General features: G+C 38.4%; 3 protein-coding genes across 3 annotated transcripts; all 3 read left to right on the top strand.

The window, feature by feature from the left end:
* The first annotated feature begins 17,820 nt into the window (after positions 1-17,820).
* On the top strand, positions 17,821-43,503 carry LOC134843472 (uncharacterized). Its single transcript, XM_063859613.1, has 4 exons — positions 17,821-18,101; positions 34,703-35,664; positions 35,833-36,345; positions 42,439-43,503. Exons 1-4 carry the CDS (start codon positions 17,841-17,843, stop codon positions 43,364-43,366), a joined length of 2,664 nt encoding a protein of 887 aa, XP_063715683.1. The 5' UTR covers positions 17,821-17,840; the 3' UTR covers positions 43,367-43,503.
* A 2,021-nt stretch (positions 43,504-45,524) lies between these two features.
* Positions 45,525-49,961, top strand: LOC134843414 (peptidyl-prolyl cis-trans isomerase FKBP4-like). The gene is made up of 2 exons (XM_063859609.1): positions 45,525-46,568; positions 49,456-49,961. The coding sequence occupies exons 1-2, from the start codon at positions 45,602-45,604 to the stop codon at positions 49,809-49,811; spliced, it is 1,323 nt and encodes a 440-aa protein (XP_063715679.1). The 5' UTR covers positions 45,525-45,601; the 3' UTR covers positions 49,812-49,961.
* Positions 49,962-53,758: 3,797 nt separating this feature from the next.
* On the top strand, positions 53,759-54,907 carry LOC134856695 (transcription initiation factor IIB-like). The gene has a single exon (XM_063872966.1). It carries the CDS (start codon positions 53,903-53,905, stop codon positions 54,860-54,862), a length of 960 nt encoding a protein of 319 aa, XP_063729036.1. The 5' UTR covers positions 53,759-53,902; the 3' UTR covers positions 54,863-54,907.
* Positions 54,908-72,089: the final 17,182 nt, after the last annotated feature.

The following is a 72,089-nucleotide window of genomic DNA, read 5'->3' as shown; positions in this document are numbered from 1 at the left end:
AGGATGACCACTTTAAGCAACTGCGGGTTACCTTCCAACTTTTGAGAGCTGCGAACCTAAAACTGAAACCAAAGAAATGCCGATTGGTTCAAAAGGAAGTCATCTACTTGAGCCACATCATTGGAAGCGAAGGAATTCAAGTAGACCCCAAAAAAGTGGAAGTAATTTCCAACTGGCCAGTACCCACCACCGTGAAGGGTGTGAGGTCCTTCCTAGGATTCTGCAATTACTATCGTCGATTTGTGAAGGATTTTGCGGGGATAGCTAGCCCATTGTCATCCCTGACCAAAAAGAAGATGCCTTTCGTGTGGACCGACGAATGCCAGGAGGCCTTCGAACGATTACGACGGGAGCTCATCACCGCTCCGGTCTTGGAATTTCCAGACTACACTGGGAGTTTCATCGTGGACACGGACGCGAGTAATACGAGTCTGGGGGCAGTACCGTCCAATGTCATCGACGGCGACGAACGGCCATTAGTGTTTGCGAGTCGGGTTCTCTCGAAAACGGAAACGAATTATTCCACGACGAAACGTGAAGCGCTGGCGGTGGTTCAGGCAGTGAAATGGTTCAAGTCCTACATCTGGGGGGTGAAGTTTGTTCTTCGGACAGACCACTCGAGCCTCCAATGGCTGTTCAAACAGAAATAACCCGATGGGATGACGTTCAGAATGCAGCAACAACTTCAGGAATTCGAGTTTCAAGTGGTTCATCGCGCTGGAAATAAACATGGGAACGCCGATGGGTTGTCCCGAATGCTGGAGCAGGGACCGGATTGGCTACCAGGCGAACGAGAGGAGGCCTTCGGTCCACGCCCCGAACCCGTGTCCCTCGAAGAAGCGCTACTGAGAGTCAAACCCCCAGGGATTGAGACAGTGGCAGTCCTAAACGAGGAAGGGGCCGAAATCGAAGAAAAGGCCATCACATGGGAGCGAACCCCATCCGAGATTTCGAGCTTGCAAAGAGAAGATGACGCAATTTCCCAGGTGTTCTACTGGGCGGAGTTAGAGGGCGACAAGTGCGATATGCCTTCGTTAGGAACGAACCTCATTCCGAAAGAACAGGCGATACAGTACGGACCCGAAGCTTTAGCCTATTGGTCGAGATGGAATGAATTGAGTATCAGGGATGGGATACTCTATAAGAAGTGGTTCGCAAAGGACGATTTGCACCCGATACTACAGACAGTCGTCCCCGCATCGGGAAGAAAGGAAATTCTGGTCCAACTGCACTCCTCTCAGATAAGTGGTGGACACTTTGCGGTCGAAGACGCTTTCCCGAATCCGCCAGCGGTTTTGGTGGCCTACCATGAGAACCGATGTAGAGAAGAAGATTCAATGGTGTCTTACTTGCGCAGCCAGAAGTACAGGAGGGAAGAAGAGAGTTGCGGGACTCGTTCCTTTCAAAGTGGGGATTAGATTTAGTACGGTGGCAGCCGATATTCTAGGGCCCGTGACGATAGCGGCCAAATCGCGAGCGAAACACATATTAGTGATGACGGATCTATTCACGAAATTTGCGATTGCGGTACCCCTAGTATCTACGGACTCGGCGGAGGTGGCCAGGGAGATAGTGGAGAGCTTGGAGCCCCGAATGTTTTGCATACCGATCAAGGAAAAAACTTTGGGAGCAACCTAATCCACGAGATGTGCCGGCTGTTAGGAATCGATAAATCCCGAACTTCCCCTTACCATCCCCAAGGGAACGGACAAGTGGAGCGACACAATCGAGTAATCGCGGACATCGTCTCGAAGTATTGTGCAGATAATCCGAGGACATGGGACACAGTGTTATCCTACTTGAATTTCGTGTATAATACAACGATACACAGGACAACGGGAGCGACCCCTTTTAATCTGGTGCATGGGCAGGAACGTCAATATCCGATTGACTTATTCTATCCGAAACCGCATGACGTGATTCCCACACAGGACGGTTTTATCGAATGGCTCGATGAACAATTCCGGGAAGCCCACAGCAGTGCTCGGGAATTACTGGGGACGAATCAGCGACGTCAGAAGGACCAGTATCGAAAGAGAGTTCATGGAGAACCCTATGTGACGGGCGACAAAGTTTGGGTTTGGACCAAGGAGAAGATAAAATCGAAGAAGTTCTTTCTGCCTTGGGAAGGACCTTACGTGATTTTAGCCAAGGTCTCTGAGGTGAATTATAAAGTGGCTAGAACCTCCAACCCTGCGAAGGTTCGATATTTGCACTTTATTATGCTGAAGCCCTACGTAGAGGAGGACTTGCCAGTGGACGAGGCCCTTCCAAGCAAACGACCTACGCCCTCAAGATCCGCAGGATTCTTCGACGACCCTGGAATCACGGATGACGAAGTGGAGATGGCCATTGAAGAGACTCGCGACTCAAGACCAGTAAGGCTACCTGTTCCCCAATTGCCGATCCCCAGTCGAGTGGATAACGAGACCCGAGTGGACCCAGCTCCAGAGGAGGAACAACCCCTTACCGAGGTGGACGTGGTGGAGACTTACGACGCAGTAGAACTGGAAGCCAGGAGAGAAGAGGAACCTTTGCCTGTGCCGGAACCAGTGACCGACAATCTTCCCAAAACCGATGAACCGAGGGAGCGAAGTGCTGAGCCCTGTGTGGAGGACTTGGGACGACAAACGCGGAGACGAAGACCCCCTGTCCGCTTTGGGATAGACGAATTCGAGCGGAGATAGCTTCAACCTGAACCTAACTAGTCCCATTTATATAATTTTTCCCCTCCCCAATAGTATCTAATTGAAAAAGGAGGAGATTTGTAGTGTAGACTTTAGACTTAGAAATGATAAATGGGGATATTATATTAAAATTACGATTGATTGAATGGCTATGTAATTAAGGAAATATCGATAGACTAGTATAGTTTTCTTCGGTAAATCTGGGAGGGATACCCGAGAACCCTAAAGCCCCACACCCCGTAGTCTCGTCCTTACAGTAGTGTTGTTTAGATCGTAAATTGTACTATAGATCGTACATTTAAACTCATGGCTGGTTGGACTGGCGATCCTCCTAATCCTCGGTGCTTGGCCCTCTTCTGCCGTGACGATCAACCAAACGGCCGGAGCAGTGTTCATGGCGGAAACTCCCCTTATCATTGCGAATGCGATGGAAACGTCTTGGGTCTCAGTGCCGTTCCCTGTGGTCCCTGCAGTCAATTGGACTCTCTTGGACATCGCTGTCCAGGAACACCAGTATATGTAGGCAGAGCGTTGGAAAGAGTGGAACGGCAAGATTTGCGGGGATAGTCTCACTAAGGAAGCATTCGTGAATCTAACCTACCTGGCATTCAAGGGAATCGAATACGAGATCAGTGAGATAGACGCCGTTCTCCACGAGATGAGGAATCGGGCCACGACCTTCGTCGACAAACATGAAGAGAGTTCTCCGAGAGGAAGAAGGTGGATCAAGCCAGCACTCGGAGGGGTTGCAGCCGCGATAGTCCTAGCCCCGATATTGAAAGAGGGATTCTGCCACTTCTGCTCCTTCTTTGGTCTCTGCGAAGGCGACACAAGTATGGATCACCTAGGCAACGAAGCTTCGTTCTTGGATGGGGCTGTCCGTACCATCGTACTTGAGTCCGGAGAGAGGTTGCACCTTCTTGGACATTCCCTCAACAAGACCCAGCTGAAGCTGCTTTCTCACGACTCGAATGCGAACTTCGAATTATTCAGAGGAATGTTGAGGCATCTCTTGGGCGGAACAGACGATCAACGAAAAAGCAAGAGTGCGTGCAAGATGTACAAATGGAACTCCCTCTACAGTCAAGCGGTCAAATACTCAACTGTGATTGCGAATCACTCACAGACCCTAGAGACCATCAGAGCCGAATTGATAGCATTCAAAATGGCTGTTCATAATTACGGGTATATCCTGGACGATGCGTTAAGTTCACTGACCCGGGGTTATATTCCAGCAACACTCGTTCCCCTGGGAGTATTGACGAAGATCTTGGACGGCATCCATTTGGACAAGATGCAGGAAGCCATCCCACGGACCGAGCTGATGACGTACTATGGTTTTGAGCTAGTGCAGTCGACAGTAATTATGAAGAGGGGAATCAATGTCTTGATCAACATCCCCGTGCATCATACGATGGGCTTGCACGATGTCTACAGGGTGATTCCTCTCCCACAACCAGCCAATGGAGGATCCACAGCGACCCAGTATAAGTTCGTACATACCCACTTGCTGTTGTGAGAAAGACGAGACAACTTTGCGGAAGCAGTCGCTTGAAGCTTTGCTTCCGACCTTTTGCGATGTCCCGGAGCAGCGAGTCCTCTTGCCTGGCGAGCCTTTTCTTCGATCTACCAACGAATGCATTGAAGTTGTGTCCTCAAGAGGTAATTGTCCTACCCGAGACTCCTACAGCCTTGTACTTAGAGGATTCGACTTATCTGGTGGCCTCACGGGATGACGACTATACTCTTTTCAACTATAGTAGAGGAGCTAAGGAGAGGGGTGAACCTATAGCCGGCTGCAGAAGTTGCCTCCTACGACCCAGTTGCGATGGAAGGATCGAAACGCCAGATGGTGCTTTGGTGTTAGTACCGGACCCCAGAACTTGCCAGTATGAGACCGGACTGACAGTGACGATTAGACAGCACCCCTTGATCCAAAGTTTGTTCGCGACTTTGGAAGAAGCCGAAAAGAACCTCCCGGGAGTGGTGATACCGGAGATCTTACGAGAACAGGCAAGGAGTGAGATGGTCGAAGCACTTCGACTGAATTTGATTAAGTTGCCAGAGGGATCAGTGGACGAAGAAGCTCTGGCTGAGATTGCGAAACCGTTTGCCGATGAAATTTTGCGGAAGCATACTCCATTTCACTGGCAGATGCTGCGGAACGGACCCGTACAATTGGGAGTGGTGCTTTGGCTATTAGTGACTGTGTTCTTGATCCTAGCGTGTGTGTATTGGCGAGGTTTTTCAAGGAGGCCCAACTGTTACGAGTGAATATGCGATGCCGACGAGGCGAAGAATTCGAGGATTCCTATTGTTGTGTACCCCCATCCCGAACACGAGGGGTTCCCCCACCCAGATTTGACCCGCAGTTCGAGAGGGGACCCCCGAGACCCAACATTTACCTCCAAGGACCATCGAGTGGGGATGTGTTGGGCGGACAGATACTCCTACCCCTAAGGGTTCCCGAGAACCCTTCGTTCGAGGATGTGAGTCTTTCAAGGGTGACGGACACGAGCGACGCGATCAGTACTCCGCTGGTGGGAAGAGGGATAAGTTACATGAGGGGCAAGTGGAAAGGCGCCTCCAAACGTGGACCGAGAGTGGGGACCAGTGCGATAATGGATACTACCCTGTGAGGGCAGAGGGGCGGGTGAGTGTGAGTGAGAGGGAGAGGAGCCAGTCGACCGGCCGTGAGTTAAAACGTTTTAATCAAACTGTTATATCCAAGTTCTGTGTATTCGGTGCTACTTAAATGGTCGTGTAATCCCACCTCCTGACAGGTATATCCTGACTTATGATTGAGAAAGAGGTTGGGTTATACTTTGAAGAGTAAATTGTAGTAGTCATTTCCCCGAGTCAAGCGAGGCTTGACCCTACATTCATTAGTGCTATACTCTAGGAACCTGTATCTTTTATATTTCGGGGAAACTGACTGAAGGGTCTGCGATTACACAAAGATCTAAGATAGGAATACTAGGCGACGCGACTCCCTTATTCGGGAGAATAAGATAATAGGAGAGAAGACTGTAGAATGTGTGATTCTACGTAAACTCATATAGCCGGAAAACGCAGCTTCATAAGTAAATTGAATCTGAATATATATATACAATTACGATTTAGCATCAAGACTCGGAGGCCAGGTCAACGAGTGACCCGACCTCACCAATGTCGCCCGCCAGTTCTTTCTGACTTGAGCCCAACTTTTTGGCCCACTTTCGTAACTGGCCCATTAACTCCTGGGCGACGGGGCTCCCCGGATTCAGCGCAGCGACGTCCTCTTGGCCGTCCCGAAAGAAGGTGATCCACAAAGGGAACACGTCAAACTCGTTTTTTTGTCTCCCAAGCGTGCTGCCGCGCGGATGTTAAGGACTCTGACTGGGAATTCCTTTTTTTGAGGTTGAATGAACCAAAAGAAGGGGTCCGCCTCGGGCCAAACCCCCTCAAGGTTGAGCAGCCAGATGTTTTGATACGGCATGTTGTTTTTGTTGTAGAAATAGATTCTAAATAGGATAAAAAGGAGTTGTTTCTAAGTTAAGTGAAAAGAAAGGCTAAAATACAAGTTGCAAAATATTCAAACCAAATTATTGAAAGTTTATACCGAAGTATACTCACGTTTTAAATTGGCTTGAAACAGCAGTGATTCGAGTTAGAATGATTGGCACAGCCCAAAATCGAACGTCCTATAAGCTGGTAAATATTTTTTTAGTAAATATTTGTCAGAATTGAACGAATCGAAGCATGTGCATAATATATACCCAAAATGGTCGAAATTAAATAACAAGATGAAAATGAGGGGGATATATGTAATAATACGTAAAGGTGAAAGTAAAATGGATTTTGAAGAAAATTATGTCGATTTTGGGCGCATCCCCGCAATAATGGCGACATGCCCCTCCCCCTTATGAACCCCCTCATGTTGCATCCAGTATTGGAGGTAAATGGCTTCCGATCCGTTTTGACCGTGTTTTTTCCCCGCGATGTAATTCCATCTAGGGGGACTTAGGTCGGTCCGGTACTCGTAGATATGTACCCCGAGCATTTCGGCGAGAAGGTGCATGTCGGAATCAATGACTCCTCGGGACAATAACGTTTTGTTGGGATCGTGATAAGGGTAGTAGAAAGAATTTAATCGTCCTCGTTCACGCGATTGCCGATCCCCTAAGGTTCGTTGCAGACGGTACGACTGTACCTTTCTCCCGGTAATAAGGTAATTTATGCAATCCAGTAAACAAGAAGAAAGAGTACAAGCACCTTCAATCGTAATTGGTTCGTGCGTATTAACGTTAGCACTATCGCAGTCTTGAGTGGCGATAGGCTTTTTCCCGGCAACGAAGACAGGGACGCGAGGCTTATGCGTACGATTTCCCTTCGCTTTATATACCGGTGTCATAATCGTCCGGCATATTCGTTCGCGGGTCTTGGCCGTTAGGTGCCGCATAGGGACCTCGTCGGATAAGATCATCCTGGCTTCGGTACATTTGATACACGCGAAGCAGACATCCCTGCACTCGGATTGGAGGTTTCCCTCTATAAAATGTGTTTTTCGCGCTTCTCGATATAACTCGAGGTAATTTCCGCTGTGCTCTAGGGCGGTTTTATGTAAGTTACGTAACATGGGGGTGACGTTAGCTTCGTGAAGAACGATTTAGAGTTTATTGTTAATAAGTCGTATCTCATTGAGTTAGTGAGGACAATTTGGGGCTACAAGCTAAGGTAGTCGCTTTATTCTCAAAGTAAAGTGGGAACGAGTTGGAAGACTTGTTAACGTGATTAAGTTAGTTAGTGGATACAAGTTAGGCTATCTAGAGGATAGTGGGATCGTTGTTGAACGATCGATATTGAAAGAAGTTCTCGAGGAGAACGTTAGTTAGTTAGTTAATAGTAAGGTGTTAATTGAACTGCAGAAAGCAGGGGTTTAAATAATAGTAATCGCGGACCCATTCCATTGACTGAATGAATAATTTATATTCCAGCCATTTATAGGCTACTCTGTATTTGGTTATACTTATTTCTTAATTCATTCTTATTATTGGAATTGTTGTTGCGATCGACTATTGATTGACGAGTGAGATACAGTCGGAAGAGCACAGATCACGGGGCAAGCAGCATAGTACGATACAGAGAAGCCAAATACCAAATCAACCCTTTCGGGATTGTAAACAGTACCGGGAATCGGTTGCACCACTGACCCCAGTACTAAAGGGAACATATCACGGCGGTGCGAAGGACGATAACGAGTGAGAAAAACCGGCCTAGAGATATTGTGAATTCCCCCACGTTTACACCCAGTAACAGGTCTTCTATAGTACTTTAAAACCGTTGCACGAACACTTCGGTGAATATTCTCGTCGGAGAACTACCCAGCCGTGTGCAGCGAGGATATTGAATTCAAAAAATCAAAATGTGTAAATAAACTCAAAGATTCAGGAGTCTGAGCCACCGAGTGAGCATTACCATAATGCATCCATTTTCCCTGTACCATTTATTTTTGGTGATATAGGATCGCTAGCTGTTAATGTGTAGTTTGGATAAACAACTTGCGTGATCGGGTTCAGAAAGGAGATCGTCGAAGTATTTCCCATCAAACTTCCTCAGTGCAAAAATGGAAATCAGTTATTTGAACGGCTGCCTTAGCACATTTGTGTATGTAAGAGCGCAATTTTCACACGTGATAATCGAACCGACCTCGTGCGTCGACGGAAATTAGGCGTAGGCGCGAAACTATTGGCGGGGGAGTTGAAAGATAGTTCAAAAGTGATACTTACCAATTCAGATAGCTACTTTTATCCCCATGCTATTTTGAATGTAACCAATTTTGATAAGATAAGACCAAAAGTCACCAATTTCGACAGATGTGCGCGAAATCAACAAAATTGAGGCCTGTCAACTTTCGACTCATTTCAAACTTGAACATTTTAGAACCGAATATTTTCAAAACGTCCGCTCTAAAAAAAGAAGTCATTTCTTTTGCTGAACATTTGAATTATGGTACAATATTTTCTTGGTCAACGAAATTAAATACATGAAGACGATTAACTTAAACTTTTCTGTTTGTTTTGGGTGGGTTAACTCCTCTCGAATACTTCCCGTTCCCTCCTCTCCTCCGGCAACCACTGTCGGTTGTCGGTGTGGGGGGATCAAATGTCACCCCAACACTGATATTAACTCCTCTATCTGAAGGAGCAGAGGGATTCCCCCATCCCTGAGGCGCAGTTCTTCCCGGTAGTTCTTCAGAGCATCTAACAGACTCTTTTGCACTGCTCCTTCAGGATTAACAACCTGTAATGAAGATCTCCCGGACGAGGTGGAGCACATTACCAGGGTTGTTACCCGGCATTGCCGGGACATGTTCCCCCACTTAGCTCCCGCGATGATCGTCACGATGTCTAGGATGACCATTCGCTCTTCCTTACATTTGGTGCAGGTTACGGTGACATCTTGGCAGTAACCTCGGAAGTTTTCTGCGCGGTATTGCGCGAGACACTTTTGCTGTAAGACCTTGCAATCGCCAGTATGGTCTAAATCTGCCTCATGAATATGACGAAGGGTATCTTCTATATTATTTTCGTGTAGCACCTCTTGGCCGGCGCGAGTAAGCTTAGAACCGTTGAGTGAATAAGACCTAACTTTCCTGCGAAAGTCTCTCTTTTGCCTTGAGGTAAACGTAGGGGGGGAAAGCTTCCCCACCCTCAGCCTTAGCCCTTAGGTAATCGACGATATCGGTGTAAGATTGGTAATTCATGATGAAAATTGCGAAATTTGATTTTAACGTAAACCGACTGTATGACCTTGTAGCAATGAAATTAAGTGATAGATAAGCTTAGTTTGAGAGCAAACAATCGTAATCGGACTCTGCACCTTGAATTTGACCTCTAGGGCGAAGAATAAAAAAAGCGCGCAAAATCTGGAACCCCCCCCCCCCGGATTGGGAAACTGGTCCGATCCTTATGAAAGTTGGTGGGTGACTAATAGAGATAATTTCAGCCGGGCTTTATTAACCGAGATAAAGCCCGGCTAAATTTGAACGCATCTTTGTTAATAGAGATAATTTTAACCGAGATAATTCACCACCGGGATTTTGAACGCATCCAGTTATTACTTCCGGTTTTACGCCCTATGTAAACAAAACCCACTTTTTGTTATCTCTCGACCCCTGATAATGCTAGGAGGCTGAAACTTGGAGGGATGGTAGGTTGGGGGAAGACCTATAAAGTATAAATGTTTGGACCCAATCCGGCAACTACGTCGGAAGCTATTAGCACTTGAAAATTGAATTAGGCTACTAACACCTGATAGTGATAATTGACTTGTGATTTTAATGCACCAATGTGAAGGGGGCCCAACCCAGTAGGGGGACCCCTAGTGACCCAATCCTCTCCGGAACTTCCTATGGGTTGAAAATGGCAATTTTAGGGAAAAGTGTCAATTGACCCAAATTTTTTGAAAATATGGGAACGGATGGTCCGATATGAATGAAACTTTGTGGGAATGATCTCCCATCGAAAATAAGACGTTTGGACGTGTTTGATCTCATTTGACCTCGGATGACCTCTAAGAGGTCATTTGGCATTTTTGACCCCAAGACCCCCGAAACCCCCTGAAAAGCAATAGATTAGCCTTGTAAGGACCCGTAAGGGGTACCTACCCACCTGGGGAGGTAAGGGGAGGCCCCTAAATTGAGAATTTTTAGTTTTGACCTTTGTACCCGAGCGAAAGTGATTTTCTGTAATTAGCAAACATTAGGGTCAGCTTAACCCACTCCACTTGGACTTTCGATAAGAACGACAAGCAAGTAAAAAATACAGCCCCGGGACAAAAATTGGGAACAATTATGGGGGGAAATGGGAATTTCGGGATGAAGATTTTATGAACAGCCCTAGCATATTAAATAAATTCTTGTGGTGTTTTTTTTTTCGGATCAAAGCGGACACGGGGAAGGGAATTACCCAGCCCTTGGACTTAGGGGAATAAAATTTAAAATGACCAAAAATGGAAATTTTTCAAGTATCATGGAAGTTAAATTCCCGGTTATGTGAGAACTACCCAATTCATGGGAAAGGGAAAAAGTTAGGAAGAACTAAAATAAAATCATGCAAGGGGTCATTTGTCAAATACGATTGGGAGCTGATTTTGTAGTTGAACCCAATGTTTGCTCAGTATGTCCTGATTCACTAAGTGCCACCCCGATGTTTAATTAAAGCTGACCTAATGGTTGATTCAGCTGATAAGTCCTGAGTGGCAGCTAAATAAGTGAATGCTAGTAGGGATAGGGAACGGTACGCCTCTGACCGAACCGAAAGTAAATAAAGATAACGATACGCGAGTAAGGGACAACCACCGAACTGGAGAGAACAAGGGGTGAGACTTATAGAATTCAGACGGGTCCTGAGAGTGACTCGTGAAAATTTTAAAGTGAGTTCCCGACGCGAGATTTTTAGTTAAGCTTCGTGAAGCAAAGTTGAAGAGTTGTTAAGAATTGTTTGTAAAGTGAACTGCAAGAGGCAGCTTTCCGGAACTTATCGCAGATTAAATTCATTGATACTTAATAAATTGTATTCAGGCCACTTAGCGGTCCTTATACTCGGCAATTTATATATTTATTTCTGATTTCAATTACTATCAAGTTTCATGCGATTCTTTCCCAGGAAGAGAACAGTCGAGAGCAATCGAGCAAAGGGGGCGCAACCTAGTGTAGTACATCGATCGACCACCAAATTCAACCTTTCAACCGAAGGGATTGTCACCAAATACCGGATCACAGCTCACTCCTTGCTGGTTCTGGTATTTAGGGAAGGGACTTAGCGGACAATATAGAAGAGATATATTGGGTCTAAACAGTCAAATTCCCCAAGATGACAGTGTATATACAATACAGCATCAGCTTTTTCCGCGTGATACCCAATCATAGATCCACTACGAAGGAAAAACTTACGGTTTTTGAATTTTGACGTCAACGATATCAACCCATGGAGTATCATATGACGGATCTTACAACTTTCTTGATTGATAAAGTCGATGATCCTTTTTCGCGAAATGTGAGCGTTTTTGTGATTAAACTCAATTTTAGTTCCGTATACCAAATTTGGTTTAGTATCGGTATTAAAGTCAACAGAAGATAGATCCTCTCTTATTCGTTGATAACTAAGTATACGCCTGTATAACTTGTAGGTCGCACCCTATAAGAATAGTGATTTCAGTGTTCAATAATTCAATGTGAAACACTCGCGCGTTTGATCCTCTGTCTGTTTCCCCACTGATGTATCCTGACTCATCTGACTGAATGACAACCCCTTGTTGCTCATTGTTAAACTGAAAAATCGATTTCATTTCGGCTTGTCCATAATATTGTCGCAGAAATACCATCGAGTCAACTCAAAATCAGATGCAGGAAAGATGCAAAGAAGTTTTCTTCCCCAAAGGATCAGTCATTACCAAAGACCACGGACTGGACGTGTTATGCAATCAAGTTATCAACATTGCAAAGTAAAGATTCGCAATAATTGACACAATTCCATGAATTTTAGTTCCTCCGTGAGATATCTAATCGACGGGCCAAGTAAAATAATTACCAGGTTTTTTTCACCATGGTAGAGATTTTCTGAAAACTGCATTTAGCGTCGTACACCCGAACGTAATTCTCAATTATTTACAATAAAGTCGGCGTCTCGAAGCCGATACTGAGTGATTACAAAACTAGGCAACCTGAATTTTTGCTCATTCCAAATGGCACGACCTTTAAAAATGGCCTTGTAGCTGGTCAAATCTGCATGGTTTGTTGATGTTTTGTTGAGGGTTTTGACATTTTTGATAATTTCGCAGCTAGAAATCCAACCCTCAGAGTCTGATTTGGCTCCCGGCCAATAAAATTTTTGCCTTAATCGTTCTAAGCTGTTCGTTAGTGGACGAGACATTATCATGAAGTAATTTAAGTACTTCAGAAGTTTTATGTGTGGGTAGACACAATTGCTTGTGAATTGTGGAACCATCGACGGGCTCTTTACGACGATATACCCAGTCTACGTCGACATACAAAGAGTTATATTGATGCCAAAATCTGCTCAAGGTAGTGAGTGGCGAAACAACTGTTTTCGACAGGCCTTTGACCAATTTTAATCCATTTATCACCTGGCAAAGAACTGCATCTATTTCTTGAGCTACTTATGTTAAACAACCACGAATGTTAAACAACCAATGTTTGATGTGGAATACTTGACAACGCATAAGGATCGGCTATTTTAGAACCTGTTCTTCATCTGTATCTCCGCCGCCCTCCTCGACTGATGACACCACCACCGGACTGTTTGGAAGCACGGTCGTTTCCATACGAATAACACTCCCGTCCTCTGAACTGGAATACGATACAATTGTACCAATAGTCAGTGTTTTACCCGACGGTTTCGTCTGCAACTCTCTTACTCCGACATCTCACTTAACACCGTCGGCCAACCTCTCGGATGCCAATGGTTGATCCGTTGGACGATTCATTGTTGTCACTACCGGAGTTGGTTGATTCCCCACCAAGCTTTTGATGGACATCGATCTCTCCAATGAGCTGTCGATGTTTATCGGGTTCTCCGCAGTGCCTTTATCCGCTGGAGCTACTTCTCGAGCTACTCGTGCTGTCAAATACTCTGATGCTGTAAGTGCTGCCGTTTTTCGGGCATCCCAGTCTTGTTTGCCCCTCTTCTTGGTTAATGGGCTTTTGAAGCGCTCTGCCCCAGGTATTTGATTTCCTTCCGGCTGAGTACCTAAAAATGTCGAGAGATCCCGTTCTCAGCGTCATGCTCGATGTAGATTTCAACGGCTCACCAGGCTCTTCGTGAGAAGTATTTCGAGCACCCCCAACAGCGTTCACCTGGCCTGCACTGGTGGCAATTGCCCTTGTGAAGAACCTTTCTCTCTAAACTCTGGCGGTCTCCTCTCTCGTAAGGGTCGGGTATTATGGCTTTTATTCTCGTTTGATTACTTCGTACGTCTTACTTGTCAAACTAGCGTATGAAATCTTCTATGGAGTAATTAAAATTATCCACGCTGTAAAAATATTAACTGAACTTCCTACTGAAACGAAATTTTTTTTTTGCTATAGTTTTCACTAGTTCAGGGCGATTTTATTTGTCAAGAGCTATCCATTGATTTGATCCTTTCTTGAAAGATTCGAAGAACTGTTTTTAAGTAATGTCTCTTCAATCTTCACACGTGTCGATGAAATTGTTCTTACAGCACGAGGCATTAGAAATTTTTTTTCTGAACAGCACGCAGGGAATTGTCTGATTTATTGTCGATTCTTCGGGTGTGTTTTTTCCGATCTTGTCTGACAGTCGGTTTCACAAAAAACCGTGTGAAAACAATCACCTCTGCTTCCTGGACATTTCTCTTGTTTTTCCTGGAACATACCAATGAGACTGAGCAGCGAATCGTCAAGATTTGGAATGTTGATCCACTGCGATTTCACTTTTGTAAGTTCTATGGGTTTTTTGTCGATTAATTAATTCCGAGTCTTATATGTCATTCGAGCGTATTTGTCCCAATCGAGATCGTCGAAACCAATTGTATCTTTTTTTTTAATCGAATTTTCGGTCGAATACGGCCACAATCTGCTTCCAGAACACTTCTCTTATGTGTTTCCAGGAACATTTTAATCGTGCTGAGCAGCTATCCGTCAAAGTTGGGACTGTTGGCTCACTGCGATCTGGCTACTTTGAATTTTTCATGGTGAGTTTCGCGTTTGATTACATCCTACGTGTTACATGACACACCAGCGTTTAAGTCGGATCGCCGAAACCGATTGTAACTATTAAACTTAGCACGGTCCATTACGATCTCAGTCTGCATGCAGAAGACACTCCCTTTGTTTCCTAGAGTATGCCAAACATCTTGAGGAGCAATCCGTGAAATCTTGCTCCTGTGAAATTTTCAGTTTTCACTTATTTATTTAGTTAGTTACCAAGTCTTAGATGACAAGCCAGCGTTTTTCCCGATCGCGATTGTCGAAACAGATGATAACAATTATATGTAACAGTCGGTTGATATCACCAATAACCGTGATCGGATGCGTTCGTAGGGCTTTCGTCTACCTGGCTAGTTTTGAAGCGACATCTTTGCTTTGAATTTGATTGAGAGTCCTTTTGTTGGAGATTTCTATGGAATGTTCAACTTTAGTGGCGATATGAAGATTATTAACATAACTTCAGAAATTTTTTTATTGCCAGGAACTCAAATTAATTTGAAGTGTCAAGGAATGAATGAAAAAATAACCAATCAGAGAGGAAAATTGACAATTTTGTCAGATGACAAAGGCGGAAGAGCTGGTTATCTAGTGACGGAAACCTAATCGGCCGAAAGTTAATGTTTCTACCTCTCACATTCGGGTCTGTCCGGTTGCCTGGGTCTGTGGCGGGGGGGGGGGGGGGGGGAGGGGGTAGATCTCATCGTAGATCGGTTGACTAACAAATGCTCAGGTAAAGTATGAAAACACCGAGTTGAATAAATTAATTTCTTTCCAATTTATAGGAAAAAGGAAGAAACTGTCTGATTTGTGTCGGAACAAAACCAAAAAAAAACAATAGAGCATATAAGTTTTAGAGGATATAAGCAACATAAATCGTACGTAATTTTAGCAGCAATAGTTGACAGCAAACACGAAAGTTATTAGCCAAAAATCTGTCTTTTTGAGGCCAGACAAGGTCGAATTCGATTGGTTTTACGTTTATACGGGCTCGGTATATGAGCTTCTGTAGTTTTTACACAATTACATAAGTTTTACGTAATTATTGCATAACTGTTACATAACTATTACACAATAGTAGTAAAATAAGGTAGCCGAACATTTTCCTTATTAACAACTGAATGGCCATATGGCCTTGGGGTGGCTCGAACCTACGCCAGGGGGATCGGACTAGATATTCACTTTAGCTGAGACTGCTCGGCCACGTGTTCTTATTTGGCTTTGATTTCACTGCGTTTATAGTTCCAGTTTACATTTGCCTTTCACGTGTAGTTCTAGTTCACAATTCAAGTGGAAACCGTTGACTAGCCCTGTCATTGCTTGATTATATTCGAGAATCCAAACAATGAAGCCAAGTTATGGGTTGTTTTTTTTTTGTTTTGATATATCCGTTTCGCTTTAGTCACAGTGTCTGTGTTCACGTTGTCTGTAATGTCTCTTCAATCTCCGCATGATTCGTTAAAAAATGCTTCTAATCACGAGACATGGGAAACTACTAAACGCTGGTCAGGAAATTCACCGTAGCTGCCGTTTTTGCAGTAAAAAGTCAAAAAACGACCCCAAGTTACAGAAATACGTATTTCGCAGCTAGAAACTTCCGTTTTCATCTATAGCAGCTTAAACAAATTTGATACTTTGCCTGTTATCCTAACTCCGAGAAAACAAAATTACCAAAGCTATAACAAACAATTTTAGTTACGACAACTTCTTTTGCGATAACAATTTTTGGTTGATTGTTGAGTAGTCTGATGACTGCATATACTGACACACCTCGTGAGAGCAGTCTATTAGAATACACTATTTTTAATCACTATTTAGATTACACTATTTAGAATACACTATTTGATCATACACCAAAGTATGGCAATTTTTGTTGAACTAGTAAGCGTTATCTTGTCGGCCAGGTCCCAGCTACTGGAAGCAACATTTTGCAATGACTTTGTATAGGTTCAATCAGTAATGAACTGTAATTCTTTTTCAAAGTCAATGTTGTGTCTGGTGAGACGTGGTCTCTATATATGTTCATGAAAAATTACTTCAAAGCACGAGACATCGTAAATTTAATCGTCTGCTTGTTTTTAGTCAATTTTCCTCGAGTTTGTTTCTCGATCTTGTCTGACAGTTGATTTCACAGACAATCATGTGAACTTAACCAAAATCTTTTTTATGCATCGTTTTTGTAAAGGGAAAATTGGTACTGGCCACAGCACATAATATGCCGAAGCTTTAGTCGTTTTTACTGAAACTAAAAATCTCATTGTTTTCCGGTTTTGTGCAAGTAATTGAGTGTTTTGTGTTAGAATGTGTTCTACTTGTACGCAAAGTACCGGATGATTGGTAGTATTGACAATAAGATAGCCTTTTTTGTTGTTGTTTCCGAAGTTTGAATCATCCCTCTATGGACCATTACTACAAATGATGGCCCATAAAGGAATGACAAGAATTGAAATTTCTGAACACAAGTCGAACAAAAAATGCTACGTTTTTGACAGAGTGGTTTTTCAATACTATCAATCATCCTGTACGTTTTTGAACAAATACTTAATAACACAACATGCTCATTGCAATAATTACTTGCCTAAAACTGGAATGCATTGAAAAGATTTCTAGTTCTGAAGATTTTTTGAAAAGATTTTTAGTTTGGCATGTTCTCTGCTGTGGCCACTACAGGTTTTCCGTTTACAAGACAAACGATGTATACTAAAAGGTTGTGGTTATGTTCACATGGCTGTCTGTGAAATCAGCTGTCAAACAAGATCGAGAAATAAACAAGCAAACGATTTTTTTCTCCAGGCAAATTTCGACTAGCCGTTTTAATCGGTTTTTAAATCATCTGATAAGTATTGTTGACCTGAGATCAAATTTAAAAAGAACTTCCACCAGCGATTTTTGTCGTTAAGTTATGGGTGTTCAAATAATGTCAGTTTGGGACTATAAACGGGTAAGCGGAGATTTGTTCCCTCCAAATAGCTAACCTTTTTCAATTTGGATTGATTTTTTATTTTAAAGACTTTGGCATATGCGAAATTGTTTTTTTTTCGTGTTTAACATATCGTTTGGAGGCTGATTTAAAAGAAAAGCTCCAACTTTTTCAATTTCTTTTTTTTTGAAATTTTCATCTATTTTTTCAAAGAGCACTTACTTCGTAGACCTTTTAAGCCAGTGGGAACATTTTTGGCTCCGCCCTTGTATACGAACAGTCTCGTCTTAATTTCAGCAGCGCTTAATGGCTCGTTGCCGACCTACTCGCCATTGAAGATATCTGCATTATCATTATTTGTTTACCAAATTTATAAATTAACTGATTCACTTAAATAATCTTTTCAAGTCCTGCTAATACTCTTAAATATTTAATTGATTGTCTGAGGTTTGTGATAGAGAAGAGAAGAAACGTTCTGAAGATGTTTTTAGATGAGTTTGAGCGTATGAGTTCCAATCAACCTGTGGTGAGTGGCGTGAGGCCAAATTTTGGACCCTACGAGACTCCGATAGACATCAGGGGCAACAATTTGGGCTTCACGAGGGACGATGTGAAATCAGTGAAGATATGTGGAGTGGAGTGTATAGCACAGGCTAAGTGGATTAGTCAGACGCACATCAAGTGCATGAATTTGGTGGTCACTGCTGAAGAGGTCACCGGAGATATCATTGTGACCACTCAATCTGGAGGGGAGGGCACATCTGACGTAAGCACATTGAGTTTCGGCAGAGAGGGTGCTGTATGCACATATAGCTCTTAATTGAAAATTCAAATGAAGAGCAGTACACGACTATTTTTTAAAAAAAATTGTTTGATTAGACTTTTATGAAATTTCTGTTGTAGTCTGGTACCGACTTTTTAATAATAATAATCATCATAATAGTTACGCGGAATATAGACTCCTGTAAGCACCTGGATTATCAAAGTCTTTTAATACATTGGTAGCTTGATTACATTTGCGAAGCTAGTGTATTATTTATATATTTATTTAAATATTCATCATGAGTAATCAAATTATCATAACACAATATGCAACATTTCAAAAATAACACATGATAGGACAACCAGAAAGCCAACGAGAGGCTTGTTGAAGGTTGCCCTGTAAAGGAATCACATCATATGACATCAGATCAAAAGGTTCAATAATTAATTTCGGTCAAAGAGGCAAATTAAATGCGAAAGAAAAAAAAACAAAACTTAAATAGTGCAATCACTTTTTTTTTTTAATTTAAGATCTTTATTCTTTAATATGAGAACCAGAGATATGATGCAAGCTTATACCTACAAGGGTATACAACTGACAGCGGGCGGATGCGAAATAAGGTCAGTTAATTTAATCAGCTAGCAAGTGGGCCCAGTTCTTAAGAGCTGGTAATCCAGTTGTCGCTTTTTTCTAACCCCCCTTCCTAGTGTCCACTGCCTGGTACCTTAGACGAGAGGTTATCAGGTCTAACCGAGGACTCAGGGAAGTTAGAATGGATTAGTTCAAGTCTAGCGATATAATTCATCAATCAAATTGCAATTTCCTATTATAGATGAATCTAAGATTGAATGACAGAAAGCATTTTTTGAATGATGGGTTTCAAAGGTGGGTTTACACACCAATTGGCTAATATATTGATTAATTTGGCAACACGATGGGAAACAGAGTTATATTTAAGCCTACTTTTCATTGATGGTAAAATACGAGCACCCTTTACTGATGACCTCGTTGAATAAAAAATAGTTTCACATTTCTGAGACAATTCTTCAATGACTATTTTCTTTAGAATTTCATATACATGTAACTCGTATAATGTAGCAATTTTGCTTTCGGCCCTTATATCCGTTATCTAGTCACGATAACTTTTGCAAAAAGTTATACGAAAAAATCGTTTTTGTAGTTTATGGATAACATCTAATGCACTTTTGCAAACTGCTCCATAAACAAGAACTCCATATTGAACACAAGGTTGTACATAAGTTTTGTAGTACATGACCATTTGTGAACTGGTCATCACATTACGAAGGCGGTATGCAACTCTACAGAACCGGGTTAATTTTTTTCGTATATTCTCAATATGATCTTTGAAGGATGGTTTATTATCCAATTCAATGCCTAGGTATTTGCAGCTAGCAATGGGCTGTAAACAAGTGTCTGCAAAATATATAGCCTCCGCTTTGGATTTTGAAAAAATTAGTAGCTTAGACTTCGATCCTTCTACGGTAAGTTTATTAAACTTCATCCAGTTATCTGTTCGATTTAGATCTTCTTGAAAGTCATCAAGGGAAGCGTTTTTATTTTTATTAACAGATGTATCGTCAGCAAACAAAGTAAGTCGGCAATTTCTTACAATTCTGGGAAGGTCATTGATATAGATCAAAAAGAGCAACGGTCCTAAGACTGAACCCTGTGGCACCCCGCACAAAACATCTTTCAATTCGCTTTTAAATTGATTTAGGACAACATACTGTTTCCTATTAGACAAGTAACTTCTTAGAATTTCCAGCGACTTTCCTCTTACTCCATACCGCTTTAATTTATCAATTAAGATCGCATGATTGACAGTGTCAAAAGCTTTTTTTCAGATCTAATATAACTAACATAACGTCTTTATTCTTCTGATCTCTCAGGTTACGAACCTCTTCTGTTAGATCTAGAACCGCTTTAACTGTGCTTAATTTACTACGGAAGCCATATTGATTTGTACTGAGCAACTTGCAATTTTCCAAATAACTACTTAATCGGAAATGAATTCTCTTCTCAAAGATTTTTGACAGCGTTGATAACAAAGATATGGGTCGATAATTTCCATATTCGTCTTGCAATCCACCTTTATGAATCGGAAAAACTGGCAATTTTTAAGTATTTCGGATAGCACCCATTTGTGTAGCAGGTATTGAAAAAGTTCGTGAGCCATGGCGTGATTATTGGTTTACATAATTTGACTATTGCTGTATTGATGCAATCACAACCCGAGCTGAGTTTATTTGGTAATTCTGTTATTATTTGTTCTATTTCTGTTTCCTTTATACTCGGAAAGAACATTGAATAATCAACCTTTTCTAATGAAATAGGATCTGCAACTCCAATTTTATCACTTAGATTTGGACCAATATTTACAAAAAAATTGTTCATAACTTGAGCTTTTTTTCATTTTTATCATCTGGCAACGTTACATTTTTATGTTTTCTAAGATATGCTGCAACCGCTTTATGATACTTATGAGAGTCTGTTGTGTTTAGCTTTGATCTCCAGAAACTTCTGAATGATTTCCGATTCAGGGCTTTCGGATTTGTTTCGTAATGAGTTATATTTGATCTTGTTATCTTCTGTAGGGTTTTTTTATATATGTCCTGTATGCGAATGCTTTTTTATTTGCTACTTTTTTCACTTCTTTTGTCACCCACGACTTGTTATTTTTCGGCACATAACGAGTTTGAGAGGGAGCAAACCTATCAATGCAACTGAGAATTATTTCAGAGAACTTTCCAGCAGATTTATCTAAATCGGACAAGGTACCATCAACTTCCTTCCATTTGGACTGTAAGAGGAAAGCAAAGCTAAATGTTTCTTTATATCGTCTAACCAATTTTGGCATAGAGATAGAAACTTTAATCATGAAATGATCGGCTGGACCCCAGCGGTGTATACAACTAATGTTTATTCCAATATTTCCCCAAATATGATCGATACAAGAGTTTGTTTTTGAAGTTACTCGTGTCGGTAACAGAGGTGACAACAAATGATAACCGAAAAAACTGAACATTTCAGTAAGATCATCTCTTGCTTTGTGTTTTTTCATCATGTCAATATTAAAAATCTCCCATAATCATATGTCTCTTTTTCGACTTGGCTTCGCTTGAGACCTTTTCTAGTTTGTGGACAATATCCTCGACCCTCATTGACGGTTGACGATATAAAACAGTTACAGTCGTTGCCGTTTTATCACCTGCTACAACCTTTATTTTTAAAATTTCTCCTGCAGACAGCTCCACTAACTGGCTTGTAATAAGCTCCGTTCGTATATATAAACTCACTCCACCTCCTCTGCTCAGCCGAGGACTCGAGAAAAACTTGTATTCTTGCAAATTGAACAACTCGGCTGAATCATTAGGGTTCAGCCAAGTTTCAGTGACAGCGATAACTGCTGGGGCTATTGCAAGTTGCTCAAGACTTACTTTAAAGGCTTAAAAATTAGATTTAAGTGATCGCACGTTAACATTTAGTAATGAAACGGCCTCAAGAATTTGGGTAAATGACGATGGGGACATAAAATGAAATAAAATAAAAATGAGATTGAATAAAAGTCCCTACTGAGGCTGTCTTGTCTTGAAGTAAACACAGTAAACACACTTGAAGTATTGCTAACATTAGAATGAAGCTCAGTTTGAGGAGATTGTTTTGCTAAGTTATCAACATACTGCACAATTTTTTCAGGTTCATTTCTGTGCTTCTTAACATAATCAAGGATTTGCTGATCCGACCCGGGACTTGGCGGAGACACTCGTTTTGGCGATGTCGTGTTGACATTTAGCCTCATCTTGCATCTTGATTTCCTAATTGAGCAACGTTTCCGCATCAACCGAGTCTGCAACATTACGAGTGAACACCTTCCCGTTCTTACGCTTCATAAAGACTTGCGGTGCGCAATTGTTCGTTGTTGTATTCAAATTAAGGCCTTTCATGTAGTCGAGTAAATCTGAATCTTTCTTTGTCAGTCTCTCAAAAAGGTATGCAGGTTTTTTATTGATCTGATTGAGATAATGTCGTAAAAATGCTTCCTTGCCCAGATACGGTCTTTCATATCAAAATAGACAAATTTCACAATAATGGCTGGGGGGTTTTTGATGTCGCGAATTGGGCCTAGAGGGTGACACGCTACCATGGAATCACGAGGCACATAGATGTCAATTGCTTCACAAAAGAATGCGATTACATCTTCTACATAATCAGAGCCATGTCGCAGAGGTATATTGTTTATAATGATACAATCTTTTGAGGAATAGCGCTCCAGATCATTTACTTTTTCTAAATTAATTCATTTTTCATGTTTGCAATGGTGCCGCTTTGAGTTTCAACATGGCATAAAAGATCTTGCAGAATTGATTTCAAAGATGGATCAATATCATTCGACAGTTGGTTAAATTTTTCTTTGATAATGTTCAACATCATGATAGCTCCCAGTAAGGTGTAAGAGTTATCTCAGTGTTCAGTCCAAATCTGAAACTATTTAATAAGTTTATCACAACAATTAGGCTAAGTATTAGTACTTAGTACCAACCTTCTTTTTTTCCAACCTAAGTCCAGGCCTGCCAACTAGTTCATATTATATGAACTAGTTTATATGGTTCATATTTGTTTCATATTTGAGCGAGAGTTCATATTTCATGTTTTTAATTGTTTTTCAATGAGTTACACGTAGTGCGTCTATTTTATATAGGTTTTTTTTAAACCTTCATTTTTTTCGAAAGTTGATTTGTTCCAGAGAATGGGAAAATGTACTGTGTCATCAGCTCTACTCGAGGGGTTTTCTTGGGCCAATGCAGAGAACCAGGACCAAGTCCGATGCAAATTGGATAATCGCGTTTTTCGGATTTCACATGGGCGATTCGATCTAAAGCAACATGAAGAGACTCAGCTACACAAGAAAGCGGTAACTGCGCGCGCTGCAACTCCCGACATTAGGACTGATTGCCAGCGATTGAGTGCACTTATTATTCATGTTCTTGATTTTGTGGTGAACGGCCAGTCTTTCGCTTCCAGTGATTCGGCATCTGGTGCTCGCGGGAAGTACAAACAAGTGTTTCCCGATTCGGGCCACGCTATTATTAAATGTGGAAAGATGAAAGCAACCTATGTGGCAGTTCACGGAATAGCCCAATACGCTCGTACTTTTTTGAAAAATGAAATCAAAGACAAGTTGGTCGGTATTCATCTCGACGAAACATCTTATGGTAAAACAAGGATTGAACTCTGGGTTGTTTACTATGCGGACGGTGTTCGAAAAAATCGATATTTGAGGACCATGGAACTAAATGTCAAAGTTAATACTGACTTTTTTTGTGTCTGAGTTTACGAAAGTGATTAAGTTTGCAGAAGGGTTTTCAGCTTTTGTTTCTTCTTCTCTGAAAGCCAGATCACTTCTGCAACCGATGTGTTTGGCACTCGATGTCACAGGGGAGCGAAGTACAGTAGTGCACAATTTTTGTCAATTTTCAAGCTGCTACAAGGAGTTCTGGATAAGTTCAAAATTGTTGAAAAGGTGGTATTTATGTCTGACGAGCAGCATCTGAAAGATATTCTGAAGTTCAAAAACTTTGTGGTCCATTTGGATCAGACAGTTCTTCATGTTAAACCTATTCATAATCTGACAAAAGCTCTGCAGGGCCCCAGTTTGACTGTGCATGATCAACTGTCCTTGATTTTGACAGTGGCCAGTCAACTTCTACAACGTCTTTACAAGAAAAATAGTGGCGGAGTTGTTGTGCCCATGGTATTCTCGCCTGTGAACAATAAACTTTTCTGTTCAAATGTTCCTATAGTTCAGTCGGCTCTGTATTCGCTTGAAAAGCATGTAGAACAGTCCATAATTGTATCAAGGAACAAACAATTTGCTTTGCAAATACAAGTTTTGCTCAAAAGGTTTCAACCTTTCCTTGTCAGCCCTCTGACTAAGAATTGTCATATTCTCGCGCATGAAGTTCGCTGAGAGTCAACACCAGAATGCATGTTTTCAAGCGAATAACTCCCATAGCTCTCAAGAACCAGCTGAACGAAGTTGATTCTAGCATTGACGAGGCTAAAAAAGCTCTTGAAAAGAAGGAACTGCTCCATAACCAACGAACTGTTTCTGTGGTCAAAATGGATCAACAGTCTGCAGTTGTCATTGACTCAATATTTGTCAAGAAATAAATGGTTTAATTGACCATGTTTTTCTGAAAGTTGGAAAACGTTATTTTTAGGTTCATATAAAGTTCGTTTTTCAAGGTCGTCCCAGGGTCATGTTTCTTTTTATAAAAGTTGGCAGGCCTGCCTAAGTCGCTAACATTGGTGCAGCACTTTTATGGTGCGGCAACCAAATAGTGGGTAACCTTTACAGCGTTTTCATAGTCTGTGCTTTGACATTCAAATAGTAATAAATTAACACAGTTGATGCATTTTTAATTCATCAAATCAACCAAAAAAAAGCTATTTGTTTCAAACAAAATCACTATATTAAAAACTCGATTTCAGAAATTTTCCAACCCAAAATATCTTGCAATGTTCGAAATGAATAATTTATACATAATGTGGCTTTATGCTTTGCAATTTGTTGCATGCAAAGTTAGTGTGGATGCCTTCAGTTTGTTATATTCGAAATTATTAATTGCAAAATTGTCTACTGGTGTTTGGCGACACTTTTGCTTAATTGCGTTGGCAGTTTATTAGCATATGTACCCGCTTTATTCGTGACTAGAGTTTTGTGGTGATGAAGCGTGCGTGGCTGAGTGGTTAGTGCGTGAGACTCAAAATCTCTTCATTTCTGGTCGCAGATCGAATCGTAGACCTAGCCGAATTTTTGCTCATTTGAGGCTTATTTATGTTTTTTCTTGTTGCATTGTCTAGTGCTGCTTTTTGTCGTGTTTTTGAGTCTATTTGTATTTGGTGCTGAATCGCATTGGCAATTGGTTAGCATATTTAGCTGCTTTATTCGTGACTAGTGTTTGTCGATTATTAAGCTTGAGTTGCTGAGGAGATGTGCGTGAGACTCAAAATCTCTTGATTGCAGTAGGTTGTAGATTCGAATCTTCCACGTATCCGAGTTTTTGCTAATTCGAGGATCATTTCTACTTTTATTTAACTTGACAGAGCTGCTTTTTGGTCGTGTTCTCGCAAGTGTTTGCGAAGCGCAGCTTCGCCTCTGTGTTATTAATAAAACTTTTCGCGCCCACTTGGTTTAGAGTTAATGACAACGCCTGAGAGGGCTGGTTTAGAGTTAATGACAACGCCTGGGAGGGCTAAGGTTCGAATTCAGCCAAAACTTTTTTCAGCTGTTCTTTTTTTCAGCTGTTCTTTTCAGTGACAGCGATAACTGCTGGGGCTATTGCAAGTTGCTCAAGACTTACTTTAAAGGCTTAAAAATTAGATTTAAGTGATCGCACGTTAACATTTAGTAATGAAACGGCCTCAAGAATTTGGGTAAATGACGATGGGGACATAAAATGAAATAAAATAAAAATGAGATTGAATAAAAGTCCCTACTGAGGCTGTCTTGTCTTGAAGTAAACACAGTAAACACACTTGAAGTATTGCTAACATTAGAATGAAGCTCAGTTTGAGGAGATTGTTTTGCTAAGTTATCAACATACTGCACAATTTTTTCAGGTTCATTTCTGTGCTTCTTAACATAATCAAGGATTTGCTGATCCGACCCGGGACTTGGCGGAGACACTCGTTTTGGCGATGTCGTGTTGACATTTAGCCTCATCTTGCATCTTGATTTCCTAATTGAGCAACGTTTCCGCATCAACCGAGTCTGCAACATTACGAGTGAACACCTTCCCGTTCTTACGCTTCATAAAGACTTGCGGTGCGCAATTGTTCGTTGTTGTATTCAAATTAAGGCCTTTCATGTAGTCGAGTAAATCTGAATCTTTCTTTGTCAGTCTCTCAAAAAGGTATGCAGGTTTTTTATTGATCTGATTGAGATAATGTCGTAAAAAATGCTTCCTTGCCCAGATACGGTCTTTCATATCAAAATAGACAAATTTCACAATAATGGCTGGGGGGTTTTTGATGTCGCGAATTGGGCCTAGAGGGTGACACGCTACCATGGAATCACGAGGCACATAGATGTCAATTGCTTCACAAAAGAATGCGATTACATCTTCTACATAATCAGAGCCATGTCGCAGAGGTATATTGTTTATAATGATACAATCTTTTGAGGAATAGCGCTCCAGATCATTTACTTTTTCTAAATTAATTCATTTTTCATGTTTGCAATGGTGCCGCTTTGAGTTTCAACATGGCATAAAAGATCTTGCAGAATTGATTTCAAAGATGGATCAATATCATTCGACAGTTGGTTAAATTTTTCTTTGATAATGTTCAACATCATGATAGCTCCCAGTAAGGTGTAAGAGTTATCTCAGTGTTCAGTCCAAATCTGAAACTATTTAATAAGTTTATCACAACAATTAGGCTAAGTATTAGTACTTAGTACCAACCTTCTTTTTTTCCAACCTAAGTCCAGGCCTGCCAACTAGTTCATATTATATGAACTAGTTTATATGGTTCATATTTGTTTCATATTTGAGCGAGAGTTCATATTTCATGTTTTTAATTGTTTTTCAATGAGTTACACGTAGTGCGTCTATTTTATATAGGTTTTTTTTAAACCTTCATTTTTTTCGAAAGTTGATTTGTTCCAGAGAATGGGAAAATGTACTGTGTCATCAGCTCTACTCGAGGGGTTTTCTTGGGCCAATGCAGAGAACCAGGACCAAGTCCGATGCAAATTGGATAATCGCGTTTTTCGGATTTCACATGGGCGATTCGATCTAAAGCAACATGAAGAGACTCAGCTACACAAGAAAGCGGTAACTGCGCGCGCTGCAACTCCCGACATTAGGACTGATTGCCAGCGATTGAGTGCACTTATTATTCATGTTCTTGATTTTGTGGTGAACGGCCAGTCTTTCGCTTCCAGTGATTCGGCATCTGGTGCTCGCGGGAAGTACAAACAAGTGTTTCCCGATTCGGGCCACGCTATTATTAAATGTGGAAAGATGAAAGCAACCTATGTGGCAGTTCACGGAATAGCCCAATACGCTCGTACTTTTTTGAAAAATGAAATCAAAGACAAGTTGGTCGGTATTCATCTCGACGAAACATCTTATGGTAAAACAAGGATTGAACTCTGGGTTGTTTACTATGCGGACGGTGTTCGAAAAAATCGATATTTGAGGACCATGGAACTAAATGTCAAAGTTAATACTGACTTTTTTTGTGTCTGAGCTTACGAAAGTGATTAAGTTTGCAGAAGGGTTTTCAGCTTTTGTTTCTTCTTCTCTGAAAGCCAGATCACTTCTGCAACCGATGTGTTTGGCACTCGATGTCACAGGGGAGCGAAGTACAGTAGTGCACAATTTTTGTCAATTTTCAAGCTGCTACAAGGAGTTCTGGATAAGTTCAAAATTGTTGAAAAGGTGGTATTTATGTCTGACGAGCAGCATCTGAAAGATATTCTGAAGTTCAAAAACTTTGTGGTCCATTTGGATCAGACAGTTCTTCATGTTAAACCTATTCATAATCTGACAAAAGCTCTGCAGGGCCCCAGTTTGACTGTGCATGATCAACTGTCCTTGATTTTGACAGTGGCCAGTCAACTTCTACAACGTCTTTACAAGAAAAATAGTGGCGGAGTTGTTGTGCCCATGGTATTCTCGCCTGTGAACAATAAACTTTTCTGTTCAAATGTTCCTATAGTTCAGTCGGCTCTGTATTCGCTTGAAAAGCATGTAGAACAGTCCATAATTGTATCAAGGAACAAACAATTTGCTTTGCAAATACAAGTTTTGCTCAAAAGGTTTCAACCTTTCCTTGTCAGCCCTCTGACTAAGAATTGTCATATTCTCGCGCATGAAGTTCGCTGAGAGTCAACACCAGAATGCATGTTTTCAAGCGAATAACTCCCATAGCTCTCAAGAACCAGCTGAACGAAGTTGATTCTAGCATTGACGAGGCTAAAAAAGCTCTTGAAAAGAAGGAACTGCTCCATAACCAACGAACTGTTTCTGTGGTCAAAATGGATCAACAGTCTGCAGTTGTCATTGACTCAATATTTGTCAAGAAATAAATGGTTTAATTGACCATGTTTTTCTGAAAGTTGGAAAACGTTATTTTTAGGTTCATATAAAGTTCGTTTTTCAAGGTCGTCCCAGGGTCATGTTTCTTTTTATAAAAGTTGGCAGGCCTGCCTAAGTCGCTAACATTGGTGCAGCACTTTTATGGTGCGGCAACCAAATAGTGGGTAACCTTTACAGCGTTTTCATAGTCTGTGCTTTGACATTCAAATAGTAATAAATTAACACAGTTGATGCATTTTTAATTCATCAAATCAACCAAAAAAAAGCTATTTGTTTCAAACAAAATCACTATATTAAAAACTCGATTTCAGAAATTTTCCAACCCAAAATATCTTGCAATGTTCGAAATGAATAATTTATACATAATGTGGCTTTATGCTTTGCAATTTGTTGCATGCAAAGTTAGTGTGGATGCCTTCAGTTTGTTATATTCGAAATTATTAATTGCAAAATTGTCTACTGGTGTTTGGCGACACTTTTGCTTAATTGCGTTGGCAGTTTATTAGCATATGTACCCGCTTTATTCGTGACTAGAGTTTTGTGGTGATGAAGCGTGCGTGGCTGAGTGGTTAGTGCGTGAGACTCAAAATCTCTTCATTTCTGGTCGCAGATCGAATCGTAGACCTAGCCGAATTTTTGCTCATTTGAGGCTTATTTATGTTTTTTCTTGTTGCATTGTCTAGTGCTGCTTTTTGTCGTGTTTTTGAGTCTATTTGTATTTGGTGCTGAATCGCATTGGCAATTGGTTAGCATATTTAGCTGCTTTATTCGTGACTAGTGTTTGTCGATTATTAAGCTTGAGTTGCTGAGGAGATGTGCGTGAGACTCAAAATCTCTTGATTGCAGTAGGTTGTAGATTCGAATCTTCCACGTATCCGAGTTTTTGCTAATTCGAGGATCATTTCTACTTTTATTTAACTTGACAGAGCTGCTTTTTGGTCGTGTTCTCGCAAGTGTTTGCGAAGCGCAGCTTCGCCTCTGTGTTATTAATAAAACTTTTCGCGCCCACTTGGTTTAGAGTTAATGACAACGCCTGAGAGGGCTGGTTTAGAGTTAATGACAACGCCTGGGAGGGCTAAGGTTCGAATTCAGCCAAAACTTTTTTCAGCTGTTCTTTTTTTCAGCTGTTCTTTTCCGTGTAATTGAAAGCGTTTTTAAATAGTTCAAATGAAAAAGAACGAAATGATTATCACTTTTATAGGTCTTCATGATGTGTGTTCAGTATGCTTGTTAAAATTTGCAATATTTGAAAAACAAGTGCAATATTTGAAAAATCAGTGCAATATTTGAAATACTATTGCAATAGTTTTTTCCTAGAACAATCAACTGAAACAAATGCGCGGTGCAGTTCCGCCTTTTCACCGCGCATCAAAGAATTTCTATCTTTACAATTCGACTGCAATGCCCGACCCAAGCAGCGCGCGGGGTATACCGACGAAGGATTATTATCCGACCATCAGTGAATTAGTCTGGGCGAACGACGACGATATTAACAGATTGTTATCTAGTTTGCCAAAAGATAGTTTGAAATGCCTGGTCAGGGAGAGTGTTTCCCAACTGAAAGTTTCTTGGAACAAGGAAGCTGCGATGGCAGAAAATCTCAAATCTCTCTCCTCGGGCATCTCAGACCTGACATCCAGCCTTCCTAAAATGGAGAAAACTATGAACGAAAATTGTCATTCCATTTACTCTGATGTGGTGAAACTCTCTAAGTCGGTTGAAAGCATACCTGTTAATCTGGCAACTCCGCCAACAGCGAGTATTCCCAAGCGCCATATGGACGAGTCAGCAGTTCCTCTCCAACTACGCATTGATGGCATTGAAGAATTTCCCAATAAATCTCCCGCTGAATTAATTGACTGTGAACTTGCTGTTGTCTCTGCAGTTTTCGATCACCTGTCAGAAACACCACAAATCAGCGATGTTATACGCCTAGGCAAGCTTAATAAAGATAAAGGTAGACCACGCACCCTTTTCGTGACTCTGAAAAGTGTTTACGATGTTCGAAAAATCATCGCCAAATCTACACACCTCAGAAGCTTCGAAAAACGTGTCTTTATTTCACGCGGGCTCAGCAAGGCCGACCGTGAACAAGAGAATGCGTGCCTGTACAAGCGTCGGCAGCTGCTGTTATGTGGAATCAGTTCTACACGTCTAAAATTGCGGTCTTTAAAGCTGTACCTTGACGACAACCCAGTCGATCTGAGTGATGTTAAACTTGATGATAATACTATTGGCAGCAGAACAGATTGACTACAGTCCCTGCAAGTTCTGGTTTTTAACGTTCGCAGTCTTATCTCAATTGACAGAAGAACTTCTTTCGCGAAGTCTATTATTTTATCCATGCCACACTTTCTCTGCCTGTCTGAAACCTGGTTAACGACCGATTTTAATGACGCCGAATGTCAATTACCTCAGTTTTGCTTATATCGCAGTGAACGACCGGCACATAACGGAGTTTCCAAGCATGGTGGTGTTCTCATTGGTATAGCCAGCTTTCTTCTGCATTCTCCATTAAAGCTAAATGTAACTGATAATATGGACGTAATAGCTTGTCGAGTTACCCTCGCAAGCTTCTCTTTGCCCTTGGTTTGCATCTACAATCCTCCTGCTAATAGTTCGTATCGATGGAGCTTAGATAAATGGGAATCTATCTTTTCAGAACTCATGAGAGTTAAATTGCCTCTAGACTTAGTCTTCATTACTGGCGATGCCAACTTGCCTGGAATTGATTGGGTCACACTCAGTTCTGACGATGCTTATGAAACGCATATCGTCAGACTTCTTGAGAGATTCAACATGTTGCAAGTAGTCGATTTCAACACAACGTCTTCAAAGTTGTTCGATGTTGTTGCTGTCTCCTCTCCAGACCCCATCATCTCAGTGAACATTGATGATACTGTCCTTGGTTCCTATCCATTTTCTGATCATTATCCCATCTCTATAGCAATTTCCGTGTCAGAGAAAGAACCCGTTTCAACACCTATGCAGCGCTTCAGCTTTGCACATGCCGACTATGCTAGTCTCTCCGCCTTGATATCCGAGTTTCCTTTCGTTGGAAAGTGCTGGTCGAATCCGAATGTGTTGCTGGAGGAATGGCATGTATGGTTGCGTGCACTGATGTTGCGCTGTATTCCTTTCAAGACTTCGCACCGAATTACGTTGCCTCCCTGGGTTTCACCAGAATCGTCCCGTCTGATGAAGAAACTGAAAATTTTGAAGAAGAAAGGCGCGGTCAAACCATCCGCTACCATATTTCAGAAAATACAGTACTCGGAAGCAGTTCTGTCAAATGCTCTTGAAACTGACAAAGCCGATTACGAATCCAAACTTGCTGAAGGCAGGAGCACCAAGCACCTTTTTGATTACTTCAAGTCCCTGAACAGTAGCTCGCTAATTCCAGCTAAGATTCACTGGGGCAACCAGACTGCTGAAAGCGCAACACACCAATGCGAAATGTTCAACAAGTATTTCAACTCCGTGTTTTCACCGGCGTCAACGCGCCCTGAAGCTCCTAGTAATCCTGTTCTGACCGACTACGACATTTCCCCGCTCAAAATCAGCCAAACTCTTGTGGTACTGGATGTTACGAAGTCACGTGGCCCCGACCAACTTCCGCCTGTTCTTTTCAAAGAAGTACCCGAACTTTCACTGTCTCTATCAAAACTCTTCTATAAAATACAACAAACTTGCGTATTTCCAGACCAGTGGAAAGTTGGGAAGATAAGCCCTCTTTTCAAAAAAGGATCAAAAGCAGACGTTACCAACTATCGACCTATTACGTTGTTGAACATCTGTTCTAAAGTGTTCGAGAAATGCATATTTGATGCGTTATTTGAGTTTGTGTACGATCGCTTTCCTTCATGTCAATTTGTCTTCCAGAAGCGGAAATCGCCTGTATTACAACTCTTGATCTTCCTTGACAACATTTATAAAGGCGTGTTGAACCCTGGCAATTTTGTCGAAACAGTGTACTTAGACTTCTCAAAAGCCTTTGACAAAATCAATCACAGCATTCTTCTCCAGAAGCTTCAGCATCTAGGCGGAGGAAATCTGCTGAAAATAATTAAGAGTTATCTATCTGGTCGGAAGCAATATGTTCAGATTGGCGAAGCAACATCCGGTTTCCTGTTAGTCACTAGTGGCGTTCCCCAAGGATCCATCCTTGGTCCCCTTTTGTTCCTGATCTACGTGATGGACATAACCGATGGCTTGTTGTCTTTACCCTTCTTATTCGCTGATGATACCAAATTATTGTCAATTCGAGATAAAGGCTGTTCTTCGTTTCTCCAACAAGATTTACGACTATTGGAAACGTGGTGCGACTTGAACGATATGATTTTCAACGTCGATAAGTGTCATCTCCTCTCCTTTACGAAAAACTGGCCCAGCTCTCTGATTTTGTATAACGAAGAACTGAAAACTGTCTCGTCCGAAAAAGACCTCGGAATTATCATCTCGACCAGCTTGAAGTGGAGCGAGCATATCACCTATATCTGCGGCAAATCCAATCGAGTGCTCTCAATGTTGAAGAGAAGTTCTGCTAGACGTCTCCATTGGCACCAAAGATTGAACATGTACAAGTCAATGGTACTTCCCATTCTTTCCTATGGCTGTTGCGTCTGGAGTCTATCAAAAGCCGACATGAAAAGCCTCGAACAGGTGCAACGAAGAGCGTCTGACTGGATCTTAGGATACCCTGAGTTGAACTACAAGCAACGTCTCTCTGCTCTCAATATTCTTCCTTTATCGATGTATTTCCAGATCAGTGACCTCTTGATGCTCTCCAAGCTTCTCAGCAAAAAATACAATGTGTCACTTAACAACCACCTGACTCCCTATATTCAAAAATATTCAACAAGAAATTCAGAAAAGCAGATATTCGAACTACCAGATCTAAAGCTCGAGACAGGCCGTGGTAATTTTTGGTACAGGACTCCGCGATTATTTAACAAACTCCAATCCTACGTCAACCTTCTTGACGACGTGGGCCTCAAGAAAAGACTCGTTGCCTTTTTCTGGAGCTGGTTTGAAGCAAACTTCGATACAGACAAACCATGTACTTGGATTTTCGCTTGGGACTGTGCAAACTGCCGGGAAACTCATCCTTAGTTTTCATAGTTTTTGGGTTAACGCCCTGCGACTTTGTCGCGAAGTCTTAATAATAATAATAATAATAATAATAAATCAGAGAAAAATTTGTTTGCAAGCTTGCAAAATTCTTCAAACGTGTGTTGTGTTCTCTTTTTTCACTTGTGTCTCATACCAGATAAGCAACAGCTCATATTGCATCTAGAAATCTATTCATGTCTCGACACAGCAGGTCTTGATTTACTCACAATATTTTTTGATGCAATGTATAGCTGAGCTTATCTACTACAAAAAGTCTTGAAATGCTCTAATAGCCATAGAAGTGCATCATATATATTAATGTTTTATGAAAGAAATTAGTTATTTGCGCTCTTTATGAGTTCAGTTTAAGTCCATTTGCTAAAAGTTAGACAAATAGCGCTCTTGAGTTACGAAAGAGGAAATGATCCGAAAAAAACACTATCGATTCTCAGTTTGGTAAGTGGATTTTTACACTTGCGAGAGCAGGTGTCTAGTATTATGGAATTAAACCACTTTTATCGTTAACAACTTTTATTAAAATTCTGCAAGAAATTTATCTTGCTTTTTGTATTGAACATTAACAACTTTCAGATTCCTTACCAATTCAGGTTCATTCCGAATTGTCCGGGAGGTAACGCGGTAAGGGAACACCGTTTGATCCCGTTTTCTCACTTCGTTAATTCATATAGCTCTAACCTGATATGTATGTATATTATATTCCTTTTGACCATTTTTCAACTCTCGAATTAGTTAAATATTTATATAGTTTTTTTCGGATTAATGGTTTCCGTTTTACTTTCTGCCATTTTTTTAATTTATGGTTCCCATTTTACTTTTTGCCTGCTATGCTGCAAAGTTATATTGGTTTGGTATCCAAAGTGGTGCGCAGCTCAGCCTTGCCTCTGTATTAAATTGTTAAAAATATAGATTCCATTCACTGTAAAGTAAGTGGAACTTTGCAGCCCGTTCTAAGAGGCCCTGTAAAATGTCTTTTTGTCACCTTTTTTTTGCACACAGCAAAAAGAACGGAGGGCTTAAGATTTCTGTGACGCATCCATGTAGCATAAAAATAAGTATTGAAGTACATTGTTGCTAGAAATGACCAGCTGATGGCGCCCTCCTAAGTCAGATGAATTGGGGGCATGCACATGCACCATGAGATCCTTCAAAATTTTCAGTCGAGTTGCATGTAGTCGAAGTATAAATTGAACATATTTCGCCGAATTTTTTTGAAATCTTTAATCGAGAATGAACGTAAGTTTAATAAAATTTTGGAAATTACTAAAGTGTATTTAACTATTTTTCTGTGAGATACATGATTGAATATATTGAACGTCGTCAATGTTCAGTACAACTGTTTAGGGTCCTCAATTTACTGCCCACCCGCCCAAGGATGGTAGTGGGTTGCAGTCGAAGTACTGGGAGGGCGATGATAAGTTCGTCATCAGGTTCGGCCGGACTAAAGAGACTGTGGTTGATACTCCTGTAGTGCAAAAAGAACGTGATCTCCTATGTCTATACGATGACCTCAATATGACCGAACGGTCATCTATCAGCCAGCTACAGAAAATGTTGCCACATGCTACTGAGAGTTCAGGTGATGTTAAAAGCGAAGATTTTGATCCAGTGTTCTATATTCTGCAGAACCATGCAAGTACGAAACTAGAGCAGTTGAAGCAAGGACAAACTCTTTTGAATGGGTTGATTGACAAGCAGCAGAAAGGACCAGTTGAACATTTGAAGAAAAATATGAGCCAAATTGTAGAATGTAATGACATCATTCAAAGTTTGTCGCGGCCTATTAAAGACGACCAGTATTTGACTTCGGACAAAATGGCCAAGTTATGTGAAAATGTTAAAAAAGTAAATCTGGAAACTCAAAACTTGTTCTCGGATGTACTGCAAAGAAAAGACGAAAGTGACTCAATGCGAAATGCGCTCAATGTGTTGAGCCGATACAACTTTTTGTTCAGTTTGCCTAAAACTATCCTGGCTAATGTGGATCTGGATCGGTACGATTTGATTATTAAAGATTTTGAGCATGCTACTGTTTTGTTGGAGCGAAACGACGATCACCCTGTTTTCGAAACTTTGAAGCATCAAATTAATGAGCAGATCTCGAAAGTAAAGGATCGTATCAATGAACAGCTCATGGATATGCCAAATTCCCTGGATTTCCAGGTGCGAATGGTTGATTTCTTGGTTAAACTGGGCTTAAGTTCTAAAGAGGATCCTGCCTGGCAAGCGATTTTGAAAATGGGCGAGCTTGTAGGAACGTTGTTGAACAAATGCAGAGAAGCTTACTCTGATTTCGAGAACAATCGGTATGTAGACTTTTTCATTATGAACAGACAGGCTTAATAAAAACAAGTTGAGCAAAGGCAGTTATTTCTGATTCAGTTTTATTTGATAATGATTTTTTTTTTCGAAAAACAGGGCAGATGACACGGGATTATTTTTCCAACTTTTCATTTCATGGTGTTTTGTTTCAGACTAACAGTCGAAATTACTGTGAACGATCCAATCAAAATAGTGTTCGTCAAAGAAATCAGCGAACTCTTCAAAGTTAATATGAAACTTTTGCTAGAAATGGGAGAGGCATATAGGTTAAGTGGGCGCACTAAAACATCAAAATCAAATGCCAAATACCCTCGGTACTACGCCGTGGGATCAGAACCTGAAGCTTTGATGAGAAATTTGCCCGAAAATCTTCAAACCTTTGTGTCCATGTGTACAAATATGACGAGGTTGTTTATCAATCACGTGAACAAAGCGCTAGATTCGACGTTTGAACTGGGAGATCCCTGGGTCGATGAGGGAGGCGAAGGTTCTAATGAACACATGATGACGTTTGTGGGGGAGATGCGAGGTGTGGTTGGCTTTTTCGGACAGTCGGGCACTCCTGGCGAAGTGTTGGAAGTGCTAGCGGCCCAGCTGATCAGAATGAGGAAGTACTGCTTTGTAAAGGTGCTACAGAATGCGACTGCTCAAATGGAAGAGTTCGAGTGAGTATTTTAGCGCATTTTGAATGTTTAAGATCAGGGTTATCAGATTATACCCTCAATATATCACGCCACTCTTTTAAATATTAAAATGCGGGCTTCACTATTTCGCCATGCTTAAGTTTTTTCAACGTATTTTTTTTGCATGTTTAACGAAAGAATTTTTCACGTTTAAGCTACAACTTTCTTTCGATTTTCCTGTTTGATTTCAAGGAGTATTTCGTCAATTTTGAAAATTTTAACACAATAATGTTAGGACACTGCAAGGGTTTAACCAGAAGTTGCGATTTTGGACTCCAATTTTGAACACCCAAATCCTTTTACTCAACGAGATACGACGATTTTTTAGTCAACGAGATACGACAAAAATGTTCAGAAAAAACTGAAGTTAAAAAATAATCACAAACCTTGGAATTCTCAACCCTGTAGTTGAGTACTTTCAGGAATTGCAACTCGTGCCTTAAAATATGACTGCTGAAGTCTTTGTTGTTTTCGAGATATGACGTGTTTCATGATTTCTTTTTCATTTTAAAGAAAACTTGGATTTTAAGAATTCAAAAGATTTGAAATTCCCCAACCTTGTAGTTGGGTACTGCTAGGGTGCACTCACGTGTTCCAAGTTGAAAATCTCGCGTCCAGATGCGACTGCTTGAATGCTCTTAGCTTTCGAGATATTTTTCTGTCTTTTTTTATTGTTCTAAGAACTTACATATAAAAAATCACAAAATATACAATTCACATTTCTATTTTGAGGCTCTGTCAGATTACTCCCAGGAATTGAGAGTCTTGCCTTCGAATATGACTGCTCAATTTTTTGTAGTTTTCGAGATATGACGTTTCTATAGTTTTTCAAATTTTTAGAAAACTTCATTTTAAAACGTTTCTCAAAATTTGAAATTCCCTACCCTGTAGTTGGATGCTATGAGAATACTCTCAGGAGTTGCCAATCTTGCGTCCAAATGCGACTGATCAAATGCTTTTACTTTTGAGATGTGACTTTTTTGTCAACTTTTCAAAGAACTTATATAAAAAAATTTTTTTTTGGTTTCTCAAAATTTGAATTTAGAAAAACTTGAAAAGAAAAAACTGAACAAAATTTGAAATTACCAACCCTATTTTTGCAAAACTTGCAAATCTTTTTTCTAAAATTTGCGGTTATTTGTATGAGTTCGAAAATGCAAAGCATCGGAGGTGTGTTGCTAGCTTGTTATTTTTAATTAATTGCGGTCAGAACATTATCGTGGTCGGAACAAAAATTACCCTCAGAAATTTCATGTTATGGTAAGGGTTTCCCTGCGCGAAAAGAAACACTGCAAGCTAAACTAACTTTGTATAAAAACGAAATTTTTGTGAGGTTATTACACTCGATTGCATTTCGTTTTTTTACAAATTTATTGTGAATTAGATAAAATTGAGTAAACGCAACTGAGTGCACGAAATCGAGCCAGTCAATCGAAAGCGTGATTGTTCATTTTGAAAAAGAAGAATCTATTTCTTGTTAATGGTAAATATTCAGAACGAAAATTATATCATGAAAAACTAGAAACAGTGAGGGGACAGCTACCAACTTCTTGTCTATTGCGGTTTATTTCTTCCCGCAGACTTTCTCTTTCAACGTGGACTGCTCTTTCTAGTTCACTCATTCTTATGGACATCTGTTCATTCTGTTCTCCTATACTGCCCACTATGTTGTTCAAGGCTTCTTCTAATGATGCCCCGTTTTCTACTTGGGTTACAAAGCACTGCCCGTTATATCGAATGAATTACGAAATTGGAGATTTTCCAAGAATTTGACATTTTTTTTAGAAATGTATTCTTACATGCTTTTTTCAATTTCTTTGAAGAAAAATCATTCTACATATCGATGCGCAGCTTGAACCTGAATGTAATCCCGATATTAACTGCAAGCCAAATTCCTGTTTGATTAAAATAGGTATTAAGAAAATGTATGGGATTTGGTTTTTTTTAATTTTGTTTTGTTTTTTTAGACACTCCCATGTGTGCCTGCATAATCCCCTAGTCTTTTTTAAAATCTTACCCCACTTTCTACAGCTTTCGAAAAAGTGTGTGGAGGGAATTTTGACCCAAATTTTTGGGTTCTTTATTTTCTCAAAAACTACTCTTCCAAATCTGAGATATTGGGTTCAACGGTTATGACCACTTGTGTGAAGCTCCCCTGCATAGCGGCTACGCCCAATTGTTTTTTTTTACACAAAAATTTTTTACCCTCGGAAAAGTCGAATTTTTGACCGTTTTTTTGAAACTTTTGACTTATCTCAAAAACGTCCCTCGCAAATCTGAGATTTTAGTTTCCATCGAAAGTACGGGCTGTGAGAAGCTCCCAAGTGGTTACGCCCAAAAAAATTTTAACACAAAAATTAATGACCCTCGGAAAAGTCGAATTTTTCGATTTTTTTATCTTTTTTTAAACTCGAAAACTACCCTCCCCTACCTTTTCGACTTTTCTCGAAAACTACCCTCCCAAATCTGAGGTTTTGGTTTAAGTGGGTAGAACGGGTTGTGTGAGTTTCGCCTGCTTGTGCCTGGTTACGCCCAATTTTTGAATACAAAAATTTGTGACCCCCGGAAAAGTCAAATTCTCGGTTTTTACCGTTTTTTTTAATTTGTTTTATTTCTCTCGAAAACTACCCATTCAAATCTAATAGCTACGTTTTAAACATCTTTCATCCTAACAAGCTCTTTTAATTACTTCACTTTTTAAGAAATTGGCTAAATTAACAGATTTTGAAGTCATTATATTGGGATTTACTTTACTTTGGTAATGGTCTATTTTTGAAATTGCCCTTGTCCTTCCGCATCAATACAAAAATTTCAAAAATTATCAAACAGGTTTTTCCAGCTCCAGCAGGCCTCTAGTCTGAAAATTTCTTAAACATGTAACTCGTAGACTGTTAAAAAGTTTTCATTATTAGACAAGCAAAGCTTGTGTTGTAGTATGAACTCTTCTTCTTTTCCAACCAAAGTCGCAAGTATTATTGCAAAGCAAATTTGTTGCGACAAAATGTGTTCGTTTTGAAAGTGCTCATTTTGATCAATAACCAATTATTAAGTACAGTGAATGCTAAGGATTTGAACACAGACTTTTATATTACAAATAGCGCTTTAGCTTCAAGGTATCATGAATCTGTAGCGTAGAGGTAGGGAAGGAGACCCGCAACAAAATAAGAGGATTCGAACTGAACAGGGTCGGATGTTTGTAGTGCACTTTTTCGTACACTAGTTAAAATGCGTCTGCTTGGTTCGAATCCTCTTCCTAGTTCAAACTTCCTAGTTGTAATTTTTTTCAAATTGACTGGTACTGCTAATGCGTCATAATTGGCTTGCGTCTTTTAGCAATTATATAGAGTTATTAATTGGCGTGTTATATAGAGTTATTATTTGGCTTGCGTCACTCAAGAAATTCTGTAAACTCAAAGTTGTACTCATTCAGTTTTCCCAGTAGCGTTTTTTTTCATATTTTTGCTCGTGTATGCGAAGTGCAACTTCGCTTCTGTTAAAAACTTGACGAATGCTTTCATATTTTCTTTTGAAGAAAATCAATCAAATAATTTTCTTTTTGGTTTTTAAAAAGAGGTTTTTAATTAATGGTTTGTGTAAGAAGTGCAACCATACACCAATATTTCATATCGCAAAACGGGCTGGATGTTAAAGTCATCATATTCAATCATTACGCTTTTGGTAACATAATGGTGCATTTTCGAAACAATGCCACCTTGTTTACTTAGCTTAGATCGTATGCAATTAAAGTGATGTTTAAATGACAAGCATCACTTTAATTGCTAGGCGTAAACGCCTAGATATTTGCATGATCCTGCAATTTTGAAAGGTATGCTATTAATATGCAATTGCCGACTGGAAGCACTATTAAAAGATAGACAATTTATTCAAAATTAATCACCTATTTATCGTTTTCAAGTTTTGATTGAAGTTCTTAACCGAGTAGTTTAAACCAGTTTTTCTGCAAATTTAACGATGTTTTTCTTTTGCGGACGACACATTGAAACAAATATGTTTAATAAAACCACAAAATGAACACAAGCACATAGCTACACCAGCAAACTTAGAGTTCAATTTTTTCAACCCAACTCGCATAAATAAGTGCTCAAATTGATTGCACTTTTGCTGCATAAGTTGCAACCCAACCCAAATTTTTTCAACCCAACTCGCATAAATAAGTGCTCAAATTGATGGTACTTTTGCTGCATAACATTTGAGCATTAGCTTTTGAGTAGAATGCGTTGTTATTGTGTCCGCTTTTTTATTGGCTAGTGTTTGAAGACATCAAGGCGGAAGCTGAAGGGCATTAGACTCTGCAACGGCGCGAGTTCGAATCACGTAGAGGGCTCAGTTTCAAAGATATTTAGTTTAGTTTTTTCTTGTACTTTAACGCTCCCGTCCGATATGTCTAGCTGGTATTTGCGAAGCGCGAAAAGATGAACTTAAATTTGGGGCCTCAAATAGATGCTTTTTTGAATAAATTTTCAGATGCAATTAATGAAATTCTTTTTTCGTATTTTTTGTTGAATTTAAACCAGTTTATAGGAGACGCGAATGCTTCCATATGTATAGAGCCTAAGTTTGGCCTAAGTGTGTTCAGCGAATTTGAAGCGGGCAATTTTGTTGCCTTGGTTTTTCGTTTCCTGTTCTTGAGCCTTGTTCCTTCAAAAAGTTTGCCAACTTTAAACCAGGAGTCAGTGAAATTAGAAAGCATTACAATGTAACCTAAATATATTTTCCAAATCAAGCTGATATATCCTTTAATATATAAATCGAGTTTGTATATATATAAAAAGAGTTTGTTGACTGATTAGTCTCGGAAAGTTTTAGGGATAGTTGCACATCAGTTGACTAAAAATCAAGTTTGCGAAGTGAAACAGAAATATATTTAAATATGCGCCTGTTCACTGGTAAAATGCCAGTAGCTATGTAGATGACCTACTCTTCGGTGAGTAAATTTGTTTGCGCTGGTACATTAGTTGGAAATTCATATTACGAGGGTAGGTAACCAAGCAGCTGAGCATCTCAGTAAGATGGTGTCCTGTTTATTGTTTTGTCATCTAATCGATTTCAAAAATGCTTTTTGGTTCAGTTAGTTTTAGTTAAGAGCCGTTCTAATTTTTGAAAAATGTCTTTAACATTGGGTATTGCGGATAAACTGACTTTTTTGTCATATCTACGCCCAAAAGATCTACCTTCAGAATGTATGCATAAAAATACCTCAGCTATATTAGTGTCGGTAATTTACTCCACCTGTTTGACTTAGGTTTCGAGATTAACTGGTTAGCCTATTAAGTTGAAACAGTTCAAATGAGTCATCAGGTGCCCAGACGTGCCTTGATGTCAATTTCTTCTCGAATAAAAATGTACTTACTTCTTCAATAAAACCAGAGCTATCTTGTAAAGGCAAATTTACTTATTTGATGAAGATTTCTCGCTCGAGGTCACTCATGTTTCTCATATATTCATGTTTTAAAGAGTCGATAAACGTAGTCAATTTAGTCTACCTATAACGAGGCAAAATAGGTGGCGTCCCTCAAGATGGAGGGTCCAAATGTTGAAAAAAAAAATTCAGTTATATTCAGCCAATCAGAAAGAAAACGAATAAACCCAGGCCATTAACATGATTTCTGACAGATTAGAAAATAAGCAGGTACAAGTAATTTCAAATATTGCCAAATCACATTCGGGTATTGGAAAAAACCTGAAACTAGTTTTAAGAAAATTGGAAATAAAATAAAAAATTTATATTGTATATCGACACTAATTGTACAGCAAAACTTTGCTGTGCTACTATAAACCATTTTTCGTTAAAATTGACTTCGGTTTTGTGCAAAAATCATTTAGCCAATAGAAACGTCGAATGTTTCTGATTGGTTAAATGTTTTCCATCAATCGGTCAAAATTCCTTAAAGAGTGATCTGAACAATAAGTTCTCAACTAAATCACTGCAAATAGGCTTTATCACAAAAATGATCGAACCTTTTGTGCTTCATGCTCAGCAAACGGTTATTCTTGTTACTGTTTTAGACGAGTCTTTCACCTTGATTTTTCAGTAAATCTGGAACTTTGTTTTAGGGAAGCTTGGCAGTTCAAAATAACTGACTCTGGCTTCGAGTCTGTAAGTCTTGCGAAGATTGTCGAATCAATGCAGCAATATCTCGCATTCATCGATCAGATCAACACAGCGGTGGATGAAAATCTAGAGAGCAGTTTGTGGCAGTCAATATCGAGCGAAGAACGAGCTCAGTTTACTCAGCTACTCTGCCAGTTTTTCGCTCTGATTGCAGAGAAATATTATGCAATAGTCATGACTGAAGATTTCATGAGCGAAGCTTTCATAACTCGAGTAAACGCTAAGTCCAACATCACGACCGTTTCGTGTTTCTCGGCACTAAAAATTGAAATGATTCTGATAGTGATTATGAGAAATGTAGCAGTTTTGTCGGCATTCGCACAAGGCGAGTTTGCGAAAGAAAATTATCCGAATCTACCGGTCAAAGAAATTTCGGATATCTGCGTGACGCGGTACAGTGAGATTTTCATGTCAACTCGAGTGATGTTTGCACAGAGCGCTTATCAGTTGTTTCAGACCATTGCTGTGGAAAATAATCTATTGGATGTTGCGAAGTCGAATGATTTTGAAGATATCGTTGACCATGTTAAAATAACAAAGCTATGTCGCCTTTTCTTGCATCACTTGGTTCGTGTTTTCGGCTACCTGAAGACAATCCACCCTTCTTCTGTCAAGTCGCTTTTTGGCCTAGTTATCGGACAGCTAGTTAAAATTATTCAAACGAACGGGCCTGAATTAGCTATCACGTATGCGGACATCGAATTGGTCCGAAGATTGCTTGCTAGCTACATGGAGTTGAGTGATGATAAAATTTTGGAGCATAGTCTGATGGAACTTAGCTTGTCAGAAGCTGAGAAACAGAAATGTGACGTGGAAATAAATAGTTTTCTTGATAGAAATAGATTTCATTTTATATCCTTTTCTGGGTAAGCATTGCCTATTTATATATTGTTGAATTAGTTTTCTATCATCTAATTGTATCATTTATGGTTAGTAATTTAAAAAGGTGCTATCAAAATATATTCCTGTTTGAAAAGAACGGGTATTGTGAAAAGTTATTGGAATCAGCTTTTTATTTTTTTAAGACGCTTTGCAAGATTTTTTCACTTCTCTCGAAAAATATTTTTTCCAAAAAATATTTCTCTGGTCTTTTTTTCACCTTACCCTATTTCTACAGCCTTCGAAAAAGTATGTGGGGAGAATATTTAACTTAAAGTATTTAGACTTAAAGGTTTTGAGTTCAATGGATAGAGCCGGTTGAGGAACGCTCCCCTGCATAAGCTGCTTCATCCAAATTTTTTTATGCAAGAAGTTATGGACCCCGGAAGTTTTGATTTTTCGGCCGTTTTTTGATACTTTTTGGCTTCTCAAAAAACCCTCCCAAATCTGAGGAGATTGTGAGCTCACACCTCTCAGGGATTCGGCTCCCTGCCGACCCACAGGGTCCCCTTTGTACTATTTTGCGGTATCCATTTTTGGCTGACTGACTCTAAAATTTTTCTAAAGACGCCTTCAGCGCCAAAATATACTTATTTTGGGAAGGTGGGAGCGAGCGCCAAAAAACGCAATTTTATCGTTAAAATTTTTCAAAAGCTTTTTGAAAATCCGCGCCTTCGAGAAAATCCTGGATTCGCCCCCTGGCTACGCCCAAATTTTGTTGGGAGTAAAGTTATGACCCTCGGAAAAGGCATATTTGTGACTTTTTGACAATTTTTTCTACTCTTCTCGAAGAGTTCTGAGATTTTGGTTTCAATGGGTAGAACGGATTGTAAAAAGCTGCCCTAAATAAATTAATACGGCTGAAAATTTATGGCCCTGGGAAAAGTTAAATTTTCGTTTTTTGACAGTTTTTTTATTTTGTCTTCTAAAAACTACAATCCCTAATGGGAGATTTTGAAATCAATCGAAAGGATAGTTTCTTAGAAGCTCCGCTGCATAAACAGCTACGCCAAAATTTCCTACGAAAAAAGTTATGATCCTCGGAAAAAAACATAGATGTGACTTTTTGATCGTTTTTATAACTTCTTTTCGAAAACTGCACTCCTTAATCTGAGAGTTTGAATTGAATCGAAATGATAGGTTGTTAGAAGTTCCGTTCCACTGCATAAACGGCTGCGCCCAAAAATTACCCCATAGTTATGACCCGTGGAAAAGTCATATTTGTGAATTTTTGACTGTTCAATTTTTTTAATCACTTCGAAAACTACTTTTATAAATCTGAGATAATGGATACCACCCAAGTTTTTTAAACGAAAATTTATGGCCCTAGGAAAAGTTACATTTTCCGTTTTTTTTGAACATTTTTCAAACTTTTTGGCTTCTCTCGAAAACTACCCTCCCAAATATGAGATTGAGGTTTCAATGGAGACAACGGGATGTAAGAAGCTCCACGGCTTTAGCAGCTTTGTCCAAATTTGTATACACGAAAATTCATGAAAAGTTAAAATTTGATTTTTGACCTTTTTTACCTCAAATTTGATATTTTTATTTCAAACGAAAGAACGGGTTGTAAGAGGCTTCCCTGTATAAGCGGCTACGACCAAATTTTGTACAAAAAATTACGCCCTCAGAAAAATCTCTTTTGGAACTGTTTGACAGTTTTTTTAAACGTACTGAATTTTCTCGAAAACCACCCTCTGAAAATTGAGGTTTTGGCTTCAATGGAAAAATCAGGGAGGTATTTGAAGCTTACCTGCACAAGCGGCCCGTTTTCTTTCTCATTAAAAGTAATGGGCTCGGAAAAGTTTGATTACCTGACCGTTTTTTGAAACTTTTTTTTTTCTAAAACTACCCAGCCGGATGTGGCATCAAGGGTTTAATCGAGGAAACAGGTCGTGGGAAGCCTCCTTGCAATAAGCGGCTACGCCTCAAAACTTGTAAGAAATTTGACAGAAGTGAAGTCCTATTTTAGAATATTTGAAATTACCCGTTTCATCTCGAATCAGTACAACAAATTCAAAAAATATCAAACAGGTAGCTTTAGCTGGTTCCCTAGTTTTCTAAATGAATATCGAGTACCTCTGAGGTCTACGAGCTGAAAAACAGTTGCACGTGAAATTTTTTTTCTTTATCAGATTGAGTGCTTTTTCAGATTGACGTGATTTGTGCAACGAGTCTTGTGACTTTCTACTATTCAACGTAAGCAGTATCAAGTATCGAACCAACATGACTGATCTGACTCCTGAGCAAAATGGAGGTGTCTTGAAGACCATTCTGGTCGAAGGCTCCGGGGATTCTCCAATGACTGGAGACACTGTTTCTGTTCACTATGTGGGAACCCTTTTGGACGGAGGCGAACAGTTTGATTCCAGTCGAGACCGCGACCAGAAGTTCGAGTTCACACTTGGTACTGGTCAAGTAATCAAAGGGTGGGATTTGGGTGTAGCGTCAATGAAAAAAGGAGAGAAATGTGATCTGATCTGCAAAGCGGATTACGCTTATGGAAAGGACGGGTCATCACCCAAAATTCCAGGAGACGCTACTCTTAAATTTGAAGTAGAACTTTTTGATTTCTTTGGCGAAGATATCAGTGACGAGAAAGATAAATCTATTCAGAAGAGGATTCTCAATAAAGGCGGTGGTTGGACAACACCTAATGACGGAGCCAGATTGAAAGTGGAAATTGAAGGTTTTACTGTTCCCGGAAATGAAAGCTTCGGGATCTTCGATGGAGATCTCTTACACGGAGAGGAGTGCGCTAATGGGTTCCCGAAGTTCATTGAGACAGTGCTTGATGATATGAAAACGGGCGAAAAATGTGAGCTAACTGTAACGTCGAAGCACGGATTTCGCGAAGCGAGTGCTGCATTCGCGAATGCGCCTCTGAACTCAGACATGAAGTTTGTGATCAACCTGAAGACTTTTGAGAAGGAGAAGGAAAGCTGGGAAATGAACAGTGAGGAGAAAATTCAGCAGGCTGAACTGAAAAGAGATTCGGCAAAGAATTATTTGGAGAAGGGAAACTTGGAGATGGCCATCAAGTTTTTCGATAAGGTTGTTAAGATTCTGGAGGATGAGATCAAAGGTCCAAGAGCTGTGCATGACGATTTGAGTGACAGCGATGACGAAGAGGGCGAGAAGGCGGAGGCCACGCCAGCTGGTGATTCAGAGGCTCAGAATGGAAAAGTTGAAAGTAAGTAGTAATTTTGCAATAAGTAAGAAAGGTCGTGAAATTTGTGTTCGCATGCAGTTAATGCAACGTTGTGACTCAAATTAGTGTATATCAGTGCCTTAAGAACAGTTTTAGAAAAGCGCCGATAATGGATGTCGTAAAATAGTACCAAAAGGGTCCCTTAGGGTTGGGTGGTGAATGGGTCGAATCCCTGAAGATGGCGTTCGCCCCCCCCCCCCCCCACAACTAAATCGGCTACTGCTAGTGGTATTTGTTTGCGTTATTACACTAGCTGCGTCAGCTTAGTGTCTTATTACGAACCTTCTTTTTTCTAATCTAACTCGCAAATAATAGTGTTCATTAAAAGTCACTTATTTAGAAATTTCAAGGTAGCAATGGAAATTGTTACCCTTGCGATAAGCAAGGGTATTGCAACCGTGTACTAGACGTTTTTTCCCGCAAACAACTTTGACCACAGGACTCATCTGGACTGATCTCTAACTTGTTTCATAATGTATTCAAATTTCATAGCGTTCCTGGCCAACTTAGCTGGGAGGTAACGAGTATGCCTGGAACTGTATAGGTCCTGGGCTCGAGTCTGATCAGGAACTGTTTTTTTTTCAAGGGAAATATTCTGTTTCAAAAAAATTGTCGGCCAATTATTTGTCTGCTCATCTGTCGTCGGCTGAGTTGTCACATCTTGAAGTTGTTTTTTTTTCTACGCGCATTTTTATTATGTTGCTTTAGTGTTGATTTATGCCTACATTTTGTAATTTTACCTACCTTGACTTCAGATTTCCTCTTTTTTATGTTTCGCTAAAAAAATTCCTCGGCCAAAGATATTTCGGCATAATTTTCATCGGCTTAATGACCTTATTTCGGGAAGTTTCAAGATCAACGCAAATTTAGCTCTCCCCTCCGCACTTTTCAAGTTGGTTGTATGTTTATCAATCTGTTTGTTGAAATTTTTTTGGAATATTTTTTCGCTTTTCGCAAAAATTTTGGTTTTTCTCAGAAATTTTGTCTAATTTTCAAAAAAATAGTATCAATTGAAAGATCGCTTATTCTTTTGTGTGCCTGCAAACTCCCCAAGAGTCTTTTTTTTCTACAGCCCTCTGTCTACAGCCTTTGAAAAAGTGTGTGGGAATATATGACTCTTATTTTAATTATTTTGTGGTCTCGAAAATACACCTCTCAAATATGAGTTTTTGGTTTGAATGGATGGAACTGTTTTGTAAAATTTCCCGGCAAAAGTGGCCACGACCAAATTTTTTTAGCTAATAAAGTTATGGTCCTCGGAATAGTCAAACTTTTGACCGTTTTAAGGATCTTTTCAACTTTTCTCGAAAATTAACCTCTCAAATCCAATATTGTGAGTTCAATGAGATAACAGGTAGTGGGAAGCTCCTCTGCATTAGCGGACAATATCAAAAAGTTTTACCTAAGAAATTATCGCCCTCTGACAAGTCAAGTTTTTGATTTTTTGACAGTTTTCTTAAACTTTTTGAATATTTAATCACACTGCCATAACTGAGATTTTGGGTTCAATTTTTAGAACGTTTTTCGGGAAGTTAATTTGCTGATGCGACTACGCAAAAGTTTTTTGACTCCCGAAATTTTGCCCTTCGAAAAAGTAAAAGTTTTGCTTTTGACAGTTTTTTTTGAAAGTTTTTGACTTTTCTCCAAAACTACCCTCCCAAATATGATATTTTGGCTTCAATCGAAATTACAGCTTGCGTTAATCCCTCTGAATAAGGTTTTCGTATAATTTTCTCTCGCAAAAATCAATTATTTTCGGGATCGTCAAAAAAATTTTGTTGACCGTTTTTCTTTGTAGCTGAATATCCTGCCAAATCTGATATTATAGGTTTAATCGAATGAACAGGTTGTTCAAAGCCTACCTTTTAAATAAACTTTGCCCACTCTGTTAAACAAACATGTTATCGCTTTCAAACAAGTCAAAATTTTGAAACTTTGACAGTTTTTTTGGAATTCTATTGACTTTAAGTGAAAACTTCCGGGCCGATTCTCAGGTTGTGTTCACTAGAGAAAACCGTCTTTGGAAATATGCACTGATTATGTGGCCATAACCTGCTTTTTTGCAGAAAAGTTTTATGGATTTTGGAAAGTTTTTGAACATGATTTAGAAGTTTCGACCGTTTTTTAGAAACTTTTGAGACTTCTGGAAATTTACACAATCAAATCTGAGATGAAAATTTCCCTTGAAAGAACGGGTTACAATACTTGTTCCTGCAGAAGCAGTGATTCCTTATTTTTTTTCTGAGAGAAATGCTATCTCCTTGGGAAAATTGATTATCTAAAATTTCTTACTCTTCTCACGTATTTTATTAGAGAAACAACTGATGTTTTCGGCAAAGTCCAATTTTTGAAATACACTTTTCGTGCCGTATCAGTACTGCAACTATTAAACACGTACCTCCAGTTTTAGCTGGGCCTGTAATTGTTTTTTACCGAGGCTACGAAAAATTTGATTCACCTAGTTTTCAAAATGTAAAAAAATTTTTGACCTATTTTTTTTTAATGTTTGTATTCTATCGCAAGTGGTGCGAAGCTCTGCTTCGCCTCTGTGGATATTATCTGTTCTCTGGTTTTTTTTTGTAGCTAGTGTCAATCTTCTATCTCCTGCATAAAATTAAGATTCCGTGGCTGAGTGGTTAGTGTGTGTGACTATTAATCTCAAGGTCGCAGTTTGGAATCCCAGTTCGCAGTTTTTGCTAATTCGAGGCTTATTATTTTTTATTGTACTTTATAAAGCTGCTTTTTGTCGTGTTCTCGCTTGTGTTTGCGAATGGAAGATTCACCTCTGTGTTGATATATGTTTTCTGAGACATAAATGAGTGGAAGTGTTTTTTTGACAACATACATTTATTTTTGTTTTCCTTTTTAGCTAAAACAGACCCTCGAGTACTGGATTTACTAGAAACAAGTCACCTTAACCTATCACTCTGTTTCCTCAAATCTAAAAACTACAATAAGGCTATGGAGCACTGCGACGATGTTCTTTCTGGAAGTGAAGAAGTTGCAGAGGCGAGGATGGAGAAAGCACTTTTCCGAAAAGCCGAGTGCCTTCTTTCCCTACACGAGTATGACAAAGCGAAATCTCTGTTCGGCGACGTAGTCCAACAGTTCCCTAAAAACGCAACTGCCAGAAAACGATTGGAAGAGTGCAGCAAACGAGCCAAGGAGGAAAAAGAGAAGGAAAAACAGAGATACCAGAGGATGTTCAAAAATTTCTCAACATAAACTGATTCCCGATTTGAACAACATGATGATGATGACTGAAAAATGCTGCAACCGAATTGGTTTAGTAACCGCGAACGTTCATTTCATTGAATGAAAAACGTTTGGCAGTGAATGATACGTTATGAAGATGCTTTCAATTTTTTCTTTTCGCTTTGTTTCATTTGTATGACTAAGTAGACTCATTCCTTCTAGAGATCGGGCCTGTTTATTTGAAGAATTGTCAGATATTATCAGGAAACTAGGCCTAATATCAAAGATATACGTTGTGTTTGTTTAGTTTGTTGCTCGATTGTTCACGAAGACGTCTCCATTTTGTCTAATTAATATTATAATGATTATAAATTTTTGATGCTATTGACAACCTAGGGAAATATCTGAGAGAAGCATCAGAAAAATCTTTGAACGAGCTTTCCGAGCCTGGGATTAGTAAGTGTTATCACTGGAACAAGAACTTACATTTGTTTCAAGTCTTATTTTTTCTGGTTCAGTTGCCAGCATGAAGAAATTATGTAGGTCCAGATGATTTTTTTCTAGGCCGGGAAAAGTTTTAAAATGCTCGATTAACTACTAATGTGTATTCATAATTAATGAGTTTATGAATGCATTTTTGTATGTGCTTTTTAGTTCAATTGAAATTCATTTGCTAAAAGGAGGGAAAATTCTGCTCTCCAATTTCGAAAGAAAGTGCAAATGGTACTTGAAACATGAATGGTTTCTAGTTTCAAAAATAGACCTAAATTTTAAGAAATTATTTTTGGTGGTATTTAACCATCATTATTATATATTAGTGGTATATAACCAGCCGAGGTATTAAACAGCCGAATTATTAACCAGCCGAAAACACTGTGGTATATAATAGATATTACTCTTGCGATTAGCAAGCGTTATCAAATCGGAATGTAGGCTTTTTTGGGTTAACAACTAGTTTAACAAAATCAGTTGAATCAAGTTTGAGTTTTCATGAAATTGAGCATGTCAGCTGCATGACATGCTCAGTTTATGAAAATTCAGATTCAGCCACTGGGTAGGTACTAGTTACTACAGGGTAGTTTCAGGGGGACTTGAAATTTTCAAAATTTTTCTACAAAACCAGTTTTTTTTGCGGCTCAACTGCTGTCTGACCAAACTTTCTTTACACAAAATTCTGTTCCTTGGAATAGTCAAATTTTTGATTTTTCGACCGTTTTATTCTTTTTTAACTTTTCTCGAAAACTAACCTCCCAAACATGAGGTTGTGGGCTCAATGGAGATCAAGGGTAGTGGGAAGCTGCATTAGCGGTCATTCACAATTTTTCTACACAAAAAGTTATCGTCCTCGGAAACGTCAATTTTTTTAGCTTTTTTTCCTAATTTTTAGTTTTACCGAAAGTTACTTCCCATATCTGAAATTTTGACTCCTCCCCAATATGAGATTTTGGGTTCAATTGACACAAAAAATATGGCCCTCGGAAAAGTCTAAGTTCTGATTGACCGTTTTTTGAAACTTTTGACTTTTTTCGAGGACTACCCTGCCAAACTTGGGTTTTTGGGTTCTATCGAAATTTCAAAGCAGGTGATTTTTTTCTGCTTAAGCGGCTACGCCCAATTTCTGATTTGTTGACCGTTTTTTGGACTTCTCTCGATGACTACCCTGCCAAATCTGATATCATTGGCTTAGTCGACACAACATCTTGTTGGATGCTCACTTTTATATTTTACTGGGCGTGGTTTTTTTCGAAAAATTTATGGCCTTCAAACAATTGAAAGTTTTGAACTTTTGACCGTTTTTGAAGTTTTTTACTATGCTCGAAATTTCTAATCTCAATGAAAATTTCAATCGAAGAAAGCGGTTGTGCGATTTTTTCATGCAAATAACTCCCTAATTTTTTGTAAGAGAAAGGTAGTCTTTGGGTAAATTCCAAAGTCTCAAAATTTTTCATCTCACTTATTTTATTAGAGACACAACTAGTGTTTTGGGCAAAGTCCAAGTTTTGAAACTCCGCATTTCGTCATGCATCAGTATAACAAATTGAAAAGATATCAAAAACGCTTGCCTCCAGCTTTAGCTGGCCTTAAGCGTCCTTCATCGAGACACACGAAATTTTTCGTTCACCTAGTTTTTTTTGACGTTCCTCATTTTTTCGACTTAGACTCTTTTATGACTGTGTTGTATAGCAAGTGGTGCGAAGCTCCGCTTCGCCTCTGTGTGTAATTGTAACGAAATTTATGCAGACTCATTTTATGATGCTAACTTTGGGCTGGCTTTTATACCCCGCGCATTTTCGCTTGGCTTATACTTCGGCTGGTTTATTTACTCTCGTTATCACAAATTGAAAAGATATCAAAAACGCTTGCCTCCAGCTTTAGCTGGCCTTAAGCGTCCTTCATCGAGACACACGAAATTTTTCGTTCACCTAGTTTTTTTTGACGTTCCTCATTTTTTCGACTTAGACTCTTTTATGACTGTGTTGTATAGCAAGTGGTGCGAAGCTCCGCTTCGCCTCTGTGTGTAATTGTAACGAAATTTATGCAGACTCATTTTATGATGCTAACTTTGGGCTGGCTTTTATACCCCGCGCATTTTCGCTTGGCTTATACTTCGGCTGGTTTATTTACTCTCGTTATCTTTTGATCCATTAAAAAAAGTTTGGTTTTTTGATAAAAAATGCCAGTCATTACTTTGAAGAAATTCTATACAAATGTTTTTGGTCACAATTAAATTAAAATTTAGGTCTTATTTTCTGTTTCGAGTTCTTTGACACTTTTTCAACTGCCTACAGACAGTTGAAAAAGTGTCAAAGAATGCTTTTGAGTTTCAGGCGAAAGTTACAAAATTTGTGAGATTGAACTCAATTTTAATTACAACGAATTGAATTCTTTTACATTTGGGTTTTTAGCAAAGTTTTTTATTCTTGTTTGTAAGCTTGTTCAATTGCACTTTTATATAAAAAAAAGAAAACAACTTTTTAATAATTGAAATATTTTTGTGATTTTGACCTTTTTTTAATCATTGTGGTTACCATCATGTATACCACCTTACCCTAAGTACATAAATGGCACCCGTGGATACTATATGGGCAGTGCATGTTTTTTTAAATCAATTTTATGTCGCCTAAATAATTCGGTTGAGTTTGAGCTCATTGGCTGCCGGCTTCAATTCCGTCGGATTATTTACCAAGTATCTTGTTTCCTACAATTCTCCTATTTTGTTTATGAAATTGATAAGACCCTAGCGCCAAATGTCATTTTCGCAAATTCAACACCATTGGGACCTCTTAAAAATATCTTTTTTTTCTTGATCATTTGTTTCAAATGTAGCATAGTTGGAAGTCATTTTTGCTGGTTGTTGAGCGTTTTGCTGTTTTAACCCTGTATGTGTTGTTTCGCAAGTGGTTCAATTCAGTTTTCGCAAAATATAGTTTCTGTTTGCTTGCAAAAAAACTCATGCTTGAAACAGTCTGTGCTACTTGCAGATGATCCGGAGGATATTCATGATTAGTTTCCATTTATGTTTTTATAATATTCGCTGTCTTGCATAAAATTAAATTTTAACTTTTTAAATTAGGTATAATTCAGCTGTTGGCTCGCTTGCTTCATTCGCTCGATTTAAGACAAAAAATCAAAAATTTCAAACCGGTTTTTCTCGACACTGGAAAAAAATGTGTTTTTAATGTGGTTCGAATCACGATTGTAAGGGCTTTAATATGATATGTCACTCAACCCAGTCCGATGATTATTTGTGCTTCCTGATTTTTCATGGAAAACAAAAAGAAAAAACTAATACACGCCCAAATACAAAGTTCCTCCCCATTTTCATTGGTCGGAACAAAAAAAAACTTACCCTAGTACAAAGTTCTCCCCATTTTCAATGGTCGAGGCAAAAAAAATCACATTTATCAAATGTTCGGAACAATAAGTTCAGGTATCAAGTTCTGAAATCATGGCTTGACAATTCATATTTCAGCAATGGAATGTCACTCCTGTTTGCGGTCATTCAATTTGAACTGATTTGTGATAACGGGTTTTTGTACAAGCGAATGTTTCAAATGAATATTCTTCTTGCGCTTTTTTAAAGATGAGCTTATGCAGACAGTGATCTTTCCAGATTGCTGATGGCTTCAACTTCTGCTATGCCTCCAGGGCGTCCTAAACTGGACGAAGTTACTTGTCCAGAGCATCCAGATGCAACTATGATCGAGGACTACAGAGCTGGAGACATGGTTTGCTCCATGTGTGGTAAAGTTGTTGTGGAGAGATGTATAGATGTCTCCTCAGAATGGAGATCTTTCGCAGATTCGGGCGAGGATAAAAGTCGTGTGGGAGAAGTTGAGAACCATCTTTTAACTGGCAGTGGACTCGGAACAGTGGCCGAGAGGACTTCGCATCTCTCGCACAACGACCAATTCGATTACAGTAGACAAACGATGGTACGCGCGCAGAACACAGCTGACAGGACACTCACAGCTGGGTACAGAGAAATTACGACTATGGCGGATAGAATTAATCTACAGGAAACTATTATAACCAGAGCGAAAACATGTTACAAACAGCTAATCGAATCGGGCAAGTATAGAGGTAAGAACCGAATCGCAGTCGCCGCTTCGTGCATCCACATTGCATGCAGACAGGAAGGAGTTCCAAGGTCATTTAAAGAAACTGTGGCTATCTCAAATGTCGATAAAACTGAACTTGGTCGAACGTACAAAAAAGTTCTAAAGGCTCTGGAGTCGTCTGTCGAAATAATCAAGTCAGGAGATTTCATGGCAAGGTTCTGTGGTAGTTTAGAACTGCCACATTCGGTTAGAAAAGCGTCGGAGCATATTGCAAATAAGGCGGTGGAGCTGAACATTGTTGCGGGCAGGAGCCCTGTATCAGTAGCAGCGGCGGCAATATACTTGGCGTCTCATGCATCCGACTTCCCGAAAAGTAAAGAACAGATAGCTGCAATTTCCGGAGCCGCTGAAGTCACAATTAAACAATCGTATAAGATGTTGCTTCCTCATGTGAAGATCTTGTTTCCAGAAAACACAAATAATGTGACTTGGAATCTGAATGACTTGCCATCGCAGTGAAGACTTTTTAAGACTCAAAGAATAATGTAATTTATTTTGTTTCAATTTGTTGTTTTGGTATTGAATAGCGTTCGGCACATTAATTCTGATTGATTTTTTTCTGTAAGGTCCCCCTCTGGTGACAGTAGGGTCCCCATCTGATGATATTTTACAACTCATTTCTGATTGGCCTACACTACTGTTTTTCGGAGCCTAGTATCAAGATAAGTAAGACAACTACTTGTGCTGTTGTCGCGGTGTAAAACCTGATCGCTCAATAATGTTGAATTTTGACGTTGAATTAGTTGAAACCAAACCGCTATTTGAGCGAGAATCGAGACAAATATGGATCAAAGAGGAACACTACCAGTGGGAACTAACATTGAATTCAGGTGTTTTCCTCTGCGCAAAATCAAGTACCCCAAAGAAACGTCTTGTTTTAGCCCATCGGGTGGAGATTAACAATCCATGCATAGTATGCCTATTATGAGGAAATAAAGAGGTTAATATATAATTTTTTTACTATTATTTAATGAGCACGATGATAAAACATAGCTAGTAGATCATTAAATAATAGTCAGAAAGTTTTTTCATCCTGCTCCAAGTCCCCTTATCACCTTACCCTACCTGCAGTGGACAAAAAAGTGCACTGAATCTGAAATAATTTCGATCATTTGAAAATATGTAGTTAGGATGTTCAACAGGTAGGATAATAATTGAATCTAACTGAATTATCCTATCATTTGGAACAAAAGGGGGCTAAGTGGACAAAAATTGTAATCTGATTTGAAAAAGACTAATATAAAGGTTACAACTAACTATCCAACGATAATTTACATGGGCTGAATCAAAAGGATTGTTTTTTCTTTGAAGTCACTATGAATTCTCGCTATGTGAAAACTATATAACAGGGTCCATTTACTCAAAAAGAAAAGGGTATCGAGCATAACAGGGTTCATTTACTCAAAAAGAAAAGGGTATCGAGCATAAAATGGTGAGAGGAAAAGTTACAAAAAGTGCATAAAATTGGACTTCGTGATCACTTGTTATTTGGCCATCAGCATACATAGATTGTTACAATTAAAACGTGCATTATCAAAGACAGTTTTTTTGTATTCTCCGTCAGTCATTAATCAGCAAAAAATTGAAGAAACATTGATTTTCGTTCAATTACACAAAGATCTTAGCGTCACTAGTGATACAAAGTTTTATGCCAGTTTTTAGTTGTAAAAAGTGTGGTGTGCAAAATTGCGACGTTTCATTTTTTGAAAAAAATTTCAAATTATTTCAAGTGTAAGCCTGAACCAGTCATTCCATAACATACTTGTTATTCATCAAGACTCATTTGACAAACCTAAACTAGCCGATGGAATCATTTCACAAAGACGAAACCAAGTAGACGTGAATTTAGAGATGATCAGCTGAAAGAAAGAATGCAGAAAACGTAAGTAAGAGAAAATAAGATCTCCAATTAACCTTTCGACAGCAGTTTCAATAGTTAGAGAAATTTGTAATCAAATCGAATGTGTTTACCATGGCAAGGCAAAAGTCTTAGCATTCAACGAATAAAGTTATACACAAACGAAACTAAAACTTATGATTACTTATTTAAAAAGTACCGTTGGCAATTTGTTTAATCCTTTGCCAACATATTTGATCTGTGGTAATTAAATACAGATTCAGAATTTCGAAGTTTGCCATGTTTTTCTAAAAAGCAAAAACAAGATTGAGCATTGTAAAATGCACGGATAAGTTCCTGTCAAGATATTTTTAGTCTCTTGAGGCAAAAACTGCGTGATTGTCAGAAAATACAGATGGAAAACGTACAAATGTGTTGATTTATGTGTATATAGGACAAAATATGAAAGTCTTTGTACTTATTTTTCCTTATTCCGGCCAAAAAAATTTTTTTTTCTTTTTTCCTTTAAAAAAGAAAGTAGATAAAATAATAGAATTCGTGATCTCTTTCTGTGCCGTTACATTTAAAACGTGTTTTTTGAAAAACAGTTTTTTATGTACTCGGTCAGTCTTAATCAGCAAAACTTTTAAGAAACACTGAACTTCGTTCAATCACTCAATTTTTTGTAAATGTAAGTTTAAGCCAGTCATTCCATAACATACTTATGATTCATAAAGGCTGAAACCCGCTCATAAATGACAAACTTAAACTAGCTGATGGAATTGTTTCACAAAGAGGAAATGAAGGAAACGTGATTTTAGAGAATAAGATCTTCAATTAACCTTTCGACAGCAGTTTCAATAGTTAGAGAAATTTGTAATCAAATCGAATGTGTTTACCATGGCAAGGCAAAAGTCTTAGCATTGAACGAATAAAGTTATACACAAACGAAACTAATTCTTATGATTACTTGTTTAAAACGTACCGTTGGCAATTTGTTTAATCCTTTGCCAACATATTTGATTGTCAGAAAATACAGATGGAAAACGTACAAATGTGTTGATTTATGTGTATATAGGACAAAAGTTGAAAGTCTTTGTACTTATTTTTCCTTATTTTTTTGGCCTTATTCCGGCCAAAAAAAATTTTTCTCTTTTTTCCTTAAAAAAACGCATAAAATAACAGAATTTGTGATCTCTTTCTGTGCCGTTATATTTAAAACGTGCATTTTGAAAAACAGTTTCTTGTGTACTCCGTCAGTCATTAATCAGCAAAACTTTTAAGAAACACTGAACTTCGTTCAATCTTTCAGTTTTTTTATAGTGTAAGTTTGATCCAGTCATTCCGTAACATACTTATGATTCATAAAGGCTGAAACCCGCTCATAAATGACTAACTTAAACTAGCTGATGGAATTGTTTCACAAACACAAAATGAAGGAAACGTGACTTTAGAGAATATAAGTTAAAAGAAAAATGCAGGAAACGTAGGTAAGAGAAAGTAAGATTTTCAGTTAACTTTGCGACAACAATTTCAATCTTTAAAGAAATTTGTAATCAAATAGACTTTTATATCAAGGCAAGATAAAAGTCTTAGCATTCAACGAACAAAATTATAGACAAACAAAACTAATGCTTATGATTATTTGTGTAAAGTTTACCGTTCGTGATTTGTTCAATCCACTGCCAACAAATTTAATCAGTGGTTATTCAAAACAGTTTAAGATTTTCAAAGTTTGCCAAGTTTTTTCCAAAGAGGGAAACATAAGTTCGAGCAATGTATTATTAGCTGTCTTGTGCTACGTGTTGAAGAGCAAATATCCAATATTTTTCATGAGCTGTTGTGTACCAAGACATATCCCCGCCTCTAATTTCGTAGAAAAGGGCACTCTTGAAACGAGGGAAAAAAGTAGCATTTTGTTGTCGATATGGAGTGACAAGTTCAAATACAAATTTTCAACATTACAAGAAACATTTTGCTTGAATTGCGAATCTTTGACATTTCCTAGAACAGAGAACAAATCCAGAATGAGGCGGCGTAGTTGCATGAGCTACTTCTTCAATAATAAACTTTTGCGAAAGGAATTTGTCATGAAGTCCGAATAAGAAAATCTGCTGTTCATCCATGTTTCGCATAATTTTTTTTTTGAAAGCAATGACCGTTCTGGAACGATATTCAGCCTTTTGAGCAAAGTATCTCCTCAGAAAGCATCAGATACATTTTAAGTGATCGCATGCGGTCCATTCCTTTTTCTGCAATTTGGTTGACAACACTTTTAGTTTCATTGAACTTCATCACTTTTCGTTTCATTTCGTTTCAATTTTAAAAAGATGTTTCGATTATTTAATTCGACTAATTTAAGTGTAGATCAACTGAGGGCAAGGTGGCCGTCCTCTAAAAGCGCAACATGTTGCCGAGTTATTAGTAACTTTTCAATTGTTAAAAATGTCAATGCGAATGCTAATTTCATGGAAATTGTGTTCGAGTCACTACCGTTGAAGTGGACCGGTTTTTAAAGTGGATCGAACTCTCACTTGATATCCACTCACTTTATATATATCCACTGACCGGATATATCTTCACTCACTTGATATAATTGACATAAGCAGATGTTGATTTTTGAACGCTGCTTTACTCAAGTTGCTGTTCTGTAAAATTTACAGAAACGGTGTCGGGCACACCAGATTGAGACCTACGAAGGTTTCATAGGCTTCATTATACTTAGAAACCGTTATTTCGGTTATCAATTTTTCCCAAATACCTTCAATGGGTCTGTCAATTTAGCTATCGTATAGCAGATGCGTGAAATAGGGTTTTTGAACAACAACAGGGACAGCATGTGAGTGAAGGGTTGCTTTGCTCATTTCTGTGAGTTTTCCTACCCTTACTGCAATCAAAAGATCAGCAAGCTCCTTGACTTTGGATTGTCTCTTTTAGAGATTTCACTTCGAACATTCGAAGCAAATCAAAATGATTGGTTTTAATGAAAGATTAAGAAACTCTCGGTGTTGGCTGTTTTAAAAGGAGCTCATCTATGACAGTAGAGTTGATACAAATCACCGTCAAGAATCAACCCTTATCCTCTGAACGGCTCATTTTTATAATTTTTTGTGAACAGCTGATTTTTTATGAACTGCGCATAAGAGATCAGCTTTCATGAAAGAGCGTTCATCCAAGATCAAACATGGTGTGTTTCTATTTCGCCATATGTGATTTTTCCACCTCGGCATCGTTCTTGTGTGCTTTTCTGGGTCACTTGATGTAGAAAAGAAACTGACAGCTTTGTGATTGGCACTACCATTTATGTGTGAAACAGAAAGAGTTGTTAAGGCTGCTGATATTACAGTTGCACACTCTGGGTCAGCATCTTCGCACATGAACTGTTTCCGAAGCGCATTAATAACGAAGGATTTATCTGCTCCAGCTTCACCAATAACGAAAATACGTTCGGGCTTCTTGTTTTCCGTTCTTTTTAGTTTTCTGAACATCTCGTCTCAACTGCTCGTTCTCCGAACGTTTGATCTCGATTTATTGCATGAACCTTCAAGTAGTATGCATATAGTGCGTTAGGATCGGGGGGGGGGGGTTGTCATACATGGATGACCATTAGGTATAAATCATAATGGTCACCATGTATTAAATGATCAGCAATGGTCACCATGTAATAATCCTAATTGTCACCATGTATAATTTTATACCTAATAGTCCTCATGTAAAACTTCGGTATATTATTGAGTATTCCCACTGAACGTTGTGGAAACGGGAATGGAATTAAGTTTTGGTCGGTGCATGTTTTCGCTTCTAAAGTTTGGGGGTATTGGCTTGTTTACATGTAAAATGACGTTATATACCTATTATATGCGACCAAACTATATGGTATATAGGAAGGCACAAGATTTTGGCAGCGTAGCTTAACTGTTGGCTGCGGTGAACGATTTCCTTCAAAAATGCATGTTTTATTGCTGAATCTCGAAGAAAGCAAAATTCGTCAAGTGCGGCGGCCGCCACCTCTATTTAGGCAAAAATCAATTTGACCAAAATAAGAATGAAAAATTTCGTTCAGCCAAATGAAGGTACAAACAAAGAAAAATTATGAAACACTGAAAACTCTAAAATAATGAAACTGGCTTGAAGGTTTCGACATTTCCATTTTCCGTCTCTACAGGAGACTGAAAAAACGTCTAAAATCTATGACAAAAACTTTGATTTTATAGAAAGGTTGAAAGAGCTAATAAGTTGAAGTGGGTTAAGATCTTGAAAAACGAGAACACTGATGAAAGCCAAAAGTGCCCATTATTTTTGCTGCAACCATTTCTAAGACTTGTACCGAACTTGTTACTATAAAATTGAAGTGGAACAAAATTTCGTGGGGTCCGAGTAGAGGAAAACGCATGGCGCTCGACTCTCAGCCGAAAGGCGGCGTTTCGAAACCCGTCCGGAAATTGTACTGAAAGGAGGCAACAGTTGCTGGTATGGTGATATCCCCCCATAGATCGATTTTGTACTTTTTTTCTCACTTTGATAAAAAGCTTAATTTCTCGAATTACTGCTATTCAGTTAACAATTGGGTAAAATTTCAATTACTAAAAGAATGTATTGTTCAAAATTAAATTGTAAAATGTATAAATCAACCATATTAAATGGTTAGTTAATGGGTAATCATGTGAGTTAGGAAACGTTTCAAAACATGATCAGTTATGTAAACAAAATCAGAAGCATCACCATTAAAGTTTTTATCAAAAATCAAATGTGCAATATAAATACAAAAAGAACCGCACATGGTAGAGTTTGAGTCTTGCATGGGAAAGTTTGTCATCAATTCAGTCACCTGATGAAAATTCTCGTTCAATCGTTTATACAGATTGGTGTACTGCCAAAGAGGAAGACCGAGAGGATCAGCAAAATATAAAATATTTCTTCTGTTGCAAATCACAATCCAATGTGTCCCCGGAGAATCTGATTTTGAAGTGTTCACAATCATAAAGATATTGTTTGGGATGTGAGGTGGAAAATTGTCGGCTGCAAATACTCCAGAAAACTTATATTTCAGATGTTTACAATTCTGAATGAGTTCCTGCAACTGGATTTCATCCATTTTCAGACTGTCGAAATGGGAAGGACGTTCTTTGTAACTTTGCGGTCGGAGGTAATAAATACATTGGATGAGCGTATACCCCAAACAAAAATTTCCAGGTTTGCTGTCAAAGCGTTTGAGAATTGAAGATCGAGTGAAACTGAGCAGTTAGTAAGCTCTGGATGCAAGAAGTCATGAGCTGCCTGCTGTGTGCTAGTGAGATCAAAACACATAATAAAGTGCTGTTGGTAGTTATCCAGAGTGATTCCCAGCCCGCAGTGCAACAAACCCAGCGCTGATAGTGTGTTGAAGAAGAGACGTTTATGATCTTGTGTACTGATTGGTGTACTTGCTATTGGTAAACCATTTCGTCTCAAAGTAACTTGCTCCAATCCAAATTTTTGATAATGAAAAGGATTCGTTCGGTTTGTTCCTAGAAATGCATTATTTGTGTTCAATGCTATGATAATTTGTCTCACCAGTTCACGAGCAAAAATATCTTCCTGTTGCCAGCTGCGCTGACCAGCTGTTGCAAGAAATGTTTTTGTAATTTCTTCTTGATATGGGTAGTTCGCAGGAGTTTTGAGTAAAGTTGATTCAATGGCAGAGAGCACATGGTCGGTCACAGTCATTTTTCTAACATGTAGGTTCGCTTCGAGTATTTGCAGCTTGTAATGCTTGGCAGCATCTTCCGATATAATGAGAAAGTCTTCATGAGAACGTCTGTAGGAAAGTCTGAGGGTAACACCGCTCAACAAATGCTTGTCACATGTGAAAAAATCAACTCCAGCGGGTCCATAGAACCAAATTTCCCTCGATTCACGGACCAGTTCTCGTTGAGATGTGAAATCAGCTGCATCTATTGCAGCGGGATTGTTTTCAAAACGATATCCCTGACACTTAAGCCATGAGTCCTTGGCTCCTTTGCTGTTAGAAAATTATGTTCCAATAAAGCTTTTATGCGCAAAATTACTATTGGCATTTGAGATTTTGAGTCCATTAGCAGAGAGGGTACAGTCAGAGAAAAGGGAATACAGGGAGTTGTTTACGAGGAACGGTGAATCAGACACAGTAGGATCAGTGTTGTCGTATCGCAGATCAGCTCCATTTGATTGCGTTACTTTGCATCGTATTTCCAAATAAATTTTTTGCAGGTCAACAAAAGTATTACGGTCACCGGTGATTTCAAATTCAAGCATTGGTCCATTGGGTGAATAGACAGGTCCAATTTTTTGATCAAAAGCGTTTTCAAAAGTAATCAAAAGAGGTTGTTTTTCAAACAAATCCAGAGAGCTATGGGTAGCTTCATTGGGTAACAAATTAGCGATCATTTTTTATGTTTGAGAAAAAATCTGCTCGACTTCTCACTGGTCTGGTTTTTCTTCGAATGGTTGTTTTTCTTTTTCGAGCCCCTACTGACCTTCTTCTTCGTAATCCATTCATTGGTGTCTTTCGACGACGACGTCTACCACCACCGAGTTGTTTTCTTGCAGTTTTTGTGACAGTGTTTTTCAATGCTTGTTTAGGAGACTTCTTTTTCATAGCGACATCAATTAGTTCTGGCGCTGCACTCATCAAAAGTTCTCTGCCCAGTTTTTTCGCAGCCGGTAGAATAACCCGTCGTGCAAACGGTATAGCAACACGACCAATACCAGCAGCCAAAGCGCCAAATCCTCTGCCGCGTTGTCGGTAGTGTCCAGAGAAATGAGGAAGTGAAGCTTGCTTTGCATAATATTGTTCCATTGGTTTTCAATCAAAGCGCTTGAATTTTAGAGTCAACACAACTTTACCAGTTTCTGCAAAGGGCACTAGTCTTCCAGTTTCTGTGCGCAACTGTACCGATATTGATTGTACAGATGAAGTGAATAATTTTTTGTAGTCTAAATTAGTGAAGTTTTTTCGATGATTAGGTTCAATGCTGCAGGCACTACCGTTTTTGATGCGTCTATTTGAATCAATGACGCGTAACAATGGGGCCTTTGCATCACCAACAGTTTGGTATTGAATAATGTCAATATAGACAAAAATTAGACTTGTCCCACTTGATAAGTCATATGGGAAATGAGATTCGTAAAGTTCATTTCCCTCATATGTGCATCGAAGGAGGGTATCATTTTGTAACCAATGTGATATTCACCGTTCTCATCAAGCTTTGCATTGTATCCTAACAGACTGGGTATTTGGGGACTTGGGAATGAGATTCCTTCATTTGCGTTCATCCAAATGCTCATGCTATTCGTGATTTCTTGAGGACTCGCATCAAAATGAATTTTGTCTTTGAGTTTTGTTTTTATCTCATTAATCAATTGTTCTATAAAAGTGTACTCTCCTGATTTGATAAAAACTTTTTCGCGATTGTAGGGTCTGGAAATTGTATTCCGATTGCCAGCGTTGGATTTACAGGCTACTACTTAGGATGCTCTGAAGTACGTAAATTCCTCATCAGTAACATTGTTTAATTTTGTGGGGGAAATTATTTCTGAGAGAGCAACTCTCCAATCTCCGTCTAAAGCTATTTCTTTACAAAAATTTCTAAAACTGGCCAAAGTGTTGTCTGGGAAATAATCCATTGATGCTGTTGAAATCAAATGTACAGTAAACTCATCACTGCCCATTTTTGTTATAATCAGCTTTGTTTTCAATTAAACTAAGTTCTTTTTCATAAAATTTTCCGCTGATTTCTTCCTTTTCCGCATCAATGAGACTGTATGTTGGAGGGTTTACAGTAGGAATGGCAAATATTTCAAAAACTTCGTCTGTAAAAATCTGCTTGTAACCTTTTCTAAAAGGTAAGTCAGTCTTCGCTATTCGCACATAGTCACCAACATAAAATTTTGGTTTCTGTACCAACTTCGATGAACTGTTTGCAATTAATGAAACTAAAGCAGGTACATGTTTTCTTGTGACCTTGTTTGGAGCCAATTTTGTTACTCTATTAACGCGTGAGTTAATCGTTTGAACAAAACTTTGTAATTTTTCAATATAACTGTAAGTCCATTCAAACTCCAAGTATTTGTACATAATACTTTTCAGCGATCGAATGTTTCTTTCGGCAAACGCTGATTTTTTTTCACTGTGAGTATTGTATTTGCTGATTTCTCGTTTAGTACATAACTTTTCGAACTCTCCTTTAAACTCGGTGCCTTTGTCAACCCAAACTTTTTTTGGTTGTTTTGTTTTGATCATTTTTTTGAAAGCTTCGGTTGTTTCCTTAGCATATTTGGTCTTCAGGGGTTCCACTCGTAAGTAGCGAGAGAGACAATCGACAGCAACTAACAAATATCGTACCCCTCGGTTATATTTAGCCAATTTATCAACATAAGCCAAGTCAAGAGACCAAATTTCGTTGATATCGTTAACAATCACTTTTAGCCGAGGATATGTTTTACGAAACAATCCATACTTTGTATGTGATGATTGAGATCTCAGAAACTTTTTAACTTTTTTGGTGAGAGTTGACTAGCATTTGTTAAATTTTTAACGCTACCAAATGCAGCTGGACCTTTCGTGTAGAGTAATTTGAGTTTCTTTTCTTCACTGATAGTAGGATTTCCATTCTTTTGTTGACGTCGTCCCAAACGATTCTTTACTGCTTTCATAGTTTTTATCATCGTCGTCATCGTCGTCGTTGCTGGTGGGGAAAAATTCTTTTTTCTGGGTTTTTCTTTTGTCGGATTGCTTGGTTTTGGGTTTGAGAGTTGTCGATCGAGTCTTCGAAGAGGAGGGTTTTGATCTCTTCGAGTACTCAGTTGTCGGGTTGTCGTCGGAGACGAAGGAGGAAGAAGTTGAGGGCTTAGCTGCTTCGCTCTTAAGCGAGCGGAGAATCTGTTTGGCATAAGTGTTGGACACTAAGCTAGGATCAAGATTCAGTTCTTTCAAAATTTGTGGATAAAAAACACCCTCAAGTTTTTTTGTGTTTTGCTGTGTATCGTACAAAAAGGATTCAATTTTAACGAGTGTTGGTTTTCCTTGAATTAAAACATATCCGTCAACGTCTAAAGTCAAGGATTCAACTTTGAACAACTGCTTTAGCACGATGTTTGCCCTTTCCAATTTATTAGCTTCCAATAGCTCTTGAATGGATTCCATAACCTTTCGAAACACTTCAGCGGTTTTTCCATTACTTTTTTCATCATTTTTTTCTGTTCTCTTTGAGCTTGTCTGCTGCAATGAATTGTATGATTCAAAATTTTTTTCTGCTTCATCATCACCATCATCACTGAAATTAGTAAGTGCAGATAAATTTCTTTTTCGAAGATATGGTACTACATTATTAGGGGTTAAAGGAATAGGAGATGTTGGGTTTAATGGTGGTGAAGAGTCACGGCTGATATTTCGTTGTCGAAATCGTTGTATGTAATTGAGTTGAGAAGATTTGTCGTTAATCAATGGATTATGAAGGATTTGAGATTGAGGTGCAGTTTTTTCATCTGGAGCATATGTTTTTCGAGGAATGAGGATGAATTCTTCAGCATACATGCCTGAGGTTCTAGTTTTTCAGGTAAATGTAACACGATTCTCCGATTGATTTAACCAGTGAAATATTGTTTGCCAAAACTTTTCGTTTTTCTCGGATACTAAACTTAGGGTCAACAATTTTTCCAAATGGTATTTTCTTACTCTCGATGAAACTTTTGTTAGCTGGAACATGTCGCAGAAAAACATTCACAAAACAATCGCAAAGAAATCTAATAAAATTTGAATCAGCTCCTGTCAAAATTGATCTACAATGGCGACTATTGAGCATTTGCTTCAATATACATAATTCTTTCTCTTTCATTTTCAAGAGATGTGATAACTGCTTTTGAGGATGGTAAATAGAAAATGGTTGGTGATGGTGGAACTATGTTTGACGAAAAACGAAGACATTCTGAAGTTTTGGGATCCAAGTCTATCAACAGATGACCGAAATCTTCTTTCGTTGCCAACTGATACGCATGACGGAGGAATTTTGCATTATTCAACTGTCTGCCTAAATCATCAATTTGTTGAATGTCTCGAGGTGATTTGAACAAAGTTAAGTGAGTTGTATTCAAATCTATTGTACGTGATTGCTTACTTTGCTGAAATAAATTGTGCTTGACATAAATAACATGAACATTTTTATGTCGGCCTGCTGTAGCTAATTTAACAAAATCTTTTTCATTAAAAATTTCTTCACAGGTATCATCAAAGACAATCATACAATCCCGTAAGTTATTAACAATTTCAAAGCTGGACAATTTTATAAATTCAATATCAAATTTGTTGTGAGAAACAAAGGAACGGTATTTGGGTTGATCGTGACGATAAAAATAAAATATCTTGTTATATGATGGATAGAATGTACCTTTGAGAAACATTTTCAAAAATTAAATCAGTTTTGCCAGATCCCGAGGGACCTGAAACGGACATAAACAGACGATCTTTTGTTGAAATGATCTTATTCATTATTATAACTTGGGATTGGGTAACATGTAACCAACTGTACTGGATAGTATTGAAAGCCAAATGGCAGTCTCGTCACAATTAAGATTGTAAAAAGACAATTTTGAAATAGATAAAGAGAGCAAAATAAAATGAAACAGACTTGTGTGAAAAAGACAACTTCTGCAGACGTAAGAGAAACAGAATTACAAAATTTCCAAGATCTGTTTTCGTGAGATAAAGACTGTTCGGCACCACCAATGTCTACAAAGTCGCAATCATTGTTCTCAACAGTGGTGGTTTCTTCAATTTCCATGTTTACTGGAAGACTTTTTTTGCTTATTTGTATCAAGGTTGATAGTTACAACTGCATACCAGTCGCCTTTTTTTCTCTCTGATCTATTGCCGTTTGGTTTGTATTTTATTATCTATCTTGCTATGTTTTTGTCTGTCAGAAGTATCCGAACATCTTTTTCTACGTTTCCGGTACTGATTTCGTCTAATAACTCTTTTGGTAAATTCTCACCTGTTAAACTCACATTTTGTGTGTTTTCTTTTGGCAAAAATATTTTTTTGAAATTTTGAATTTTCAAACACGACATGTTAGCAACTAGTAATCACACAAGATCAAAAGAAAATGAAGACAATCAATAAATATATTTTTTATGATTCACAAAATTTGGTATATATATGTGATTCGTCATTTCGGTTCAACAGGCAAATCAACTCCTCGTTCAATGAAGAAAAACTCATATTTTGTGAATTTGTCATGGTTACAATTAGATTTGAACTTTACAACAAAATGAGCAGTAACTCTGATAGTGGCTTGAACTAAATGTTTTTCCTCAACGTTATCAGTTTTGACTAATTCTTTCAGTTCAGCCGGAAGCTGATGGTCATGCAAATGGATTTGTCTTCTCTCTCCCAGCTGAGGTTGCAGCCCTTCCAGGTTGAGATTGAACAACGGAATTGACTGCCAAAATTCCTGGAGTCTGGACATTGTACAGGTGAAAGTAGTCAAGAACTGTAAAAAATTTCCGTAAATTATCGATTTCGATATCGTTCAGTGTAATTTGTTCGAGTTTTTGCAGGAGAGGTTTTCCTCGACAATCTAATATGCCTGTCCGCGTAAGAGTAACTTTAATTCTTGGTGTTAAATTGTTTTCAGGACTCTGATTAGTCATTGAAGCGTAAACCACCAAATTTGGAGATAAGGTTGTTTGCATCATTGGACAGTTCATTTTGTAACCAATCGAAAAAAACTTTGGATTTTCTACGGGTGCAATGCTTTAATAATTGATGTGAGGGAAGTAAATGAGAATGTCGTTTGCAAATATGTTTTTCTTGACCCAATAACTGTTCAATCTTTGGGCAGCCAAAATCTTCCAAATTTGTCACGGGTAATTTCAAGTATTCAGCTAATAAAACAGATTTTTGTGTACCTTTAGCAAAAAAATGGGAATTTGGGTTCCTCAAACGAATGCTGTCAAAAATTTGATCCAAGTATGAGTAAGGGTATTCACCTTCGTCCCAACGAAGCCCGTGTAGAAATTTAGATACCCAATTGTACGCTTTTTTCTCTTCTTTCGATAAATTGTTGAATTGGACTGGTGGCAGAAAATGAATTGTATCAATTGTACTAGCAGAGCAAACGGAAAGTTCCTTTATGATCAAAGGTTTCTTGCCACATTTAAATCCTTCAATATCTAAAATAATGAGATGGTGACTTTCACTCAACATTCCAACAAACGAAATAACTTTGGTTTGAATGGTTTAAGAAATAAGCAAAACGCAATACCTGTCACGTGACCCAGGTAACAGTTTTTTATTGGACAAGGCAAAACATATGTGTTCCCAGGACCGGTATGATTTTTTTCTTGCAAATATCCCGCTGCGTCATGCAATATAGCATGTATTCTAAGAAATTTGAAATGTTTCAAGTGTTTGTCGAGCGACGAATTGTCTATTCCAATTAAACCACCATATGGTCTGTTTTTCAAAACAAAATCCAAATTAATATGAGCATCCAAATACAAACAAGTGGCTAAAAAATACTGAAATCTGACTGATTTGTCTGGATATTGTGATTTTAAGTCTATAAAAATTTCATGAATGAGTTTTAAATCGAAAGTTGAAATCATGTTTACTGAACTCAATATAATAAAAAGGGAATAATGAAAAGTATCAATTAAAACTTAACTTTCTCTTCAACAATAAATTTCACAAATAGCACATCAGTATCTACATCAAGTTTTCCATATCCACTTGTCAAAATATCCATTATTTTGCAAAAAGCGGCAGAATGGGGTCCATTAATTAAACTTTCAAATCTTTTCAAAGTTTCTGTATTCATCTCATCTGTTTGAACATGTCTGCTTTCTGTATGTTTCTTTGAAACTGAAGTCGAAATTCTTACGGATTTGTTTGACGTCGACGATGCAGCAGGCGTAACTGTATTATCAATTCGTTTCTGTCCCCCAACGGCCGGAGATTTCTTGCAAACGTTTTGATTTGGTGAAATTTGTTTGTTAGATGATGTTGCAGAAAGCAATAAATTGGGTAAACGTTTTTTGATTGCAGTGAAATCTAACAAATCGAGATTGGCTGCAACAGGTTGTGCTGAATAAGTGAGAGCTAGTTTAAGCTTGTCAAATAACTCACCGTTTCCTTTGACATCTTTAGCAGGAGAAACTAAGTATTTGAAGCAAGTGAAAATACAAGGAACACTGAAACATTTTTGGGAAGGAAAAAATTGATTTAATTGTTCCTCTGAATCTACTTGAATCAATATATGGTAATTTTTTTTTTCATTCTCGACTGAAAAAGGGCAGTATTCAGATTTGAAGTGGCTTCCGAAAGCATACTTTTTAAAAGTAGATAAATTAGGAATTTTTTCAGTGATAACAAATTTGAAATTTGGTTGAAATTTTTTGAAATAATCAGGTAACACAACTTCGAACATAGGTTCTGCCATTTTGTAAAGGAAAATTAATTCTAGTCGTGCTTGAAATCGTTTGTGTTTGAGGAAAGTTGAGATTTCCTGGCTCGTTTACAGTTAGATTGTGGTTTGTCTTTGTTTTCAACAGTATCAGAGATTTCACTTGTTTGCGCTCGGATTGACTTTCCCGACTTTAGTAATTTTGAAAATCCTTCGCTGCTTAAGGAAAGTCTTTGTACACATTCAAATTCAGCGCCTTCAGTTGCTTTTTTGAAAACTTTCAGGAATACATAAGTTCCAGTTTGGTCCTATGTTTTCAATGTAGCACGCACTAGTCTTTTACTGTTTTCCGAAATATCGAAATAGCAATCGCCAAAATCTTTATCTGCATTTGCTGTGGTGCTTGTTTTGGTTTTATTCATTGTAACGAGTAAATTTTCAAAGTAACTTGATTCAAAACTGAATAGAAAGAAATGAATGGTTCCGATTGATTGTATATGTCTGCAAAAGAAAGCGTTGTACCTATTTTAATTTATATACACATTTACTTTATATCGCAAAGATATTGGATTGCAATTTAGTTCAAATGGATAAGTATTTTGTGCATGTACAACTGATAAGAATTTTAATGGGTGTTAAAGGTCACAATGTTTGAACGTTATTTTTGATACAAGCTATTTGTTTGAATGCAATTTAGATAAACATAGAATACCACGCAAGGTAACATAAATATTTTACACGCCCTCCCTTATTAAATTGATTAAAAACTACATAGGAGGTCTTGAAATTTCTAATTTTAGAAGAACCAATCCCTATTTTAATCTCTTGAGGCGTTTTCACAATTCATTTCAGTTTCATTTCTCTCCGCGTTACGTTTGTCATTTTCTTCCAACTTTTCTTCAAAAATGCCTTGTTATATTATTGCCGGATATTCCAATCACAAAAGAACCATTTTTTATGAAACCGTTCACGGTAATTTTGTAGCAATAATTAACGAAGAAAAAAGTTTCAATTCTGATGAGTGGACTTGTACTCATCACGTTATGATTCCCAAAAATTTTTTACATTTATTCAGTAAACTTTCCTTAAAAAATTCAAAGAAAGACGAAGAACTGAATATGAAATATTTGAGTTACCTTACAAATTCTGGTAAATTTACGGATCCTGACGAGCCTCTTGCTCTTCAGGTTGATACTTCAACTTTATCAAAACCAGTAAAAAATTTTTTGTATAAATACGATTGTGATGTTACTCCGATGTGTGAAAACCAGTTAGAATACTTTGAAGAAATTGAATTTTTTGATCGTTTATGGGGAATGGAACAGATTGAATCACCATCAGTAGTTACCCCGACAGCTGATCCTTCCCCTGTAGTGTCACCATGGCTTGACGAACCGGGTTGCTCAACTCCAAAGCGTACCCCTGTGGCTACTGTGAGCAACCACATGGAAAACTTAAGCCCTTCTCTCTGTCTAGCGCCAAAGAAAAAAAAAGGAAGTTAACAACACTAGTGAAAGCGCAGGAGTATTTGGACCTTATATAACTTTGAAACTGAGGTTGAGTTTTATTGATTTTTGTTTGTATTTATTGTGTATAATAATTTAACTTTAAAATTGAGTTTGAGTTTGTATCTTGTATTTGTTCATTAATTATCACACGATTGGGTTCTGATTAAAAATTTATTTCAAAAGCCTTTAAAAATTGAAGTTCAAAAAATCATATATTTTTGACTATTTTTTTTCAATTAAAAACAAAAAAAAAATCCGTAAAATTTTCATTTTTTCCACAAATAGGATTTAACATATTAACATTGAAGTTCTTATTTTCATTAGTGATCTTGAGAAAAAACTGAAAAGCATCCATATATATGCTAATTTTTAGAAAACAAGATTAAAAAAATCAATTTCGTTTTTTGAAAAAAGATAATTAACGTCAAAAAAAAAAACTGTAAAAAAATAATTTTGGATGAAAACTTATGTTGTCATATGTTTATTCAAATAGTTATCATACAAATTAAACATAATGAAAAATAGTATAAAAGATGTTTAAAACCAACTTTTTGATAAAAATAATTATTTTTTTAATGTTTTTAGTTAAAAATTTGATTTTTTAATTACAAAAAGGAAAAAAAACATTAATTTTTTTCTTTTTCTACAAATTGGAGTTACCATTTGATCATTGATACTGTTGTCTCCAAAAATGATCATATTGAAAAAAATACAAGTATGCTAAATATTTGAGAAAAATAATAAAAATCAAACTTTTTAATTGATGACTCATCGTTTTTTCATTTTTCCGAAAAAATGCGATTTTCAACCAGAAGACGCAATTTTTAATATGAGCAAGTGGTGTTATTATGAAAGTGCATTGAGGAGCACGACTAATGAGATTGTGGGAGTAGATGTTTTTTCAATAGTCTTCGAGAAAAACG

The sequence above is a fragment of the Symsagittifera roscoffensis genome, chromosome 1, assembly GCF_963678635.1.
Source record: "Symsagittifera roscoffensis chromosome 1, txSymRosc1.1, whole genome shotgun sequence".
Lineage (NCBI taxonomy): Eukaryota > Metazoa > Xenacoelomorpha > Acoela > Convolutidae > Symsagittifera > Symsagittifera roscoffensis.
Note: the sequence above shows the minus strand (reverse complement) of the source record. Positions and strands in the feature narration are given on the sequence as shown.

Bases quoted from the DNA above. Each gene is read 5' to 3' on its own strand.
- LOC134843472 (XM_063859613.1), top strand. From the start codon at position 17,841: ATGAGTTCCAATCAACCTGTGGTGAGTGGCGTGAGGCCAAATTTTGGA. The intron at 18,102-34,702 runs GTAAGCACATTG...ACAACTGTTTAG, and splicing joins GAGGGGAGGGCACATCTGAC to GGTCCTCAATTTACTGCCCA. The intron at 36,346-42,438 runs GTGAGTATTTTA...ACTTTGTTTTAG, and splicing joins GCTCAAATGGAAGAGTTCGA to GGAAGCTTGGCAGTTCAAAA.
- LOC134843414 (XM_063859609.1), top strand. From the start codon at position 45,602: ATGACTGATCTGACTCCTGAGCAAAATGGAGGTGTCTTGAAGACCATT. The intron at 46,569-49,455 runs GTAAGTAGTAAT...TTTCCTTTTTAG, and splicing joins TCAGAATGGAAAAGTTGAAA to CTAAAACAGACCCTCGAGTA.
- LOC134856695 (XM_063872966.1), top strand. From the start codon at position 53,903: ATGGCTTCAACTTCTGCTATGCCTCCAGGGCGTCCTAAACTGGACGAA.